This window comes from Cucumis sativus, chromosome 4 (assembly GCF_000004075.3).
Source record: "Cucumis sativus cultivar 9930 chromosome 4, Cucumber_9930_V3, whole genome shotgun sequence".
Taxonomy (NCBI): domain Eukaryota; kingdom Viridiplantae; phylum Streptophyta; class Magnoliopsida; order Cucurbitales; family Cucurbitaceae; genus Cucumis; species Cucumis sativus.
In genome coordinates, this window is record NC_026658.2 from 25607543 (window position 1) to 25673985 (window position 66443).

The 66443-nt window shown below is 33.6% G+C and overlaps 12 protein-coding genes, 1 long non-coding RNA gene and 1 other non-coding gene across 19 annotated transcripts in view; 11 read left to right on the forward strand and 3 right to left on the reverse strand.

The window, feature by feature from the left end:
- The first annotated feature begins 4059 nt into the window (after window positions 1-4059).
- Window positions 4060-9306, forward strand: LOC101212577 (uncharacterized transporter C405.03c). Its single transcript, XM_004145532.3, has 8 exons — window positions 4060-4368; window positions 6172-6552; window positions 7464-7678; window positions 7778-7848; window positions 7940-8041; window positions 8443-8560; window positions 8775-8910; window positions 9095-9306. The coding sequence occupies exons 1-8, from the start codon at window positions 4288-4290 to the stop codon at window positions 9143-9145; spliced, it is 1155 nt and encodes a 384-aa protein (XP_004145580.1). The 5' UTR covers window positions 4060-4287; the 3' UTR covers window positions 9146-9306.
- A 753-nt stretch (window positions 9307-10059) lies between these two features.
- Window positions 10060-12839, forward strand: LOC101210619 (ER membrane protein complex subunit 4). Its single transcript, XM_004145443.3, has 5 exons — window positions 10060-10447; window positions 10718-10871; window positions 11220-11317; window positions 11442-11507; window positions 12455-12839. The coding sequence occupies exons 1-5, from the start codon at window positions 10262-10264 to the stop codon at window positions 12491-12493; spliced, it is 543 nt and encodes a 180-aa protein (XP_004145491.1). The 5' UTR covers window positions 10060-10261; the 3' UTR covers window positions 12494-12839.
- Window positions 12840-14914: 2075 nt separating this feature from the next.
- Window positions 14915-18500, forward strand: LOC101210858 (ubiquitin C-terminal hydrolase 22). The gene is made up of 3 exons (XM_011655916.2): window positions 14915-16026; window positions 16641-16759; window positions 17213-18500. The coding sequence occupies exons 1-3, from the start codon at window positions 15266-15268 to the stop codon at window positions 17989-17991; spliced, it is 1659 nt and encodes a 552-aa protein (XP_011654218.1). The 5' UTR covers window positions 14915-15265; the 3' UTR covers window positions 17992-18500.
- Window positions 18501-19816: 1316 nt separating this feature from the next.
- On the forward strand, window positions 19817-24573 carry LOC101212813 (L10-interacting MYB domain-containing protein). 2 transcript variants are annotated; one of them, XM_011655918.2, is made up of 9 exons: window positions 19817-19967; window positions 20877-21219; window positions 21301-21451; window positions 21598-21932; window positions 22031-22181; window positions 22525-22865; window positions 22945-23095; window positions 23192-23529; window positions 23811-24573. In XM_011655918.2, the coding sequence occupies exons 2-9, from the start codon at window positions 20887-20889 to the stop codon at window positions 24336-24338; spliced, it is 2328 nt and encodes a 775-aa protein (XP_011654220.1). In that variant the 5' UTR covers window positions 19817-19967; window positions 20877-20886; the 3' UTR covers window positions 24339-24573. The 2 variants fall into 2 exon arrangements, with proteins under 2 accessions (XP_011654220.1, XP_011654221.1); XM_011655919.2 differs by having other exon boundaries at window positions 19829-20080.
- Window positions 24574-25241: 668 nt separating this feature from the next.
- On the reverse strand, window positions 25242-28412 carry LOC101211107 (probable phospholipid hydroperoxide glutathione peroxidase). Its single transcript, XM_004145445.3, has 6 exons — window positions 27942-28412; window positions 27321-27397; window positions 27135-27196; window positions 26422-26540; window positions 26064-26231; window positions 25242-25508 (listed from the first exon to the last, which is right to left on the reverse strand). The coding sequence occupies exons 1-6, from the start codon at window positions 28209-28211 to the stop codon at window positions 25479-25481; spliced, it is 726 nt and encodes a 241-aa protein (XP_004145493.1). The 5' UTR covers window positions 28212-28412; the 3' UTR covers window positions 25242-25478.
- A 2310-nt stretch (window positions 28413-30722) lies between these two features.
- On the forward strand, window positions 30723-36217 carry LOC101211356 (eukaryotic translation initiation factor). Its single transcript, XM_004145446.3, has 9 exons — window positions 30723-31136; window positions 32208-32279; window positions 32475-32570; window positions 32731-32913; window positions 33212-33306; window positions 33397-33484; window positions 33571-33921; window positions 34008-34250; window positions 34791-36217. The coding sequence occupies exons 1-9, from the start codon at window positions 30990-30992 to the stop codon at window positions 35820-35822; spliced, it is 2307 nt and encodes a 768-aa protein (XP_004145494.1). The 5' UTR covers window positions 30723-30989; the 3' UTR covers window positions 35823-36217.
- LOC116403585 lies at window positions 31581-31686 on the forward strand. The gene has a single exon (XR_004216390.1). It is a non-coding gene; the product is annotated as a small nucleolar RNA snoR103 (small nucleolar RNA).
- Window positions 36218-39122: 2905 nt separating the features above from the next.
- On the forward strand, window positions 39123-47029 carry LOC101211604 (probable protein phosphatase 2C 60). Of its 3 annotated transcripts, none has more exons than XM_004145447.3 (11): window positions 39123-39390; window positions 40260-40382; window positions 40504-40567; window positions 41098-41206; window positions 42249-42402; window positions 43298-43423; window positions 43759-43882; window positions 44768-44844; window positions 45294-45346; window positions 45615-45669; window positions 46530-47029. In XM_004145447.3, the coding sequence occupies exons 2-11, from the start codon at window positions 40266-40268 to the stop codon at window positions 46743-46745; spliced, it is 1095 nt and encodes a 364-aa protein (XP_004145495.1). In that variant the 5' UTR covers window positions 39123-39390; window positions 40260-40265; the 3' UTR covers window positions 46746-47029. The 3 variants fall into 3 exon arrangements, with proteins under 3 accessions (XP_004145495.1, XP_011654223.1, XP_011654224.1); XM_011655921.2 differs by lacking the exon at window positions 39123-39390 and adding an exon at window positions 39562-39696; XM_011655922.2 differs by lacking the exon at window positions 39123-39390 and adding an exon at window positions 39826-39974.
- Window positions 47030-47188: 159 nt separating this feature from the next.
- Window positions 47189-51509, reverse strand: LOC101213052 (pentatricopeptide repeat-containing protein At4g31850, chloroplastic). The gene is made up of 2 exons (XM_004145534.3): window positions 51321-51509; window positions 47189-51224 (listed from the first exon to the last, which is right to left on the reverse strand). Exon 2 carries the CDS (start codon window positions 51008-51010, stop codon window positions 47669-47671), a length of 3342 nt encoding a protein of 1113 aa, XP_004145582.3. The 5' UTR covers window positions 51011-51224; window positions 51321-51509; the 3' UTR covers window positions 47189-47668.
- Window positions 51510-52719: 1210 nt separating this feature from the next.
- LOC101211841 (nuclear nucleic acid-binding protein C1D) lies at window positions 52720-55102 on the forward strand. Its single transcript, XM_004145448.3, has 6 exons — window positions 52720-53191; window positions 53307-53362; window positions 53481-53535; window positions 53660-53740; window positions 53833-54086; window positions 54672-55102. The coding sequence occupies exons 1-5, from the start codon at window positions 52984-52986 to the stop codon at window positions 54066-54068; spliced, it is 636 nt and encodes a 211-aa protein (XP_004145496.1). The 5' UTR covers window positions 52720-52983; the 3' UTR covers window positions 54069-54086; window positions 54672-55102.
- Window positions 55103-56171: 1069 nt separating this feature from the next.
- On the forward strand, window positions 56172-57077 carry LOC101212329. The gene has a single exon (XM_004145450.3). The coding sequence runs from the start codon at window positions 56515-56517 to the stop codon at window positions 56815-56817; it is 303 nt and encodes a 100-aa protein (XP_004145498.1). The 5' UTR covers window positions 56172-56514; the 3' UTR covers window positions 56818-57077.
- A 176-nt stretch (window positions 57078-57253) lies between these two features.
- On the reverse strand, window positions 57254-60849 carry LOC101212084 (transmembrane 9 superfamily member 8). The gene is made up of 7 exons (XM_004145449.3): window positions 60639-60849; window positions 59774-59938; window positions 59574-59683; window positions 59372-59480; window positions 59169-59281; window positions 58921-59074; window positions 57254-58728 (listed from the first exon to the last, which is right to left on the reverse strand). Exons 1-7 carry the CDS (start codon window positions 60756-60758, stop codon window positions 57571-57573), a joined length of 1929 nt encoding a protein of 642 aa, XP_004145497.1. The 5' UTR covers window positions 60759-60849; the 3' UTR covers window positions 57254-57570.
- Window positions 60850-62679: 1830 nt separating this feature from the next.
- LOC105435321 lies at window positions 62680-64667 on the forward strand. Of its 2 annotated transcripts, XR_969373.2 has the most exons (3): window positions 62689-63065; window positions 63772-63893; window positions 64088-64667. It is a non-coding gene; the product is annotated as an uncharacterized LOC105435321 (long non-coding RNA). The 2 variants fall into 2 exon arrangements; XR_004215871.1 differs by having other exon boundaries at window positions 62680-63893.
- A 943-nt stretch (window positions 64668-65610) lies between these two features.
- LOC101213296 (transmembrane 9 superfamily member 9) overlaps window positions 65611-66443 on the forward strand; it is a 3118-nt gene continuing 2285 nt past the window's right edge. Inside the window, exons 1-3 of one of the 2 annotated variants that reach the window (XM_004145535.3) lie at window positions 65611-65930; window positions 66050-66214; window positions 66390-66443. The exon at window positions 66390-66443 is cut by the window's right edge and continues 56 nt beyond it. In XM_004145535.3, coding sequence (XP_004145583.1) covers window positions 65811-65930; window positions 66050-66214; window positions 66390-66443 — 339 coding nt within the window. In that variant the 5' untranslated portion in view covers window positions 65611-65810. Of the gene's footprint in view, window positions 65956-66049 lie in introns of both variants that reach the window. The other variant, XM_031883674.1, reaches the window with a different exon arrangement.

The window sequence follows — 66443 nt, forward strand, 5'->3', positions numbered from 1 at the left end:
CCTTAAGGACCGTGTAAGTGCTCATAGCTTTATCCTCCAGCCTTGACAAATGCAGTCTCAAGTATGCAATTTATGTAAACGTGTCGAATTCCTAGTGGTCAGTGACCAAGGAAAATGACTGCAGTTCTCTACCCTTTTTCTAACTACTTGAAAAGTTTGACAATCTACTCTTATAATTTTTTTTAATTATAATAAACAACAATTTTATACCATTTTTCTTCTGCTAACAAATAGGGTTTTCAACTAAGGATAATCTATGCAAGTTTTTAATTAGTAAGTAACCATTGACATTTAAGAGTAATAATTTGTGTTTTGTTTATTGGACTATGCATTAATTGATATGTAAATTAATTCAAGTCTAGAGCTTAGCCTATGTGTTATCCTTTTATCTTTCTTTTGTTTTTAAGATATCGTCTGTTGTTTAGTATTTTCTATGGCTTGTATCACTTTTAAGAAAGTAATAAAACTTTTTCAACTTTTCTTTTATAGTTTAAAATTTCTATTGATTTTGATAAAGTTCATGTGATAATTAGTAATAGTTATAAATTAAAATTTATTTTAGTTCGACCAAATTAAAGATCTTTAATTCATATATCTTCTAGTTAAAAGAAAAAAAACGAAACAAAAAGTATCTTATAACAGAAAATTTAGCTAATTGTTAAATAATGAATTAATTATGGATTTGTGTATATTTATTTGTTTTCAAATTTTTTTTAACAATTTAATAAAAGATAAATTTCTGGGACATTTTTAAAATAAATATTTAAAAACTATAACAAAATTTTAGATTCTACGAATCAGTAGCATTCATAGAATTTGTTGTATTTGAAAATTCATATTTGCTATTTTTAAAAATCTTCTCTAAATTTTAATGGACGATATAATAAATATAGTAAAAAAAGTTAATTATCTATATTTTATAAATAGTTTTTTCGTTATATTTTAAAAAAAAAATCGTTTAGAATTATTTATTGTGATAATAATTATTTTATATCTTAATATATGTAAAAAATTAGTGTGTACAAATATCACATAAATTTGTTTTTTCTCTTTAAAGTTCAGACATTAATTTCTCACTGCTTAGACTATATTAGTCAAGATTTTATCTGTTCACTGCTTTAATATTCTTGGTATCGCTTTCTGAAGTGCAAAGACCAATTCTATAGTGCAAAATTCCAGAAAAGGTAACCAAGTCAGAGACGAGAAGTAGTTGTAAAAACAAAGTTGGACACGTAGATCGATAGAAAAACAACAAATATTTAAAACAATATTTTTTTGCATAACTATCGCTCTAGACAACGTTTTGAAGATTATTTAAGTAAGGTGTTTAAATTGTTAAAAGGAAAAAAAACAATTTCAATTTCTTTTTTTCAATTAAAATAATATTTTAGTTACTGTAATTTAAAATTTATTCAATTTTGAGTCATGTATTTTTAAATGTTCAATTTTAATACATTTAACTTTGTATAAGTCTTAAATTTGATTTCTATAGCTAAAGTTATGGTATATTTTTTCATTATCTTTTTATTAACATTTTCACCCTAAATTTTAAAAATGTATTAGCATGAGTTTCTTTAAATGAAAATTATTATAATTATTTAATCAATTTTAATAAAAATTAAATTCGAGTTATTGAATTTATTTTTTGAAGTTAAAAATTATTATTAAAAGCTCGAAAATATAAAATTTAAATCGAAAAAAATTTAAATTGCAATGATCAAAAACATATTTTAACTTTTTTTTATCGATAATTTTTATTTTTAAAAAACCTGATTTAATTTTATATAGATTTGAAATTGATTGACTCGGTATGGTTGTTTTCAAATGTACTTGTTCTAAAAAATATATTTACAAAACATAATAAATCCACCGAGTTTTCTATAATCTGTTTAAGTTTTTTTCTTTTTTTTTTTGTTATCTATGACAAATTTTTATTATAATTATAATTTTTAATTTTTAATATTATAAATATGAGGCTACGTTAAATTTATTTTAGGGAAATTGAGAGGAAAGAAACCAAAAGTTCAAAAAATTAAAAAGTGAAATTAATAATAAATGCACATCTTCTCAAATAATCTAAAAATCTATATTTTTCAAAAACAAGTTGCTTAAAATTAGACCCAATTACAAAGAGCAAAACCAAAGACCTTGAAGTTCTCTTCTTTACAAAAATTTCCACCCCTTTTTCAAGAGGACATATTCTCTAATATCATGGGATGTTCCCCAAATAAAGCTTGACATATGAAGGCAATGGTACTTTTTCTTCTTTTTTTCCTTTCAACTATATATTACATCATATTTACCCTTCTCCTCGTACTTATGGGCTTAAAAGATGAGAAATACCCTAAAACAAATGAATATTAACTTAGTAGGAAACAACAACACATAAGCTTGAAAACGAACATCTGGACCAATGGTGAATTCAGAAAATTTATTGATAGAAAACTTTATGGGTTAGTAAAAAAAAGTACATATATAGTACCTCTCATAACTATTATTATTTTTCTTCAAAAGAGATAATGACTTCGTCGGTTTAGATTTTAAATTTAATCTACAATAACATAATATTATAATGAAAAGATATTAAAAAGTTGAGTAACTACCAAACTAACGTCGTATATTAAAAATAAAATAGTTTTTAAGAAATATTATATATATATATATATATTATAAAGACGATAAAGTTAAAAGGAGCTTAGATCTATACTAAATCTATTGATGATTTGGATCACGTGTTATAAACATCTTATTAAATCACCAATCGATCCAAAAACCTAAACTTGTGAATGAATATAGATTTAATGTAGTATCAAACATTTTTGTTTTGGAGGCACAAGGAGTTGTCAACATTTTGCCACCACTAGAAGCAAAGGGGAAATGGCATAATGATTGTGATTACGAAACTCTCATTTTTTCTTTTCATGGGGTGTTTTTGGAGGATTTGTTCTTATTCTTTGACATGATTGCTACCAAAAAGACATTCTCTCTATGTAATAATATGGCTTTTTGAACTTTTTTTTCTTATATCGTGGAATTCAGCATATGCGTAGTGATTTTTGGCACTTTTGTTCAAAAAATTCCACGACTTTCTGCCTCACTTTTTTGGTTTTAAGTGATCCTTTTTCAATTATGTTATGAACTCTTTTCAATTAACATTTTGATTTCATGTAGGTTTGATACGATTATTTTATTTTATCTTAGCATATATTTCATTATTCATAATTAAGATATTGCTAAGTTGACTTATATGTTCAATAATCTCTCAGAAAAATACAAAATGCAAAATAAGATATTGAAATGATAAATTGAAAATAAAAAAACGATCTTTTGTTACTCGTACAAAAAAAAATCATACTTTCTAAAAGTAATAAATATTACTGAAACAAACGTGATGATCGATAGTATCCTTTAGCTATATACAAAGTTATTAACTATAGCGTAATAGCTATCAAGTAAACAAATAACACAGAGGAATTTGTTAACTTAGTTTGACAATATCATCTACGTCGAAGAGCTTACTGCTCAGACAATAAGTATTATTCAAAAATAAAAAAATGAATAAATATTCTATTTTTTTGCATTAAGTGACAAATTATTTTAGAAAAAGTAGCTCATAATATCTATTTTTTTGCATATTGCAAATTTGACGAATATGACTCGTAATTAACGATAATATACTTTTAAATTTGTATTTTTTACAATTTAGAAAATATAGATGACATAGGTTCTATTATTATAAACAATTTTACTATTTTTGCAAACTCTTAAAAGAAAAATTGTATTAGATAACAAAAATTTAGAAAAAAGTAGTTCATAACACATATTTTTTGTATATTGCAAATTTGATAAAAATAATGTGATAATTTAATTTAATGAGTAATGTAATTGGTTACTTTTACCGTTTAAAAAATACAAATGATATAAACACTGTTATCATTTTTCTTTTGCTATGTTTTTGCAAACTTACAGCCTATGTTGTTATTTGTTTATTTTCGTTTATTTAAAAAAATAAAAGGCATAAGTTAATTATTGCATTGCATACTATGGCGCGCACACGCATTGTGATATTTGTCGAAAGCTTGGAGACGGTGTGTCACTTGACCCACTGAATACTCAACAAACTTTCGCCTCCAAACAAAACACGGCTCCGATTCTGAGGCATTATTATGATTATTATTATTATTTCCCGATGTCGAACCACAACCACCTTCTTTACCCGAAATCCAGGTCGGTTCCGGTTCCGGTTCCGGTTAGAATAATTTTTGAGCGCCGTACGTCGATCGGCAAATGGGCTGCAAATATAAGATTGGTTTGGGATTGATTTGTACGGCGGTTCTTATATGGGTCGCTTCCGCCGAGATTACTCAGGTTTTAGTTAACATTCCTTTCGTTTCTTTGTACCTTTTTTTTCTTCTTTTAATTAATCCCTAAGTTTTTGTTTTGGAAATAAATGGAAATTAAATTACTTGTTTTTCTTGATGCTCTCTCTTCAACATGCATTGACCGATCGCATTCGTTTTTCTTTTCTAAATAAGAATGAAGCTTTTTTAGTACAAGTACTCACTGTGTGGTTAAACATAGATGCAATTGAGCTAAGCTCTTTTAGAATTATTTGAAGTCCATGAAATAAATTTTAAAAAAATATAATTATACTATGCATTTATCTACTTATATCCTAACAAATTGACAATTTTCTTTGTTATATTTTTTATTTACGTGTAATTAATAGATATTTTAATAGAAAATTGCATTAGATATCAACAAAATTTAGAAAAGAACAACTCATTAACACGTATTTTACATATTACAAATTTAGCAAATATAACGGTAATTTGCTTTTAAATTTGATAAAGTGACATAAATTCTATTATCATAATTTTTTTTTGATATTTTTGCAAATTCTCCTATTTTAATGCATTGTTAGTGTGTGATGGGTTGAATGTGAATATTGTCTAAAATAATATAATATGTGAGTAGAGGTTGCACCTAACTTCATGTTCTTCCTTTTTTATATATATATATAGTAATATGTTCAAGTTTGATTATTGTACAAAGAGGTACTGTCCATGTGCAACATCGTAAGTTCTATTGTATTACTAGATTTTCTAACTAATCAACAAAATGTTGTAGAGATGAAGTATGTACTAATCGTTGTAGGTATGAGAGATCTGTGCAGGTGTTGCATTTTGCATATCTATGACATATTTGAGAAATCTACGTGAACAAAGATATACTATGCCATCATTGTTTCGTATTTTGGGAATTTTTCTAGTAATGGAGTATACTATAATAATCTATTTTTTACTCTAAGAATTTGTCTTGAACCCTATACATTAATATAAGTGAACTATACTATATTTCTGAAAGCATGTTAACGTGTAAAACAATATATAGAGGTAGTATGAAACCATGTAGAAATTTTTCGTTGTTTATTTTTTTTATTGGTTTTGTTCTTTTTCCTTTTTATTTTATGCTCTTTTCTTGTGTGGGATCACCAATTCCCCTCAAGAGTATTTTAAAAATTTTATGCGTATTATGTGTTGATGCCAATACTTGTAATTTGGATGGGCAAGAAATACCACATTTAGAGAAAATTCTAAAATCATTATTTAATACCATTGTAGTTATTGGTTTTATATTTTCAAATGCATCAAAACTGATTTTGAATATAGATCTAAATAAATTACTACTAATTAAACTCAACATACCACATGTCAAGGTTGAAATTAATTGGAAATTATGCTAAATTGCTATTACTATATAAACTTAAGTTAAAGTGAATGGTTATGATATATTTAATCTTCTATATGCATACTCTTATCCTTTCTATTTAAAGTAGGAGACTAATCACATAAGCACTTTTGGAAGAAAAATGTGCAAAATAATGCTTCCTCTACAAGCACTTATTTATCTGATTTTAGTAATTCTTTTACAAAATAAAATTCACTATTAACAGTAAATTAGTCGTGGACCCAAGAACCCCTTGAGGTCAACTTGTAGAAGAAAATGTTTAAAATGCTTCCCGTACAAGCACTTATTTACCATGTTTTAGATTTTTTCGAATCACTTTTGAACACCGTAAATTTTTTCAATCATGTAAAAAGGTCATTCCAAACCGACCCTTTAAACGTTTATGTATATATTAACCGACACTTATGTTTGGTACTGCAGAGAATCTTCAGTGAATATAAACATCCATTTGCTCTCTCATATTTAGGGGTATCTCTCATGGTGATATATTTACCAGTGGCAGTTCTCAAAGATTTGGTGTGCAGTTTATTAAACCCTCATAGTTTACTTGATAATAATTATGATTCTATTATAAGCACTTCAATTGGAATTGATGGCCCATTGAGATTTAATGAAATACATTACAATTTGGATGAAAGCATGGGACATTGCCTTATAATTAATGATAAAGATTTGAGTACTACTGAAAGGGAAGAGGGACAACCTTTGATTCCTAATTTTGAATCATCACATCATAAAGTTAGTACATGGGAAATTATTAAATGCAGCCTTTATCTTACTCCCTTGTGGTTCACTACGGAGGTACATTTTCTCTTAAACTATTTTAGTTTATTTTGACTCTTGCATATATTTCTTTTTGTGGTACACGTTTCTTTCTTTGGTGCACCTTGAGGTGATGGATTTGAACTCGGGATATTTTGGTTTTTAGCCCATCTATATATTAGTTGAGTTAAATTCTTGTTAGCATTTAGTACATGTTTCTTACTTTTTTTTTAATGTAATTTAATATTATTCTCCTAAACAAATAAAAGAAAGAGGAATTTTCAATAATGACAAAATATTTACAAAATATAGCAAAATTTCAGATTCTATCAAAGATAGAAATTGATAAATGTTGATATGTTTCTATTAGCGACTTTGAAGTTTATCCATTATTGATAAAATTCAAAATTTTACTATATTTTGTAAATATTTTAGTTTATTTGAAAATGTCCCTAAAAGAAATGTGTAATGTGTATATGCTTGTTTTCCATACTATATATGATTCACACATTTCTTGAAAGAATGTTTGAACTATTTTTGGCCAAAATTTTAAAACCAAAAATAAGTTTTTGAAACACTACATTTTTTCTAAGACTTCATTTGGTATTTTTGTTTTTGGTTTTTCAAAATTTAGTCTATAAACACTAACTCTACCTCTAAGTTTGTTATCTATTTTCTAGGACCAATGTTTTCAAAAGTTAAAGCCAAATTTTGATAGCCGAAAATAATTTTTAAAAATTTGTTAAAATAGACTAAAACTATTTTAAGAAATTGATAAGAAATAGACTTATAATTTTCAAAAACAAAAAACGGTTAATAAATGGGCCTAAATCTTAGACCGAATAAATGTGGTTGTATGTGAATGTCTACTGAGGTTTTCATTTATCATTGATTGTTAATTTTAGGAACTCGTGTTGCTGCAATAATGTCGTTTGTTGAGACTTTTGCAGTACTTCTCAAACTCGGCCCTAGCAAATACGAGTGTTGCGACGGCAACGATCTTGAATTCGACATCAGGCCTTTTCGCCCTTCTGTTTGGAGCTCTTGTTGGACAAGAATCCATAACCATTTCCAAAGTGGTTGCTGTTTTCATTAGTATGGCTGGGGTCATCATGACAACCTTGGGAAAAACTTGGGCAACCAATGAGTTCCTAATCATTTCTGAGTAAGCTTTACTATTAATTACTATATAGTTTCAATTTTCTTCATTTCATATGTAAGATGAACGTTATCACATATTGGTGAGTCATATCTTTTTGGTAAGGTCAAGAGGTCTAAGCATCACAGGAGACATTTTCGGTCTTCTTTCGGCCGCAATCTATGGATTATTTACTGGTATGGCGTTCTAACTAGGGACTGTTTTGTTGGTGATTCAAATGCTTTACATGATAATTATTAAAATTCTATGATTGGTATATGTATATAGTGCTGCTAAAAAAATCAGCTGGATCAGAAGGAGACAAGATTGATGTACAAAAGTTTTTTGGATATGTTGGTCTCTTTACCGTATTGGGTCTCTGGTGGCTTGGTAAGTGGATCAGTAATATCTAGTTAATGATGATTTGTTCTTCTTCATTGAACAGATTTTTTAGGGTCAGACAGAAGTACTTGACCATGAAAATTTAAGCACTTCATTGACAAGTTATGAAAACGTATTTAGCTGAGTTTGTGTTCAACACATGTTGTTGAACTCAGTAGTCAGTACAGTAGATGTGTTATATACTAGTTGTACGAGGTCGAAATAGGACCAACAATCGGTAGAACAAATCAAGCACTTGTTACATACATTTGTTTCATTTTCTTTTTTCCTCGATGAAAGTAAAATAGATGTTTGAGTATATATAGCAATCCATAGAGTCTTGTATCTATTTGTATCCATGCTGCCTTTACAAAGTAAACTGTTCTTATCAGTAAAATCACTCCTTGCAGTTTGGCCTTTAACTGCTATGGGCATTGAACCTCCTCTCAAGTTTCCTCCCTCGACATCCTTAACCGAAATCGTGCTTTTGAATGGCTTCGTCGGGAGCGTTCTGTCGGATTACTTTTGGTATGTCGACAAAAATACTATATATGTTCAAGTTGACCACACACCCGGTTGGATAACAATTTCCTTTACAGTTTTTTCCCATGCAAATATCTAGAAAAATAATCTGAAAATAACAAGTCATTTCATTGATAAGAGTTACCTCTTCGAAAACTTATTGAGACTTTGTTCTGTTTGATTGAAAATTCAAAGAGAGGATTTGTTCATACTTTGGCAGGGCCCTCTCTGTGATTTGGACTTCTCCATTAGTTGCCACACTTGGCATGTCATTGACAATTCCCCTAGCTATGCTGGCTGACGTTATATTACACGGTCGTCGCTACTCTGCTCTCTACATCCTCGGTTGCATTCAGGTAATCGCTCATCAACTCAGTTAAAATTTTAGAACTCAAGAACAAAATGGTACAATGGATATCACGTATTTCGAACACGATATCGATCTATTTAGTTTATACAGATGTTTCGTATTCGAGTATTCAAATACTTAAGGGAGAAGTGTTCTTAGGCTCTTGGCTCTGTTTTCTTCTTTCCATTCAGGTGTTTGCTGGATTTTTAATAGTGAACTTTTCAGACAAGGTCTCTACTTAGGGGAGAACCAACTCAAAATCCTCGGAAGAAGAAGGTGGATGTGTTAAATGTAACTTTACAAATGTAAATATTGAACATCTTATGAATATAGGTATAGAAATGTTAAATATTTGAGAGTTAGAATATAATTATGTGTTGGATATGTATATTTGAGAGTTTAATGTCTCGTGTTTGATTATAGATTTGGTTGATGGGAAAATAATTTTAATTATTAGATTTAATTGGAATATATATTTATTTTAACAGGTTAAAAGATTTGGATTAGTTTTAGGAAAATTGTCAAATATTGCAAAATATTTACACTTCAAGTGTAAACAAAATTTTATATTTTTGAAAAAAGAAAAATTTGCAGTAGATAATAAATAAATGATAAATTAAAGCAATTAAATTTAATTTTTAGATTGCTAAAATGAATTTGGTTTAGTGGTGACGTTTTCTAAATTGATAATTCTTTTCACTAATAGGTTAATTGTATATATATTAGAACTTTAGTTAAAAATTACTAAAACTTTAACAAAGTAATAATTTAGTCAAATTATATATAGATTTATTCCTTTTAAGCTTTAACATACGACAATTAAGTTCTATAATTTTAAATTATTGACTATTTAATATATATTGCATAGCATCTCATCAAATTTAATGGTTAACTTTAACTACCTAACTAGAATTTAACTCTTGGCTTATCTATCAATTTATATGTAAAAAGATTCATTATAATTTAATTATATTTTTTTTACAATGGCAACTAAATTGTGACCAATTTACTTTTTTTAAAAAAAAATTGTTACAAATTGAAAAGTATATAATTTAAAGTTTAAGCTAAGTTTTTAAACCTTTTTATTTATTTATTTATGTTGAAGACTAAAGTTTTTGTATTAAATCCTTTTTTTCATACAAAAGTAAGGGTAAAAACTAGTAAATATTCGGACTTATTATTATAATTATTATTATTATAAAATCATTTCCTTCTTAGTTTTGGTATTGGAAATTAAAAGAGATATTAATCTGGTTGAAATTTTCGGACCATAAACCTTCAAAAGGATCTGAATCTAAGCGTCTAAGTGAATCAACTCCAAACTCCACCATCGGAAAATCAGGAACCCCGTAATCTGAATGGAAAAGGGCAAGGGTTTGATGGTGGACAGCCGGCGATGGGCCGTCGATTTCTCCGACAATTCTTCGTCGAATTCAACTCGCGATATTCCTGATCCACCCGGTTTCACTCGTGCTTCTCAAGATCAAGACGATTCCACTCTCAGTCGCCAGAAGAAGGATGCCGAATCCAATTGGAAGGCTCAGGTGCTAGTCGAAATTGTATTATTTTGGTCGATTAGGGTTTCTTTTGAGATTCTTCGTCCTTAATTTTTCACGCATCTCGATGGGTTTTAGTTCTAGCGAAATTTAGAGCTTAGCAATAATCAATTATCTTTTTAGGGGAGGAGTTGATAAGATTACTTAGTAGTAGAAGCTTTGTTCTTCATTTTATGTGGGATTTTTAAAAAAAGTAAATATGGTAGACAAGAATTTTGTTGCCAAATGCAGTGATCTAACTTTGCAATATATGAGCAGAAAGCTTGGGAAGTGGCCCAGGCGCCGTTGAAGAATTTGTTCATGATGGGATTCATGATGTGGATGGCTGGAAGCACTGTTCATTTATTTAGCATTGGCATCACATTTTCAGCTCTTTGGCAACCCATAAGCGCCCTGCAAGGCGTTGGAAAGGGTAGGATTGATATCCATTCTCTTTGCTAACTTCATCTTTTTCGTTATGTGTGTGTGTTTTGTTTAGCATGGTGTTGTCTTATCTCTATCGTTCTGTCTATAAGCACATTTGACCAAGTAAGGTTGTAACTAGGTAGTGTTTTTTCAATAGCTTCCTTTTCTAGTGGATTTCTAATAAGTAGAACTAAATATCGATTGCTCTGTTTGTAGAATGGCTATATAAGATATAAAATTTTGAACTATGTAAGGAAAAATTATATTGTTTCTGGGATCAGGGATGTTAGTGATTTGATTTTAGTAGGTTTATCATATTGTTGGCTGTTTGTATTGATATTTCTTTTTCCTGCAGTTTTTGAGCCTTACAAGGACAGTAAAGTAGATCTTCTTGGACCTAAGTTGCTCTTTATTGCTCTCAACCTCGGAGGTTTAGCATTAGGTGTTTGGAAGGTGAGTTTTCTAATATTATAAATCTTTTTTTTAATCTCTTAATCTCTAAACAAGTTCTGAACGCCTCTTTTGTATTTTCTTACCACTGCTTAATTTTCCTACATTTCAAATGTGGCTTTTGCAGCTTAACACTTTGGGGCTTCTGCCAACACATATATCAGACTGGGTTTCGTCACTACCACCTGCTCAGGTCAGTTTCTTACTCATATGTTAATATGATTACTCCCTTTCATGGGCATCTGCTGTTATGGCAACTCATGGGCTCCATGTTTCAATAACTTGTGGTTCTACTTCTAAATGCTGTCATGTTAATCAAATACAGTGTTAGGATGCAAGTTCCTCATGCTTTCACTTCAGTTAGGATGCAAGTTCTTTTGTTAATAATCAAGAAAAAATATTTTTAAATTGGTCCGGTTGATTGGATTTCTAGGCCATCTGTTTGGTTTACTCTTTCAAGTAGAGTTGAATCGTTTCTAATGTGGACTGAGTTTTGATTTTTAATGGTTGACTGCTGGAAGGTTAGTTGTTTGTAGTTAGCTTGATTGCAGGCTGTTAATTAGTTAAGTTGCTTGGATAGGAGAAAATAGAAGGGGGAAGAATAAGGTATGAGTGAAAGCAATGGGTTAATAGAGTATCACCTCGACCAAAAGGTCAGAGGTTCAAACCTCACTCCTTGAATTTTGAACTCAAAATAAGGGATGAGAGAAGTAATGAGAAAAATATACTTCTTCATACTTCTCTATCCTTTGATTATGATTAACTGTAGCTTTTAAATTCGGATTGAAGTCACTTAACATTTGATAGGATCTACAGGGTTAGTTTTATTTAAACTTTGTTTCAATCGGATCAGAGATCTTCTCTATTATCATTTATAGTTATTCTGATTGTTTATCAAATTTTAACATGCAATTAAATGCTCCCATCTCATAATCCCGACAAAAAATTCACTAGTCGATCTTCGCATTGAATTGAAATGCCACTTGAGATGTGCTTGGTTAACAAGAAGAATAGTAACTTGTTGTGCCTATTAATTTTTTAAACTTTTGGTTAGTGCTAGCACCTTGGAACTTATTCTTTATGATAATAGTCCTTCCATTCTCTGTACCATTGTTAAATATTTATCATCTTTTTTCTCAGGAGGTCGAATTTTCTGGTGGTGGGATTTCTCTTCGCTAAGATGCACAACATCATTTCATCTGCTAACGACAGTGAAACCAACAGAGAATCATAGAGCCACTTGTTGAGGATCGAACTTCATGGATGGATTGCTCGTGTTGTGCATGAACGTGATTATAAGTCTTTATATTATGCCTGCATGGATTGTGCTTGATCAAGAACAGTGTTAGAGATGTGCTGAGGGCACAGCTATTGTTTATGATACTCAGTTTTCTTTAAAAGATTAGATCCTGCTAGTAAAAAATATTACTGACTGGTAAAACCATCCCATAGTTTGCTAATTCCTTGCTCTGTATGCCCAAGAACAAAATGCTTTACATGGAATATGGTTTAACATTTTTTTTAATTCTCTTTTGCATTATTTTTTAACAAATAAATCCCTGGAAAGTGATGGTAGTCAAATGCATGTCAATATGGGAAGAATGATTATGATCGTTTTCTTTTCCTTTCTATGTTCTCCAACTTGGAGATCAAAGTACAAACTTTATGCGGGTTGAATTATGATTCATGTGGTGTTAGAAGGTCTTACGCTTTCCAGTTGGAGCACTTGAAGTTACCTTCTGATAGTGAGCTGCTTGTTGATGTCAATCGAGTGATGGACCTGTTTTTGTATGTTAGGTGTTTTATTGACGATATCTAGAATTTTTCTTTCATTTCTGTTAATTTTTGCTTCGTTTGTTGTGATTGGAATTGAACCTCTTATATACACTAGCTGGTAGGGATGGTTCGGGTATCTCTTTAACGTGGTGTTGTGATTTTCTTGATTAGTTATTTTCCTCTCGTAGGTTGGATATTCGTCTATTCTTCTCTGCCAAGTTTGGCAAGTTTCTGAGTTAATTAAGTTTTGTTTCTCCAGGGGATGCTAAATAGAGACTAAAAAGCAGGGTTTGGAAGTACTTAATAGTTTAAATTTATAATTTAAGTTATATATATATGGTCTTCAAATAAAAATAGTAAGTTGCAACTATATAAATTGATTTCAAAGTATTTACAATATGAGTACTAGTTTTTGAAATGTTATATATCAATTATTAGTTCTAAAAATATATTGCTCGGGAAGAAAACTACAAATTCAAAATATACTTTTCTTAGTAATTAATCTGAAAAGTTGAATATGAAATTTATGCTTCAATTATTAAGTTTGAACATTTGATTATTCTCTTCTTTTGAAAAGGATATATTTGTGTGTACGTATATATTTATTTATTTTCTCTTGTTTAAATTAAATTTTCAATTGAAATCTGGAATGAGGATGAACGTGATGTCAAGGTGTGTAAAATAGTGATACAAAGAGTAAAAGTTATTTAAATCACACTTCGAGGTAAATAGTTATATAAAAAAATTGTAAAAGTTCTCTCGACCAATAATTATTCACGTTTTAAGTAATTTTGTACCTTAATATATAATTCACATTCGTATAAAGTTTACAAAATAAAATATATTTTTAGAAAAGTAAACAAATATTCTCTTGAATTGAACACAATATTTGAGATGAAAATTCAAAGGTATTTGGTAAATGGTATATGTTTCATTAACTAGTTGAGTTATATTCATCATTATTAAGTTCGATTATAAGAAAGTGACTCGTCTTTTAAATGGAATGAATGATTTGATGTTCAATCGATCTTGCTAAAAGTACTTCATGTAGTATAGATGAGTATTCAAAGTTTGAAGCATAACTAGTGAACTTCAAAATCATGGTGTTGTGTTGATGGTCTTGCAAATGCATCAATAATGCAGTTTACTCTCAACATTTGGGAAGACACTTTATCATATTGGATTACATTTCTTATCCATGAGGATAGATAGTGTTACAAATGTTGTATTGTCGTGGGTCAAGATAGAATACATTTAATAGATAGAAGAAATTTTATTATGACTGTAATAAGACTCACGATAGAGAATACATTCATCTATGTTCTAAAAAATTTATGCCCATTGAGGTAAGTTGGAAAAAAATGAAACATAGCATGTTGGAGATATTAGACGAGGTTTTCACATTTATTAAACATCATATTGATACGTTAGATAACTAACGGTTCTCTTTAGTTAGAACCACCATCACAATATTGGACATGACTCATGAGAGACAAATACAACACCATTTGCCCACTTTTGTGGAAAGTCACAAATTTATGGTCTTTAATATGAGGGTACCTTTTTCTTGTATAGAAATAATGCATTAACAAGAACAAAGGTATAAACTGAGAAGTGCTAAAATCTTTCATAATCAATGTAGGGCGAGAATTTAAACGTTTTCTTAATACAATACATTTAGATTTTGAATTAACTTTCATATTCAGGAAAAGAATAACGATAGATCTATCCACTAAAGTATGTTCGAATTTACATTTTGTTACGTTATTATGAATTTCCTCTTGATAGATAGAAAAAAGAGAAATGGCCAAATTATTGAATGGGCCTTAAAGGGAAATGATGGAAGGGTTGTTGTATTATGAGTTTTGTAGCAGTCAGAAGCACCGCCTTTCCTTCCTTCTCCGCTAAGTCCTTCAATTTTCATTCCTTTCGAACACACCCTTCAGCTCTCTACCATTTTTCCCTTCATAAAACGTGAGAGATTTTCTCAACCCAAATCCAAAATTTCCAAACCATTTTTATTCATTCACTCCTTTGAAATAAATACATTTTTTTTTAACTATTACTTGTTGGTTCTGACTGTCGATTTCTTCTTTCACACAATATAAATCATCCGTTTGATTTAGTGTTTTTTGTATCAAACGAATCTGTGGTTCTGTGTTTCTCTTTTAGAACATGTCCCAGAGGAACCCATCTTATTCTAATCCAACACCATGCAATCATCTCGCTGATTACAAGCTCAGATATGGGTTAAACGGCTATAAATCCATTCAAAATCATCTTAAAACTTCCCCAAATGGCAGAACCAGTATTCAAAACCCCGATTCGAAGTTACCCAGATGCGGTTCTTGCGATGGGTATAAAGGAAGACTTTACATATGCTTGATTTGTGCTTCAATCTCTTGTTCAAATCACACCCTTCTTCATTATCAATCTGAAAATGGCCACGATTTGGCTGTTGATGTTGAGAGAGCTGAGCTTTATTGTTATGCTTGCTCCGATCAGGTTTACGACCCGGATTTTGATCGGACGGTGATGTCGAAGCACATCGTTGTACCAGAGAAATCGAAATCGCAATCGGAGAGTATTGGGGAGCGATCGAGTAAGAGAAGGAGATTGGGATCTGTAGATTTATTGGATTTGAAGAATTTGAAACCGTTGATTTCCGTTAAAGATCAGCGGTCGAAATCGTGTTATCCTTTGGGATTGAGAGGATTGAATAACTTGGGCAATACTTGTTTTATGAACTCTGTTCTTCAAGTGTTTCTTCATACTCCTCCATTGAGCAATTACTTCTTGAATGATCAGCACAACCGTGAAACTTGCAGCAAAAGACCCATTGGGCAGCTATGTTTGCCTTGTGACATTGATTGTATTTTTTCTGCTGTGTTTTCTGGTGATCATATGCCTTATAGTCCAGCTCAATTTCTATACAGGTCTGCCATTGTATGATTTGTCCCAATTTCTTAATTTTCTCTGTTGGGTTTTTGGCCTTTTCTAGTAAGAAGCTCTTGACAGAGTTCACTGATCTGTTCCTATTTGTCTGTCTTGGCCATTCATGGCCTGTATAAGAAGAAAAACTAGATGGTTCTGAATTGTTTGTTGTTCAATAACATGTGGGTCCGTGATTTGAACCTCTAACCTCTTAATGCATGGTATGTATCTTAATCGGTTGAGCTTTGGCAAGTAAATGGTTCCGAACTATGCATATATCCTAATCTATTAGCTTAAAGCTTTCAAGTTTACCGAGTAAATTAACATGTATCAATGCAAGAGATTTGTACATTGAACTACTGCAATGTCATTGCCTTTCTTGGTAATCTCTTTTTGGATCTTGTGTTAAGAACTAAGAGGATTGTTAAGAATTTGCATAAAAGCTTATCTGTGCCCTAAAACTTGTGGGTTTAGTCTGTTCTCTTTCACAACCTTATTGATGAAGAAATGTGTTGTTTGTGGGTTTCAGCTTCTGTAATTCTTTGGATTCATATATCTGCTTTCAGATCTTGGGGTATTTTCTAAACTATTCAAATCTTGTTTTCATATCTCTAAGTTGGTGGCAGCACTCTGCAAATTTAGCATGTTATGAGCAGCAGGATGCCCACGAGTTCTTCATCTCAGTTTTAGATCGAATCCATGAGCGAGAACGGAAATCTAGGAGCCAAGATAAAGGTGATTTTTTACTTTTTTTATAAAAAAATTCCCTGTTTAGTGTTTAAGGAGGCCACTTCTTTCTCCCGTCCTTTGTTTGAGCCTTATTCTACGACTGTGACATCTTATTTGGCTGTTTATGAATGTTTTGTATGCACCAAAGTTTTTTATTGTTAAAAGATTCTTTGTGAAGAACACTTTCATGATTTTGACATAAGTAAATGCATGTGCTGTATGATCATGCCAACACCATTTTAAGTTAATATTGTTACTTAATTTTAATGAATAGAACGATCATGATGTTTAGTCGAACTTATGTGAGAAAAAAAAGGATATTAGTAGTTAGAACAGATTAGAAATGCATTTACTCTAATAACATGGATGAGGGGAAAATGGGTTGGAATAAACTTTTGGGATTTCTTTGATGATTCTGTATTTGCTTAAAACTGAAACTCTATTTTTCTTTTTTGACAGAGAATGGCGATTGCAAATGTATTGCTCACAGGGCCTTCTCTGGACAGTTGAGATCAGATGTGACTTGTATGACCTGTGGATTCACTTCAACAACTTATGATCCATGTGTGGACATTTCGCTTGACTTAGACACCCAAGATTTCTCTTCTAGAAATATAGCTGGCAAATTGACGAAGCCGGCCGATTTCAGCAGTAAGTCTACACTATCTGGTTGTTTGGATCTTTTCACAAGACCGGAAAAGTTGGGATCCGACCAGAAACTTTTCTGTCAAAATTGTCAAGAAAAGAGAAATTCAGTGAAACAAATGTCTATCAGAAGGTTGCCGTTGGTCTTGTGTTTGCATATCAAACGATTTGAACACTCCTTTATCAGGCGAACATCGAGAAAAATCGATCGGTATTTGCAATTTCCTTTCTCCCTCGACATGATTCCTTATCTTTCATCATCTATTATCAGAAACCGATTTGGGAATAGGATTTTTGCTTCTGAGGGGGATGAATTAGATGCTTCATCAAAGTTCGAGATTTTCGCTGTGGTTTCACATTCGGGGACGCTTGAGTCTGGCCACTATGTAACTTACTTGCGTTTGAGAAATCGATGGTATAAATGTGACGATGCCTGGATCACGGAAGTCGATGAAGAAATGGTGCGAAATTCTCAGTGTTATATGATGTTTTATCTACAGAAAACAGCAAGCCACAAATCAAATGAGGATTTGAGCTGCCTTCCTATTTCCCCACGTAACGATGCATTTCAACAAATTGCTGGTTGCTGTTAATGCCGAGTTTCGCCTAAGGTTCCCACATTGTGCATCACACATCCAAGCACGATTAAGGATCCAGATGGAAGGTCGAACGATCGGTGGTGTGGTACTTCATGGACTGACTTTGTTCAAGATCAGAAATTTGCAACCCTGATTGTTTCTTCTGTTGTGCCTCTACTGGAATTCCAAAATTTCATTGCCAAGTACACTTGGGAAATAAATGGGACGAATGTGACCTTAAGCGAGTCGCTAAGGTTAAAACAACAGGATGATGTGATATCGAAAACGATGAATTTGCCTACCTTGCCATTTCAATGATGCATCTGTGGTTTGTAAAAGCATGGATGAGGCATACAGAGGCTTTTCCTTTCTTTCTTTCTTGTTTTATTTAATAAGAAAGCCAAAGGTGTAAGAAATTTAATCACTTTGAAAACTGTAATAAATTTAAAAGTTCTGCTATGCACAACATCAAGAGAAGTTCCAATTTCTGCATAGTTCAAGGTTCTCTATTTTCTTCTTTTGAATCATTGGAGCGAGTTCAATGCAATCGAACTTAGTAGAAGAAAGTGCTTTTTGGGGTGTGGTGGAAATACTATTACTTACTTATTTATTACTATTTTGCTTGGTTCACGGGTCGTTCTCGGTTAGGGGAAGACTCATCTTGTTTTACATTTTTTGGGTTATTAAAACACTAATGTCATTTTGTCATGTAGCTTAGGTTTTGCTTTTTATTCTATGTGTTTTAAACAAAAATTAATTTTAGAAGATTAAATATATAATTTTGATTAAAAATAACTTTAGAAGGTTAAATTTAAAATTTAATTTAAGTTTATTGAGAAATGATAATAAAATGAATATTGAGAAATGATAATAAAATGAATATTTTGTTTTTCCTTTTTTTTTAAAAAATAATAAAACATACAAAGTTTATAAATATCCGAGAATATGACAAATCCTACTAGGTGTCTGTTAGATGTCTTACAATATATTTTGGTTTATTCTTTTATATTTGAAAATAATTTTTTTCATTAAAATGAAGGTGATTGAAGTGGATTTGATATCTATTACTTCTAGGGGTGAGCATGATAGATCGAAAAATCTAGTCGATCGACCAAACCAAATCAAACTCAGTCAGTCAAAAAACGAGAGGGTTCGGTCAGGTCGATTTCGAAAAGTATCAAATTGATAATTTCAAAAAGTATTTTTAAGTGTTAAATTAATCAAGCCTTACTCATCGGTGTCGTTATCAATTCGACACTTTATTAAATTGACTATGGTGAGTTTGTGGTCAGTTTTGACTCGAGCCGATCTGATCACTCCTAATTATTTTTATCAATCACTTTATTGATCAACATCTAATAACTTTTAAATTAAATTGATAAAAACAATGTTGTTCCCTTAGCTTCTTTAGTGAAAGTGTACCGTTTCTATCGCATCAATCGATTGCAAAATGTCGTTTCATACGAGTTAGCTCGTCGGGTAACGAATCAAACTTAGTATGCTTGTTCGCATGAGAAATTTTGGGTCTATCATCTTGTTGACAATGATAAGAATTTTTTATTATTTTTTCTATTTTTTTGTATTTCTACAAGAAAATAAAACAAAAAGAGAAAGATGAAAGATGAAAGATGAATTGACTTCAAAAAATTAAGAAAAAGAAAAAGGACTACATTGAAAAAATTATTGCAGATAGGGACCAGTGAGTAAATTTCAGCCCTTAAAAGGGGAAAGAAAGTGCCAAAGTGCCAAGTGGAACGTTAGAGAAGAATGTTTGAAATGGGCCTGGCCCACTTAATTTGAAGCCCTAAGAATATAAAGGGGGCCTGTATGGCAATAGGCACAAGTTGACTCCGTGACCAAACAGCTTTGGTATTTTTTGCTCCTATCCCGGATTAGGGTTAACTCTTCCGACTAACAAATTTTGTAAGGCGCCAACTGAAAACTCCCCGCAATTTCTCACTTCTCACTACACCTTTAACAACAACAAACAGGTAAAAAGCAACTCACCATTTTTCTTTTCCCTCATTGAAATTTCTCCTTCAAAATCTTCCATTGCACTTCTTCTATCCTCCTCTTTGCCATCGGACAATGCTGCTGTTGCACTGTAAGGATTTTTAGTGTTTTTGTGATATGAAAACGTTCTGGCATTGTATTGTATGTGATCGAATCCTTCGAAACTAGAAGATGAGTTTGTCAATGATCACGTTAAGTTGTATTCTGTTGGAGAGGATTTGGATTTCTGAATTCTGAAATGGACTCGATTCTGATGGATTTTTTGGGAGATTTTGTGCAGGCTGGGTTTCGTGGAGATAACGTAGATGTTACTTCTGGCAATGAGTGCTGATTTTTACTTTTGATTTCATATGTATTGAGTATGACGTAGACATTCTTTGACTCTTAATGCCTGCAGCTGCTTTGTGATCCTCGATTGAATTGTCTTGCATGTTAATGTGCAGTGCTTATGACTTTTAGTGGTTTATTGCATCTGTCAAAGTATTACCAATTGCAACGGCCAATTTTTGTTTCGAATGTGGTGTGAAAATCGTTTCAAATCTACCAAGAGATCGGCAAAGAGTCCATAGGCCATATGAAGTTCTTTCCTTTTCCTGATAATTCAATGAATTGTTTTTCAATCTTGAATGTTTTGCTTCTCTCTTGCCCTTACTCTTGAGCATATTTAAAACTTAATAGTGAAGTTCTCGTATCAAGCTCCTCTCTTTCTCTGAAATTCAGCATTTTAGGTTCTAATGAATGCCTAGGTAGACATTTTTGCAAAGGGAAGAGGCTAATGTAGTATTGTTCTTTTCCCTTCCATGTGGTTATAATTATGAATAATATATTTATGAGTTTTTGCAACTCACTGGATGAGTAATCTTAAAAAGACTCTTTATGATTTCTAGAAAAAGGAGAATGGGTAGCCAAACTATTCCAAGCCATGAGCGCTCCCGAACATATTGGACACCAGTAATGGAACGTTACTTTATTGATCTTATGTTGGAGCAGCTTCATAGAGGGAACAGGAGTGGGCACACTTTCAACAAGCAGGCATGGACAGACATGCTCACGATGTTCAATACAAAATTTGGATCTCAGTATGATAAAGATGTATTGAAGAGTCGCTATACAAATTTGTGGAAGCAATTCAACGATGTAAAGAATTTACTAGGTCATAGTGGTTTTTCCTGGGATGAAGGTCGACAAATGGTAATAGCTGATGACTATGTATGGGACATTTACATCAAGGTGAAAAAATTTATTCATGAAGAATTAATCTGAAGTTTGATGATGATATGCCATTATTTTAAATGACAGCATAATTTGTAGGCTCATCCCGATGCACGATCCTACAAAACTAAAGCAGTACTGAATTTTAGTGATTTATGCCTGATATATGGATACACTAATGCTGATGGAAGATACAGTCGATCAAGTCATGATATAGACTTTGACGATGAAGTCCAAGCTGTAAATGCAGGTAAAACTTTTTTGCTGTTATTAACTCGTGTTAAGTTAAACCCTTATGTAATGGCTCTCCCTTCCCCATCTTTTCAATAGAATATACTTTAGTGGTGGACAGAGTTGACTATCATATATAATAAGGAACTTGCTCTCAATTTTCAGGTGATACCATGGGTTGCCTAGCACCTCCTGATCGTCCGAGGACAGATTGGACTCTAGAAATGGATCGGTATTTCATTGAGCTTATGCTGGGTCAAATAGGAAGAGGCAATAAGACGTCTAATACATTCAATAAGCATGCATGGACTGATATGCTTGCACTGTTTAATGCTAAATTTGGTCCTCAACATGGTAAAAGGGTGTTAAGGCACCGATATAAGAAACTATGGAAATACTACAGTGATATTATGAATCTACTTCAACAAAATGGATTTTGCTGGGATGAAGTACAGCAAATGGTGGTTGCGGCTGATGATATTTGGGATGCTTATGTTAAGGTGCCTCATCATTTGTTGTTAAAACATAAGAATATCTTCTTTTTTTCCACGCTTATTACTTTTATTACAGTATTCTAACTGACGTTCATCGAATGCAGACACACCCATTTGCACGAAGCTATAGAATGAAACCCTTGCCAAACTACTATGACTTGGTTCTCATATATGGGAATGTAATTGATAATGAGAACCAGAATCATTTGCAACTAGATAAAAACATTCAAGACCACATATCAGAGGTAAAGGGTGGTGAGTCACAAGTTCTTTACAAACATCTTGGTCTATAAAGCTATTTAACCAATCAAAACCTTGCAGTGAAGATTACCGAAAGAAAAGGAATCTAATCAATGCTTATCAACATGCTATATACGATTGGAATGTAGTCATTTATCTTTTTGCTTTCTTCATAAACTCGGTAGGTGAACTTTTTAGTTCTGCTGGTAGTTTTAGAAATTTTTTATGGACAGTATTGAACTTTTTCCCTTCTGTTCTGTCTGTAGCTAAAAAATGCGCCTGAATTTAGTCATATAATGAATAAACGATCTTCATCCACTGACTCCGTAGACATATTAAAAATATTATGCACCTACAGGAGAATCAAATGAGAACCAAATGGCAACTGTCAGCGATCGTACAAGAACATATTGGACGCCCCCAATGGATCGTTACCTCATAGACCTGCTATTAGAACAGGTGCATAGGGGCAATAAAATAGGTCAGACATTTGTTAGTCATGCTTGGATTGACATGGTTACTGCTTTTAATGCCCAATTCAGAGCTCACCATGACAAGGATGTGCTGAAAAATCGATACAAACATTTGAGACGGTTGTATAATGAAATAAAGATTCTTCTCGAACAGAGAGGATTTTCGTGGGATGAAAACCGTGAAATTGTTACTGCAGATGATCATGTTTGGGATGCTTATACGAAGGTTTTCACCCACTTAATTGTTTGACGGTTTCCTTTTTTTTTACTCCTTTCCCTTTTGTGCTTATGTATTGAATGCACAGGATCACCCTGATGCCCGATCATACAGAGTTAAAACTGTACCAAGCTATCACAAGTTGTGCTTTATATTTGGTGAAGAAAGTTCTGATAGAAGATATAGCCGTTTGGCCCATGATACCCATCCCAGTAATGGAGCACCTGTTCTGATGACTGGTATGTATAATTAGTGATATCATCTAAATTATGGGTTCTTTTGCTTGGAGATTCATAAAATATGTTCCTTCAATAATTTGTCTTTTTATTTTGTAGATGAAAAGAAAAATAATGAAGTTTCTGCTGGACCTTTACCCATGATAGATTGGACACCACAGATGGATCGCTCTTTTATTGATCTCATGCTCGAACAACTGCAAGAAGGAAATACCTTTGGTCAAGCATTTAGTGAGCAAGCATGGACTCACATGATTGTATCATTCAATGAGAGGTTCAAACTTCAATGTGACAGATATGTTCTAGAAGATCGTTATTTCTGGTGGATGAAGCAATACAGCGACATCTACAATCTTCTCGATCACAATGGGTTCGTGTGGAATGAATCTCAACAATTGATTACTGCCGAGGATAATCTCTGGGAAGCTTATGCAAAGGTAATTTAATTTACCAAATTACAATATCGAAAACATTTAACTTAAGGTAGCAAATCTCTGAACTGTGATTGTAGTGTTGATTCTCAGATTAAGGGCCGACCTTGTTTGGAATAATTTTCCAAATGCTTAAAAAAGTCACTCTGAACTAGTTCTAAGAGGCTTTACTCAGAGAACAGAATATCTGTTTTAGTATCCTTTCTAAGTTACATGAAAGGATAGTTAGCTAAGAAGTTCATTGTTGTTACCTATAAATAAGACACGATCTTTTGAACATTTTGCAGGAGCATCCAGATACCCTCTTGTACAAAGACAAATTCCTAGGCTACTATACCGATTTGTGCAAGATTTTTGGGAACATATTAGACAGAGGAGTTAACGGTCAGTGTACGGGTGAAACCAACAATGGAAATTTGGAGATAAAGGTGGATGGAAATGAACACCTACTACTGAAGTCAAGAGAGACTCAAATTTCTCAACAGAGAAAGCGTCCTGCAGACATAATATCATTGGACAGAGAGCTGTCGAAGAAAGTGGATAGAACCGAGAACGACGTGCAGAAAGCTATCTCTGAGATGGCAGGTGTTGTCTCAAAATTGGTGAACATGAAACAGCAACATAACTATAAAGCAGTGGAAGGCGCCATTGATGCTCTTCAAGCTATACCAGACATTGATGATGAACTAATGTTAGATGCTTGTGATCTATTAGAAGATGAAAGGAAGGCTAAAACATTTGTGGCTTTGGATGCAACCTTGCGAAAAAAGTGGTTACTAAGAAAGCTTCGTTATCAAGCCACTTCCTTACAGTAACTAGTAAGTATTTTGCTAACTTCCAACTAAGTTTACTGAGTAAAAAAATGATTTTTGTTTGTTGTTTCTTATATTGTTGTATGGTTTCATCCACCTCTCCCTGACTGGTTGATAATCATGTAGTTATAAGTGATTGAAGTTAACTTTTTACCTTAAACGTTTGCTTTAACGGTGTACATGATGGAGTATAAAATGGAAAAGGTTTTAGACTTTAAGTTGGCTTAGCCTGAGTTTAGTTCAATCTATCGTGGTCACTTACTTGATTTAATATTCTATAAATTTTTGGTTAAGTAGATTATCATGTGAGATTAGTTAATGTATGGATAAACTAATCTTGACCATTCATGAATTAAAAGAAAAGTTATGTTACACATCATATATCCTCTTTCTTTATTAGGTAAGAGATTTGTTTTAGAATTTTCATATCGGTAACCCATATGTTTGAAGTTTGGGAGAAATTAGAGGTGTCAAGTTTTTTGTTTTCTTATCCATCTCTTCCGCAAGCTTTCATTTTCATCAAATTGCAATTAGAGATGTTCAACGACTGGGAATTTTGAGGTTCCAAGTTAACTTTGTTGACAATTAAACAAATTGATGATTCCTTAGCAAGTTACTAAGAAATTGTCCGTAAAAACAGTTTGTTTTGATACTTGAAAAAGTGGAGGCGTAATATGTTAGTAGTTTCTAAGGGTGAGCATGATAGATCAAAAGATGAGTCGACCAACTATGTTGGAAAATTATAAATTGGCAAAGTTCAAAATATTTTTAAAGAGTTTAACCGACTAAGTTTGACTCTTCGACAGTCAGGATTGGTTTGAACATTTGTCGAAAAACCAACCCCAACCAACGCTCAATCCACAACTCTTAAAGCCTATCACTCAGATTGTCAGGGCAAAATCCCACAATAACAAGTAATTCTCAAATTGCGTCATATACCAATACTATTATGATATTGTTATAAAAACATGAAAAGAGATGAAGTAAATACAAGTTTCACTCATACACCGTACCAATACAATTTGGACAAGCCTCTATGACGGTAAACGTATGTACATCTTCTGTTCATTTTCTTTTCTTTTCTTTTCTTTTTCTACCTCTAATATTTAACTGCTACAAATTTTTCCCCATCAGCTCCACGTTTTAGGCAGCAACAAGCTTTTGGATATCCTTCTGAAAAAACGTAAAAATTGTAATCAGAATAGCACAAGTTTAAGGGAAGCTTTTACCAACTGAAAAAAGCACTTATTTAGCTTGGTTGGCTATGAATACATAGTTCATGACTTAAAAACTATGTTTTAATGTCAAAGAAAGGAGTATATGCTAATTTCTACTGAACTCATATTGGAAAAAGTAACGTTTTAGATTTACCACTCCAAAAATTCTTTATATAGAGTTTCAGTCTACCTATTCATGATTATTGCAGACCTACTTTCATCAAGATAAAATTATTTCCATCTTTTCTTTGGGTTGATGCAATTTGAATTTGGTATTTTATAGTATAGTATTCATGAAGGTTCAAATTCCATGTTCAATTCGTATAGTTGTTTGCACTAGGGGAGGAGTGGGTGGACCGATACTCAATGATGACAAATAATGTTTTGAAAAAGTTAATTTGGAAAGTTGAAGAACACAATTTAATAGCTAAAACAGCTGAAGCTTGCAGCGAAAATTCAAAATGGTGCACCTAAAAAGAAGTAGAAAGAAGGGAAGAAAAAACAGCCCTACCTCAATTTGAAAAGGCGATGTTGTTGGTGGGTATCTCTCAACAACTTTACCATTTTTGTCCACCAAAAATTTCTCAAAGTTCCATTTGATAAGATCACCTAAAAACCCTCCAGCACTTGATTTAAGAAACTGATATACTGGGGCAGTATTTGGACCATTGACATCAACCTGATATGCAGCAATTCTGTCACTATTTTGCTAAACAGTAATAGCATGTGTATGAGTGATTCTAAAAGCGTTAAAATTATTTTGTATCATTTTCAAAATTAAACTTTTAATTTATATAGTGATTGGTTTAACAATTTCAAAATCAGTTCCAAACATGCACGTTTCGTGATAATATGTGTAGTCAGTTTACCTTGTCAAAAATTGGGAACTCGGCCTTGAACCTTGAGCAGGCAAACTGCTTGATTTCTGGATTGGACCCAGGTTCTTGGCCCCCAAATTGGTTGCAAGGAAAAGCCAAAACCTCTAGCCCTGCCCTCCCAAACAAACACACATACATACATAAGAACGTGATGATAAACAATGTCAACAATTCGTTTCTTAACCAAACACAAATCTCCATACTCTATTTCTTTTGGCTGAACCTGATATATTCATCTTGGATTCAACTGAAATCTAAACGAAAGTTAACCAAATAACATATGAGTAAATCAAGTTAATATGATGCCTGAACCAATATCAGTTCTCCAGAAGTTCAATCTTGCACAGCCCCAAAGGAATTAAGGTTTTCATCATCCAATTCTCTTTACTAGGATTGAAATAATTTTTTGAGTGCTTAAGAACTCTTTTCTTACCATCTATAAAAGCCCTTTTGTAAGTACTTGAAAAGTCATTTTACATAACCGGTGATTCGAGGATATGAACCCCCCCCCCCCCCCCCCCACATTGGGAGATGCAATCTTGTCCTAGAATTGCAGTAACCATCTTATAAGCTAAAGAAAGCTACACAATCATTTGATGAAACGAAAAATAGAAAAATATATCAGATTAGCCTGTTCAAGTAATTTGTTAGGTGTCTTTGGCGTGGTAGTAGATAATGCAACCCATACCAAAGCATTTTCATACCTTGAGCTTTGTATTTCTCATACAAGTGTGACAGTTCTGAGTAGTTTGCAGTAGTCAAGCCACTGTCATAACAAAAGAAATTCTGGATTAAACTATTGACATATAAATTCTTCAAGAAACTCAATTGCATAATTTAAAGCTAAGTATCTACTATCTAGTGTAACCAAAGTTATGTAGTTTGAATACCATCTAGATGCAACGTTTACTATCAGAAGAACCTTCCCTTTGAACTTGTTCAGTGAAACACCTTTGCCATCAATATCCTGCACCAGAAAACATTCCTTACATGTCTCAAGCATTCTAAAGAAATCCATTTTCAAAATTTCAATTAAGCCTCCCAACACATTCAGATTTACAACTTTCCACAACGGTGGCCATATGCCATATGTGCTAAAAAATTTATTCGAATTTTAAAGTCTATTATGTAAAGGTGTGACTGTTAAGTGTTTTTATGTGCAAAAAGAGTACTTTTAAACATTGAGAAAGTGGTTCCCAATAGAACTGAAGTTACAATATAATCATTCAAAATCTCTAATTAACACCATGTTTAAATCAACTCATATACCACAAAAGCTTGAGCAAAGATAATATATCAGAAAGCATATACTCTTAAACAGCATCGGAGCTTCTTTACTCCTTTCGTATGAAAACAATGACCAAAAAAACAAGCAAATTCCCAGATTAACAACAGTTCATCTTAAACTCTGGCTGAATTATATCTACATATACTCAGAGAAACAAACAGTAGATCAACTTCACCAGAACAATTTTGAAGAATAGACAGTAAGAAGAAAAAAGAATAAAAACCTTAACAGTGAAATCGTAAATACTCTTCTCCGTAGCAGCTCTAGCAGAAACACCAGAAAATCGAGCTTTCGAAAACACCCCACGAGAAATTGAGGACTGCATAGTCAAATTATGGCGCAGAAAAGGCGATTTGGAAGCTGCAAGCGAGGATTTGAGTGAAGGAATCAAGTTAGCGGCCATGGAAGGCCATGAAGCAAAGGAATAGCAGAAACGTGTTGAGGTTTTCGAGCAGACATAGATTGGAGCTGGGAAAGTAGCGGATAAAGACATGGAATCTCCTTGAATGAAGTGTGATTGAGAATTGGAGGATGGGAAGTTGGTGTGTGATAGATTTTACAGAGCGTTTATGGAGATGATGAAGAATAAATAACAGATTGCGACTAACTATGTGAATGGCACATTTCTCTAAGTTCATAACAAAACAATGGTTTAGATGTGGAAGATGTGGTTACACGTGGTATTGTGTAGATTATTTTAATTCTTATGAACCAAAAACATTCATTAATTTATTTTCAAACCAACAACAATAATAATAAGGGTAATAATAATGTTTGCGGCTGTGGTGGTGAGCCATTGATGGTTAGGAGGTCCACTTTATGCTATTTACATACACTATGTATTAAAAATAAGAGAATAGAGCTTCCCAACTTCATCTCTACTCAATTTTCTAAATTATAAAAATGAGTTTTTCAAAAATAACAAAAAAAAAATTATCATAATAGAGTTTAAGTTCCAACATTTTCTAAATTTACAAAAGTAACAAATTTAAATGTAAAAATTCTCTTACATCTCTATAATAATTTATGATTACCATCTAATAGTAATTTGATATAACTAATTTTGTCATATTTACAATATGCAAAAAATTTGTGTTTTTTTAAATGTTTTTGTCATTTGATACAATTTTTTCTTAAAAAATGACAAATTTAAAAGCATATTATGGTCAATTACTGGTCATATTTGCCAAATTTGCAATATAAAAAAAATAAGTGTTATGAGCTGATTTTTTTTCTAACTATATTAAAATTTGAATTATGTCAAGAACATAAATTGATAAACTTCTATCATTATCTATCAATGTCTATTATTGATTAAAAAAAACAATCTTAAATTTTGTTATATATTTTTTAATTTTTTTTTATCAAATTTGTTATCTTTTATAAAGTAATATTAATATTGTCACTCTTAAATTTAGGTTAAAGCATTTGTTCTTATATTTTTTCACTGAATTATAAACTCTCATCAATATTTTCTTTTTTATCAACCATTGTTGTAAAGAGAAGTAAGTTTGTATTATTGACTTTATTAGAGGTTAGTTTTTCATTGCGTATTCAATTTCCTATCACGTAGTTATTGTCCTAAAAGCAAGTGATGCGTTCTCCACATTGTTTGTATAAAAGTCAATAAAAGAGGAAAGGTAAATTCACTTACGTTTGATATTTACTTTAGTTTGAAAAGGTTTGGATATATTGAAAGTTTGGAAGTAACAAATAACAACATAAAATTATTAAGAACTGCTTAATTAGTTGCCAGTGTGGTTTAGATTTTATAAAATAAAAGTTAAAAGATAATCTATGTATGGTTATTTTAAAAAACAATAAAATAAATAAAATAAAGAAACAATATTAGATTCCTCTCCAAACATGTTAAAATAAGCTTAATTGACATAGTGTATAGCATGTGAAGTTTGAAGTTTTAAATGTAATAATCAAAAATAAAGAAGAAGAAAGTTAAATAATAAACATAAATCAAAATATGAAAAATAAAAGGTAAATAAATAAACGAAAATTGAAAAAATAAACTATAGTTTTTTGGAAAAGAGAAAGTAAATATATTGGAAAAGCACCAAGTGTGAAGGTGGATTTTCTACAAACACCATGTAAAATATAGAAGAGAATTCGAATAGATTGAAAAAAAAAAAAAAACAAAAGAAAAACTATGAAAGCATCATGAGTTTTTTCTACATTTAAAAAAAAAAAAGAAGCAAAATATGTTAGTATTTTCTAAAGGAATTTTTGTACAAATAGCGAAAAGATTTATGAAAATAAAATTTGTAAAATGCAATTTTTAAAGTGATGATCATTTAATAACTTACGATGAACGTCCAATGACCGTATGATATTACTAATTTTGTCGTATTCGCAATATGCAAAAAAAATTGGTAATATTTATTTTTCTGTAAATGTTGGATGAAACTTCTATTTTCTAAATTGTAGAAGTAGCCATTTTAAAATCGAATAACCTGTGACAGCTATTTAATAACCCTCTAATTGTTGTTTAATATATCTAATTGTCAAATTTATTTAGTGCACAATTTTATTTTTTGTTACTCTATTCGAACTTGCAATTAAACTCACAAAACTGAGCCCACAAACCTATGGGACAGGCCCAATTCCGGATCAGAAAAAAGTTACTGGGCCAGAATAAACCGGCTGGCCCAGGGCCCACGTTACGCTTTATAGATTCAGTGCAGAAATAATAATGATAATAATTAATTTTGTAAACAAGTGCATAAATAATTATTGAATTTTATTTCTGAAAGTATTTAATTTAATTTGGATTCGGCCTTCCCAAAACAATAAGGAAAGACACGAAATCCTAAAATGGAAGAGATTTTAATTACCAAAAGGAAAAAAAAAGAGATTTGTAATTATTACAAAATTAAGAAAAGAAAAGAGAGGAATTTTTTTGGCTAATAAAAAATAAAAAGAAAAAAGAAAAAAGAAATAAAAAGAAAAAGAAAAAAGAAAAAAGAAAAAGAATAACGGCAACAATAAGGGTTTCTTTGGTGCTCGCGTTTCTCCTCACTCACCCCATTTTCTCTTTGCAGCTGCGAAGAGATACAGAGAGAGAGACGCAGGTAGAGATAGAATCCCACTCTGTCTCTATCTGTCGAAATTAATCTCCAAAATCCAACATCCTCCATTTCCAATCCTCTCTTTTTTCTCCGCCTCCATCGTTTCTACCTCTTTCTCTCTCTAAATCTACCTTTTTTCTTCTCTCATCCCTCTCTGTTCCGTTCAACAATCGGATTGCATCGCTGGAGTTATGCAGGCAGATCAGACGGTGATAAGTTTGAGACCAGGTGGTGGCGGTGGCCTTCGTGGAAGCAGATTTGTTACTCCTCGCTTCGATTCCTCCTCCGCCGACTCTTCGTCTCTTCGTCCACATGGCGGCGTTGCTTCAATCCTCAAGGTCGAATTTTATCACTTTTTATTTTGTAAATAGCGTTAGGGATATGGTTTTCTTGGTATATGTATATGTGTACGGATTACTTTTTGGGGTTTTTATGGTGTCTTTGTGTTATTTTTATTGATTTGGATGCGTGGATTTGTTTTTATAGATCTGGAATCTACGAAAGTGTTATCTTTTTCCCGTTTTGAGGTTCTTTTCACTTTGGGTTTTACCTTCCTGTTGTTGACGTCTCTTTGTTTTTTTTCAACTATCCTGATTGGAGTGCCAATTGGGATCAGCCTGAAATTGTTAAGTTTTGAGGAATGTTTGGTTATTGACATCTTTTTTTGCAGTCTGAATGTTAACGATTTTAGTTGATATCAGATTGTAACCTATGGGGTTTATGTTGATGGTCGGGATTTTTTTTCTCTATAAAGTGATTTTGTCCTAATTCTTGTCAGGGCACTCAAGTACGTGTACCTGATGTAAATATGGACATAGAATATGATGTAGGATTTTAGGTGGGCATAGCTTGAGTTAACGATGCCCATAAAGAGACTACATTACATATAAATTTTCAAAACTTCAATCGATTGGTAAATGCAGCGTGATAATAGGATTTGGGGCATTGATTTTGGTCAGGAAAAGTGGCTTCTGTGTGTCAAAAACTAGATGTTTAAAGTAGCATTGCATTTCTTATAAAAAAATAAATAAGCAAAATAGCATTGCTATTTCTCATTTCTAAAAGAACTAAAAACTATGTTTCATATATAGACATCGGAACCACCATGAGTAGGAGAGGTAATCGAAGAGGCAAATTGTATTATAGATACTTTTGGTGTCATGCATTCAAACCACGATGCTAACCATTGTACAAGGTTTCATGGCTAAATGTTGTACAGTCAGGTTGTGGTTCGGGGGCACTTGTGATTATAAATATAAGATGGGGGCATGAGAAGTTCTCTATATTGCTTTACAAATGTCTAGTAGTTCATTTGTCTATAGGCCTGAGAAATTTCTTTTTCTTACAATTTTTATGATTTGTTTGATTACATATTAATCTAATCATTGTATTCTGTAAACTTGTTTTAGACTGGCGATCTACGGTTTGAAGGTCGTGAGCGAATCCAATACACCCGAGACCAGCTTCTTCAGCTTAGAGAGGTATTTGTTCATTTGTCTATCTCCAACCCTTGTTTGGTTGGTGGATGGCTAATGCTTGTTGTTGGTGGAGATTAAACTAGTATATCTTTTTTGATGTCATATTTAATTAAATCTGTGGTGTTGCTTGGGTAATGATTGTCATCATATGCATTGTTCACATGTAAAGATAGTTAATTAACATATATTTATTCTCAGGTTGCAACAGTTCCCGAAGATATCTTGAAAGTCAAACTAGAAGTTGAGTCTGAGATAGGTGGGGAGGATCAAACATGGAACCGTGCTGAAAGCAATGTGAGTTCAATGGTTTTTTTTTTTTTTTTTTGCTTCCAGAAGTTATTGATCTGACATCATACACACCCGTGAATCATCCATTTACTTCCTACTTTCCATTGTGCACACGCTCTTATATCCTTGCTTGAACTTCAATGACACATGTTCCTATTTTCTTCAGCCGCAATCGCAATCTCAAAGCCGTTACTTTGAGCCAGACAATCGAGATTGGCGTGGCCGATCTGGGCAGGTTCCGGGCTCCACGGAGGAAGGCTCTTGGGATGCAAATAAGGATTTGTCTGGACAATCTGAGTCAAGGTTCCAAGACTCGAATAATAGAACTCAAGTTTCTGGTAACCAAGGGGTAATAATTTCCTATAAATTTACTTAACCTAACCTATATTGAAATCATAAGAATGCATTTTTTATTATTTTTTTCATTTCAGAAGTAGGATAGATATCAATTTGTTACTATGTATACCCATACTCGTAATGATCTATTTCTTTTTGGATATTAGATGATGTGAAGGTATATTATGGGATCCTCTATCTATTCCATTCACGAAAGTTTTACATTCGACATTAGTTTTTGAATGAGCCCCTTTCTCTGTTGATGTATTTCTCCTGGCTCTTGGTCGGTCTTATTTTTTCTGTGCAAACAGGTTGGTACACCTGCTCTTATCAAGGCTGAAGTTCCTTGGTCAGTTAGAAGAGGTAATATCTCAGACAAGGAACGGGTTTTGAAGACAGTTAAAGGGTAACTATTATTCACTCTATTTATTATTTCCCAACATTTCATGGAACATTGGAATTAACTTTAGTATTTTTCTGTTTCCCTTTTTTGCAGTATACTTAATAAATTGACTCCGGAAAAGTTTGATTTACTCAAAGGTCAACTGATTGACTCTGGAATTACATCTGCTGATATTTTGAAGGTTCCTACTAATGCGCTTTGCGTATTTATTTCTATACTTTTATTAGATAGATAATGGAGTAACGTAATTGAAGTTATGGAATGTAGGATGTCATATCACTTATATTTGAGAAGGCCGTGTTTGAGCCCACATTTTGCCCTATGTATGCACTTCTGTGCTCTGATCTTAACGAGAAGCTTCCTTCATTTGCATCTGATGTGCCTGGAGAGAAAGATGTCACTTTTAAACGAGTTCTCTTAAATATTTGCCAAGAGGCATTTGAAGGTGCTGATAACCTTAGGGCAGAAATCAGGCAGATGACTAGTCCTGAGCAGGAAATGGAAAGAAGAGATAAAGAAAGAATGGTTAAGCTTCGAACTCTGGGAAACATTCGCCTGATAGGTGAGCTTCTAAAACAGAAGATGGTACCTGAAAAGATTGTTCACCATATTGTTCTGGTAATTTTCCGTGCTTGTCCACTTACGTTTTATGTTCTTTCTTCTTAATGGCATGTATTGTTAATTTGATTCTTTTAACAATTCAGGAGCTTTTGGGGCCTGACCCCAAGATATGCCCTGCTGAGGAGAATGTTGAGGCTATTAGTCAGTTTTTTAACACGATAGGTAAGCAACTGGATGAGAGCCCAAAATCTCGGCGGGTCAATGATTTATATTTCAGCCGGTTGAAGGAGCTCACTGCAAACACCCAACTAGCACCTAGGTTGAGATTTATGGTCCGTGATGTTCTTGATTTACGGGCCAATAGCTGGGTTCCTAGACGTGAAGAGGTGAATATTTTTTTAAACTGGTTTACAATTTCTTTGTTCTAGTTACTTTACATGGTGCTCTTATATTGTGTCTTTCTGCAATTTCTTGTTTGTCTGCCATGGCGTATTATCAGTGGTTATATTTGGGTAGCAAATCATGTAACAATATGATTACAAAGTCACCAACACCCTACTTTTCTTTTTGGTCCTTTTTCCTCGTTTATGTTTATGGTAGCCTCTAGTAATGAATGGTTCCATTATATTCGCTATTGAAGATACTATTGTATAGGAAGGAATTTAAAAATGGCGGTTGTGTGGTATGGTGTTATGGAAGATATTATTGTATATGAAGGAATAAAAATGTGGTTGTGTGGTATGGTGTTATTGAAGATATTGTATATGAAGGAATATAAAAATGCAGTTGTGGGGTATGGTGAGTGACCGCATGTTTGTTTCTTATTCAGTGATAATTGAAGGGTTTTATTTTCTCTCTTGTTTTTCTTAACATAATTTGTCATGCCAGTCAACCTGCAAATCTGATGGCTTGTTTCTGGGGTGCAGGTGAAAGCAAAAACCATCACTGAAATTCATACAGAGGCTGAAAAGAATCTAGGGCTTCGTCCAGGTTCAGTTGCAATGATGAGAAATGGCCGTAATGCCGAGGCACTTGGGGGATTAAGCCCTGGTGGTTTTCCTGTTGCCCGACCTGGCTTTGGAGGTATGATGCCTGGAATGCCTGGAGGGAGGAAAATGCCTGGTATGCCTGGATTTGAGTCGGACAATTGGGAAGTTCCTAGATCTCGATCAATGCCAAGGGGCGAGAGTGGAGGTCATACTCAGGCTTCTGCACGTGTCCAATCATCACTAATGGGCAAATCACCTTCCATTAATTCAAAATATTTACCTCAGGGAAGTGGTGGTGTAATTACAGGGAAAACAAGTGCTTTCCTACAAGGTAGTGCTGCGGCATCTCCTGCCCGACCACCAAGTTCCATGCCTGTTGCTCTCAGCCCTAAACCAGTTGCTCCAGTTGCACCTGTCGTATCTTCTCCTCAGAAGCCTGCCGCTCCTGCTGCATCCAACGTAGCTGAACTTCAAAAGAAAACCGTTTCGCTGCTTGAGGAGTACTTCAGTGTACGGATTCTTTATGAAGCCCTACAGTGTGTAGAGGAGCTGAAATCCCCAGCTTATCATCCTGAGGTTGTTAAAAAATCCCTTACCATAGCACTTGAGAAGATTCCGCCACGCGTAGACCCAGTCGTTGAGCTTCTTGAGTACTTGCTTCGCAAGAATGTCTTGACTCCAAAGGATATAGGTACTGGGTGCTATCTATATGGGTCACAGATGGATGATATTGGCATCGATCTGCCAAAAGCGCCAAACAATTTCGGTGAGATTCTCGGGAAGTTGATTTTGATCGGGGGTCTGGATTTCACAGTTGTGAAGGAGATTCTCGAGAAGCTGGAAGATGACTACTTCCAGAAATCCATATTTGATGGTGCTATGAAGACCCTCAAATCTAGTCCTTCTGGAGAAGGAGTTCTCGCAACTCAAAGCGATGAGGTCCAGGCATGTGAAACTTTACTTGCGTGAATTGAGTCATGTGGGATTGATTTCCCATTACGTTTTTGATCAAAACAAATTTTCATTTCATGTTTTACGTTCCGATCGCAAAAAGACAAATAACTGATCATTTATATTGAGTTGTATATTTCTTTTTTTTTTCTCCTTTTTTTTGGGGTTGGGGGGGTTCTATCAAGTATCAACTTTGTTGAGTAATTAGGAGCAAAATTTCTTGCATTTCTCTCGTCCACTCATCGAAGACTTCTCGGGTGGCTTGAGAATAACAGGAATTGATGATATGGGTCCAGTTGTTACATTAGATTTTGAATTTATATGATGTATCCAATACATTGCTTGTTGTACTTTAAGCCCTTATGCGGCCCCTGAGTTTTTCTTCTCAATAATGTCTGTTTGTCTTTCCCCAACTCCCTTATCTTCCTCTCTGTTTTGCATTTTCCTAACATATATTACAGGTAGCTTAACTTATCGTTGAAGTCTGTGATGTTTGTGTTGGATTTTAATTTTAGAATTTAGTGCCATTTTTGTTTTAATTTGAAATATGGCAACATTTCATATCTATCACTCCTACACTCACAGAAGTTATTGATATCTCTACAGTTCTACAGAGTTCCTTTTCTTTCAATGTATCCTTAATTTGCATATTATATCATTGGTTGATGGTTGTACAGTGGAAAGGAAATTTTATTGGTCTGTCTACATGTTTTCCTTTGATGTAAAGATCACATATTTACGCAAAAATGATCAAATATTCACAAAGATATTAATCTATCTTCCTTAGTTTAGAACAATTTTTCTACCATGTTTATATTTATTCTAAAATTTTGATATATTTAACCCTTTCAAAATTAAAAGAAAAACTTTGTGGTATCTTCTAAAATATGAAAGAACAAATATTGTTTTAGATTTCTCTTCTTTTTAACTCTTTACATATTTGATAAGATACATAATATATGAACCCTTTACTAATTATCCTTCTAGAAACCATGGTTCTAACCATGGTTCTTATAGTACATGGTTTTGTTTTTGTTATTATGTGGCGTGGGATAAGTCAATTTAATTCAGCAATTGTCCCACTGAATTGGTCGCATTTTTCTTAGGCTTTTGAATATCTATATATGCTTTTTCTCACAACACAAATTAATTATTGATTACATATCATCCATTTTATTCATTCCTTGAATTGGTCAATTCTACTCAAACCTCCCCTTACTTTTACGCCCTTAAATTCTTTATTTATTGCTATGGTCTTTTGATTGTGATTTTATTGAGTCTCTCTTCACATATTTTGAAACAATTTTCTTTTTCCGTAGAAGAAAAGTATACGACACATATTTTTTCTTTTTTTCTTTTTATAAAATATATTTATGTCAGTGGTGTATTTATTACTAAAATTATATTTTATAGTTTCTTAAAGAAGTTGGCATCTTTATTAATTGGAATTTTTAAAAAATGGTTATTAGTTAAAAGGAAATTGCATCAACAAAAACCATTTAAAAATAAATAGCTCGTAACACTTTTTTTTATATCGTAAATATTACAAAATTAGTAATATTAGACGGTAATCGTAATGTTATCAATTTTTAAATTTGCTACTTTTACAATTTAGAAAATATAATAATTTTTTTTGCTATTTTTACAAGAGCTCTCGAGAAATTGCATCAAATGAGAAAAACGTTTAGAAAAAAAATAGCTCAGACATCTATTAGTGATATTGTGTTTGTTATTATTATTTTATAGCTTATTTGTTATTATTATTTTATGTTTATAGATTATATTCGAAGTTGAATTATTGAAATATGATTTGTATCAGTTGCTTCAAAACCATTATTGAAGTAAAGGAATCAAACCTTTAACATTAATATCGATTGCAAATGTTTGATATCTATCTAATTGTGCTAATTTGGAATAAATAGAGAGAGAGAAAATAAATGATTTCTTAAAGATATAGTATGATATGAATATATGATAATTGATACACAAGATTTGATTGTTAATTAAGTACAGATCTGCTAATCTCTTAATACAATAATCTTCTCTAATATATTCTGTTCAATCATTTTGTAGATTTAGCACAAGGAGTTGCCATGGACGTTCTAAACTGGAATTTTAAAATTCAATGGATGCTTACACGTTTTATCATTATTTTTTTAAATCAAACAATCTATAATTTGTTTATAGTCTTGAAGAGGTTGAACCGTTTTGTTGCCAATTATTTAGGGGGAAATATTTCTGAAGAGATACGACTGACGTTGAGAATAATTAAATATAAACAGAATAATTATAAGACCATGTTAGTAATTTTTTTTAGTTCAATTGTCTTTTTGAAACTTGTAAATGTTCACGGCCTATTTTACCAAGGGTGAGTGTCAGTTGGTTGAAATTGACTGAAATTGAGTATAGTCGACTTAATAAATGATCAAACTGAGGTCAACCATGATGTAGTACAAATATGGTCGTCAATCGATCGATTTAAATTCTTTAAATTTCAAAAAATGTTGTCCAATTGGATTTTTCTAAATTGAATCGATCAAATTCCTCTTTATCTTCGACTTATCATCTTTAATTTGGTGAGCTCGATATTCGATCTCATATTATTTTAGGATTTTCTAAATAAAACTTTAAAAGCTTAAAAATCAAGGGCAAATATCTTTTTAACTCGCTTTAAAAACTAAAAGCATTCTTGAAATTTTTATCTCGTGCAACAAAATTCATTCGTCCACTATATCTAAACATATTTTTTCTCTATATTTTGTAAATTGTTTTATTCTCATATTCTGTAAATAGTTTTATTCTCATGTCCGTCATTTCCCTGAAAATTTTAAATTATATTTAAAGAGGGTTTTTTTCTTCTAAAAGTAGAACAAAAAATTATTTACGACAAACAGACAGAGAAAAACACTAACAAATTAAACTAAAGTATAATTACAAGATAACTATACTTGAGTGCATCTAATTTTTATTAAAAAGAAAGATTGAAACGTGGCAAGGTGTGGTTGGAGAAAGTAGGTGGGTCCCACCGTAGAGCTTTTTTTAAGTAATTTCTAAACAGATTTAACTACATTTAATTTAAACTTAAGTATTTGATTAGTTATAATGTACTAATGAATGGAAGTAAATCAAGAAATGCCCGCGCTTACAAGCTCTGTTCGGCGCGCAAAGAGCCATTCGCTTCATCGATCGACGGTCAAAGCCATGGCTCGCCGCCATAGCCGAACCCTCGCGTCCAGTTGGAACCGTGTGCTACAGTTAATCGAGTACTTTTTCATGGTGGTTTTGTAGTTGTGGGCTGGCCATGAGAAAGAACGACAAAGAGAAAAAGTATGAAAACGGGAGAGAAATTTGACCGATTGATTGATACTGACATTAGCCTCATGGTTGAACAAGAAAGTGAAATTTTTTTAATCGATTTTACCAAGAATCGTAAAAAGACACAGGCGAAGACTAGAAAACGACTGTATATTTATACCATTGCTGCAGTGGAGCTTGCTTTTTTCAATTTTGGTTTCCGTTTCAGAAGATTATACTCACTTTTCTACCATCGCTGTTTGTGTTTCTCTTGCGATTGGTCTCTCTCGTGGTTTGTTCCTTTTTTCCTCATTCTATTGCTGACTTTTTTCGAGATTTCACGTGGATTTTCATAGATTTCTGAAAAAAAAAAGCTTGCTTTCGTATCACTTTTCTCGCTTGCCTGGAATTTGGAATATTTTCTACTTTTAATAGTATGTACTGCAGTATTGGGATTGCAGACAGAATTTTCACTTTTCACTTTTCCCGTTTTCAGATTCTTATTTCTATTCATTCCTGATGCTGGTTTTCAATAACATATCTTGAGTATTTTGTGTCTTAGTCTTAATTCTAGGCATTCAGCTGTCAGGATCACTGGGTATGTATTGATTTTGGAATTCCCTTTTTCCATTGTTGATCCAAATTCCAATGGAAATTTGGATCTCATTTTCCCATTATCATATCCAACTGAACTGTGGGATCCTGAACAGTAGATGTTCTTCTATTCCATTTTCACACCTTTTTATATACTGTTGGTAGCTTTGGTTATGTAATTTGATGACAATTTTATATTTAACTTCGAAGCTGTTTTGCTCGTTGATTTTATGTTTGATGCCGATGTAACCCTGCAAGTGGACAAACAGTAGTTGATTAGAGGTCCTATCTCACAATTTCTTCCCCTTTAATAAATATTTTTTGTCTTGCATAACCAATAGGATTCTCTTTGTTATATACTGGCAAGTGGGTCTATTAGATTGATCGGGAAATGAGCTCATAGATTTGAGAATTGCTCACATTTTTTTTGTTGTTGTTGGTTTTAGAGTTATGTTTATACGCTCTTCTCCTACACTCTCTGAAATTATGTGTCACATGTTCTTCCCTTCCTTTGTGGATTCTAAGCGTTATATTTCTTGACCTCTTCTCTGTTCTGTTTAATGTCAGATTGAAATGGGTATATACCTTAGCAATCCCAAAACTGAGAAGTCCTCTGAAGACGGTGAGAATCGACGACTTAGATATGGACTATCATCCATGCAAGGATGGCGTGCCACAATGGAAGATGCTGTAAGTAATTAATCCAATGGCTGTTCTGTCTAGTCTCTATCTGATCGATAAGAGCTCAATTAAATTTCTTCTTTTCAATTTTTTCTGTTGCGTTGATATGCTTCTATTCAATGTTTTGTAGCATGCTGCAGTTCCTGATCTGGATGCCAGCACTTCCTTCTTTGGTGTTTATGATGGCCATGGAGGTAAGAATGCATGTCTCTGTCTCGTGCTCGTATAATGGTTTCTTTTTAATGTGGGGGTTTAAAGTTATTGGCTAGTTCAATTCTTAGCTACTACAATTATGAGTAATGACTGGAGAAAATATTCTGTCATGATCATAACTTTTTTTCTTTTTCGAAAATTCCCCACGGAGTATTTGACAATTGACATAAAAAATGAAAATACTGCTTGAGCTTTTATTGTAACTTAATAGCATTGGGAAAATCTATTTTTATTCATATTGTACATCTACTGGAATTAAATAGCTATTTGAGAGGGACTATCCAAAAGAAATCCAATTTAGGAGTTAGCGACAAACGTGATTTTATTAAGCAAATTACTACTGACATTTAAAATTAAGTAAATTTGAGGTTCAGTTTGGGACTTTTTTTTATTAATCAATGGGGAGAGCTTCAAATGATTACATCTACTTTACATGGCAATTGCTTTTTGTAACGATTCTGAATAATTTAAACTTGATATGGTTGTCTATGTAATATGTTCAACTATTCAGGTAAGGTGGTTGCGAAGTTCTGTGCAAAGTACCTACATCAGCAAGTGAAGAAAAATGAAACTTGTGCGGCTGGAGATATAGGAGCTTCTGTGCAGAGAGCATTCTTCAGGTTATTTCTCACCATTGGGCTATGAGTCAGAGTCAGTGTTAATGCCATTTCTCAAATTGTTGGGTGTTTGGGCTTGTCGAGTGGATCAGGATGCTGTTTCTATGGATTGTAAGAAGTAGGTGGTTCTTTTAAGGAGTGGAAGGAGATAAGAAGTTTTCATGATCCTTTGATTTTTCCATTTCTCAACGAGGAGTACTCTTAAGAAGACCTTCATCTTTGTTTTTCTAATTATCTCCCTTTCTTCACTTGTTTTTTTACTCCTTCATTCCGACTAGAGAAATCCTTTTTCCTCAACTTTCTTTCTGAGTTTGAATCCCCAGGTTGGTTATGTTGTGTCTCCTACTTGCCCAATTCTTTTTATCTTTCCTTTTATTTTTATTTTATAATATATGGAGAGAACCAAGCTTTCATTGAGAACTTTTATGAATTTTTGTTGCATGAATAGAAAATCAGGATTCCTTGGTGGAGTTTACGGAATTAGATTGCACACGAGCAATCCAATTATCCTTAGGTTTATATGAGACAGCACCAACTATGAGACACATTGGTTGTTGAAAAATATACTACTTGAGGAAGATGCCTTCCTTGGTTGGTCTATAGCATTCTTTGTTGGAGGTGGAGGAAGGCCTAAATCATTTACTTTGGAGTTGCAGTTATGCTTTGGTCAGTTTGGCATTACTTTTTATGGCAAGCTAGGTTGTTTCTTTGGGAGAGAAACAATGCAAGTTTCAAAGGGGTTGATTGGGATCTTTTGATGTTTGGCCCTTTTGAGATTCCATGTTTCTCTATGGGCATCATTGAGAAACTCTTTCTGTGACCATTCGTTAGGTCTTATTCTGCTTGATTGGAATGTGGCTTTGTTTTTTTTTAATGCTCAATAAAAGTTGGTCTTTTCTTATAAATAATAAAAGTACAAATAAACAATACAAATTTAAGAAAGCCACATTTTGTTATCCCATAACATTGGTCTATCGTTCTATCACCCTTAAACACCTTATTGTCTAACTTTTTTGAGTTTCCAACCAATAACTAATTCTGGCAGAATGGATGAAATGATGCGTGGACAAAGAGGTTGGAGAGAATTAGCTGTTTTGGGAGATAGATTGAATAAGTTCACTGGCATGATAGAAGGTTTTATCTGGTCGCCAAAAAGCAGTGATGCAAATGACATAGCTGATGATTGGGCTTTTGAGGAGGTATGAAACAGAAATTTAACTTACTGTTTAAACATTTTAAATTTCGATTTCCCATACATCCATCTGCTTTTTAGAGAGCAGCTGTTTTTTGTGGTTTGCTAGGTCTGTGCTGTTATTTGGGATCTTTGGGGGGAGAGGAATGATAGGGTATTTAGAGGTAGAGACAAGGATCCTTACAAGATTCGGTCCTTAGTGAGGTTCCATGTGTCTCCATGGGCTTCAGTTTCGAAGCTTTTTGTAACTATTTCATTGGCAATATTTTACTTAGTTGGAGCCCCTTCGTGTAGTTGGGATCTTTTCGTGAGCTGGTTTTTTCGTATGCCCTTGTTTTCTTCCATTTTTACTCGATGAAAGTTGTTTCTATAAAATAAAAAATAAAAACACACACAAATATGGAACAAGGATAAGAAGATGACACTCAATTTTTGAAAAATTAAGGCATTGATTTTATTTTGTTCATTTTTCTCAATAAAAACTCAGGTTCCCATTTTAAAAAATCAAGGCAAGTGAGAGATTTTCTATTAATCTCTAACATTTACCAGCACATCTCAATAGTTACCTATTGATGGATGTATAGGAGATCGAAATTTAAAATTATGGATAAAGTAAAGTCCAAAACACACTATGTTTAAAAGTTTAGGATAATGGATACACATGCAAGTAACCATGATATAAAATACCCCCATAAAGTAAAAACCCTATTTTTCTAAATTTCTTTGTGTCCTGGTCTCTATCATAAGTGAAGATGTAATGATCTTCTTACCTTTGAACAGTGGAACAGATATGGAATATGTTGTAAATCATTTCAGCTGCAACATTTTTCACCACTGCTTTCTATTGTCATTTTACTTTTATCAGTTAAGTATTTTAAATTCAAATTTAATAATGTTGGCAGGGTCCGCACTCTGATTTTTCTGGCCCAACTTCTGGGTGTACTGCTTGTGTTGCAATTATTAGAAATAGCAAACTTGTTGTTGCAAATGCTGGTGATTCTCGCTGTGTGCTATCAAGAAAGGGCCAGGTATATTTTTAGCTTGCAAGTCTTAAGCATGATTCTTTTTCACACTGCTACTCAAAAGCAAAACGATATATGCTAATTTTGGGTGCCAATAAGTGAGAGTAATGACTTGGGAACTGTTTGGCAGCCATGCTTTAAAATAGTTAAAATAAGAAATGGAATTTCACTGTCGATTGTATGTAACTATTTGTATTAGTTGGTAGTGTGTAACTATTTCTTAAATTATTATACAAATTTAGTTTGAAGAATGGTTTCAATAAATAGCCATTGTAAACAATTTAACAAGTCAGTAAGCAAAATTGATTCTAAAAATAATTTCTGATGACACTCTTGTATAGGCCCACAGTCTCTCTAGAGATCACAAACCTGATCTTGAGGCTGAGAAGGATAGAATTCTGAAAGCTGGTGGTTTTATTCACGCTGGACGAGTCAATGGTAGCTTGAACCTTGCCAGAGCTATTGGTATGTGAAAATCTGGAAAGCAAATCTCTTACTCTGATCTGGCCCTAGAACAGTATTTTTATTTGATTGGGGTCAGTGTGTTTCTTTAATATAATTTGTTCTATGTTAAATGTCATTTTAATCTTGCGCTTTCAAATGCCAACACGAATTAATTCAATTGACACAACCAAGAGGTCAAAGGCTCCAATCCCCATCCTCCATGTTATTAAACTCAAAAAACGTCTACATAGTTTGAATAGTTAACCCCAAAATTAGTTTATGGTTAATTTTTGCTAAAAAACAACCTCTTTCCGGCTAGGCAACTTGCTGTATTTTCTTGAAAAGGAAATAAACTACCTTCAAAATAACTATAGAGAATACTTTTAAGATAATTTTGACATTTAACATTGAACGAATTAAGATAGGACAAGTTTTGAAGTATTGAGACCAACTAAAATAAAACAAGTAGTTATAAAGTATTGGGACCGAAGAACGATTTTCTTTTCTAGTACAACTTGGGGTGGGGGGATTTGAACCCGGTGTCTCATGCCCTTAGGTACATACAGGACTGAAAACGATATTTTATCCTTTGTTTTGTGTCCAATTGCATGGTTCTACCATCATCCTATTTACTTCCTAGGTAACTTTGCTGTAACTCAAATGGCAGTAGTTTGTACTTGTAGCTTTTGTAATTTGAGTCTTGATACACTCAACGAAAGTTGTTAGACGTGGAAGAAGGGTGAAAACCAATGTCCTTCTCTGGTCTCTTGAATCTTGAAGGAATGAACTGAATGAGGAAAAGATTACTAATTAAACTGAGCAACTGTAAATTTTGTGGAGGTGAATTTTTCACTCGGCCAATACCTAAAGATTCCATATTCTAATCTCTTCTTTCCACTGCTGCAGGTGACATGGAATTTAAGCAGAATAAATATTTAACTGCCGAAAAGCAAATTATTACTGCCAATCCTGACGTGACCACTGTACGTATTCTACCTGCTGTCTTTCCAATTCATATTTCCATTACTTATGTAAACATCACTCTCTATCTACTTCTTTGACAACGGGCTTATAAATTGTGGATACTCTTTTTCTCAATCAAATTTGTCGGTATGAAATGATTTCTTTCTTCTATTTTTGGCTAATTAGAGTCATTTGTATCAATAAGTTTGAAGAGGGTCATTCAACCCATAATTCGTACAAAATGCTTTGGCATGGGAAATGGAAGAGGTCATTGCTAGATCTCACCTCATCCTCTTCTCTTTCTCTCCCATGAAAATTCTTCTATCTTTTTCCTTTTCAAAATTCTCAAGGACTGGCTAAAATGACGCTTCCAACTTTTTTCAATGATTAATTGATTCGAGCTCTTTACTTCTTCAAATAGGTCTACAATTTTAATGACACTTTTTTCTTTTCCTTTTTTGGGAATTAGGTTGAGCTTTGCGACGATGATGAGTTTATTGTGATAGCTTGTGATGGTATATGGTATGTATTTATGGTTTATCTTTGTCTTGCTATTTCTTATATGTATCATTTCCACAGTTTTCTTAATACAACAGTATTGGTATTCCATTTAGCCTTGTAGGCTTGTTTTTTTCCTCCATGAAAGCTCAGTTCCTTACCAAAATAATTGCTTTCTTTTAGCATGATTGTGCTAATCGTTTCTTTTAGTTTGAACAACGTACCGAAATTAATTTTATTGAAGTAATCTTGAAATTGTATGCTAATATGCATTCTTATGAATTTCTAACAGGGATTGCATGTCTAACCAGCAACTGGTAGATTTTATACATGAACAGCTAAAATCAGTAAGTAACATATTTTATTGTTCAACAATGATTAGGTTTTGTTGTTGGTTAGCTGTATCGATACTTTTTTAATAATTGTCTATCGTCCCTCCCTAACTGACTCTTGAGAAGACTTTGACCCCTTCAATTAACTACTAAAGTTTTAAATTAGTGACATTCTTGGTCTAGAAGCTTGAACAAAGATCTTGAGGATGTCCCCGTTCCTTGGGGGTTTTTTTCTTCCGAATAAAATACCATTTTGTTCCTTTATGGATTTCATGTACTTGTTTTCATAAATCTTAAATTTAACCTTTTTACTTCCAATAGATCTTTAGTGCTATGTGAGTTATTTTCTTTTCAAAATTGGTCAAACAATAACCGTAATTTTATGCCAGAATAGTGTACTATCAATAAATCTTTAGGTTAATTTTAAAAAAAAATGCTAATAGAGACTTTTTTTTTTTTTTTTTTTTCATTTTTTGTGGAAATATCAACCATAAATTAACAAGCATATTTTTAAAAATTTATTGGAAGGAGAGGGCCAAAATTTAATATTTGAACTGGGGGATATTCTATAGACCAAAATGGTTTCTTTTATTTATTATTATCATTATTGACTATATGTGAGGTGGAAGAGAATTGTTGAACTTCTGACTTCAAAGTCATTTTACAAGCTTATGACAGTTGATCTAGTTGGAAAATGGCATCTTTTATTGATATTTATCTAACCACATACATCATTCATCCATTGGCATAGCATTTTTTGGATTTCAATAAATCTTACTTACAGCTCATTTTCATGGATTACAAAAGTATAGATATGATCTTCTCCCTGTTCTCTCTTCCTTCTGATAAATTGATAAATGCAATAAACTATGCAGGAAAGTAAACTCTCTGTGGTTGTTGAGAGAGTACTTGATACATGTTTGGCACCTTCCACAGCTATTGGCGAGGGATGTGATAACATGACCATGATTTTGGTGCAGTTTAAGAAAGATATTCAATCAAATTCCTCGCTGGGTGATGGAACTTCACCCGTCGCCGCCCGTGCCGGTCCAGACAGTACAGAATCAGTACAAAAAGATGAGTTTAGCTAGTGACTTTGACCTCACAAATGGTTATTTCTGTTGTGATTTCTTTCTAAAGGGAGTAGATTACTCGTACTTCTTCCCATTTGCTATAAAATATGGATTCTGGGATTTGTAACCATAGATGTCTTAGTTGGGGTTCCCTTTTTTCCTCTTCTAGTGCTTGAGTGTAGAATGAGGTCAACTACTTTAATTATGTACAGTTTTCTGTAAAACCAGCTAGCTCTCTAAGACTCTTGAATGATAAAGCCTCCATTAAAATGAAATTTCCCATTCTGATTGCCTTCTCTGTTTGAAGATTCTTTCTTTGGGTTAAATGTTTGTGTTTATCCTTTCATGCTCGTAGCTGTTGCTCCTAGCTTCACGCACTTTTGAGTGATTGTTAAACTAGAGATTTCATGGAGCCTTTAGACTTCATTTGACAAACATTTGGTTTTCGAAGACTGTACCTGTTTTCCAAGTAATTTCTTCATATTTTTATCTTCGTTAGGTAAACATTGGTCAAATTCTAAATGTAAATGGCTATCGAATTTTGTAATGTTCATTGCAACTCTTCTTTTGTTCCTCAACCTAAATCCACTCATTGATCGTGTTATGTTGCGTTTGCCTTTGCCACTATTGATTTCCACTAATTGGACATTTTCTTCTTCAACTTTAGCTTCCGTGAGGAAAGATTTGTATAAACCAATACAATGGACAGAAATTTCTACAGTTTGTACAAATGATGTTACTATATATATGTGTGCTACAGCTCATGTCTTTGTAATGTCTTCAATGGTCTCTTGTCAAGGTCTGCTCTAAAAAGCCCGACTTTGCAGCAACCAACAAGATGAGCAAGAAAACAGATATGTGTGACCACTTGTATTCCTAAATCTGAAAGATCCTATTTCAAATATGTACAGCGTGTGCTCTCAATAGTATGCATTGATACTTCAAGATTGATTAGGGAGCTGGGCGTACGTACCAATGTTGGGGTTGCAGCCGTCGACCATCATGTTCTTATAAACTGTATAAGCGTGCTCGGGGTTCTCCGACAAGCTGTACCCTCGAATGAGAGCATTATAAGTGAAGACGTCAGGTTCTAAACCAGCAAGTTGGAGCTCTTCATACATTCTCTTGGCTTGTTCCACCATTCCAGCGAGCCCAAGATTAAGCATCAATGAATTATAAGTGTACAGGTCAGGAACAATGCCTCTGTTTCGCATTTCATTGTATAAGGCGAGAGCTTCCTCCATTCTTTGCGATTTTCCAAGACCGTTTATTATACGATTATAAGCGATAAAGTCAGGATCAAGACCGGTTGATTTCAGTTCATTGAAATAGTATAAAGCTTCATCAACTCTTCCAGCAAGGCAGAGGCAATCTACAAGAATGGTGTATGATTTCAAGTCTGGCCTTATACCCTCATTCACCATCCTTTTAAACAACTGACAAGCGGTTTCTGTGTCACCTATTTTCCCATATCCATTTATCAAAATGTTGAATATTGCACAGTTTGGCTTGCATCCATAGTCTGACATCTCTTCAAAAAGCCGCATTGCTTCCTCTAAGCGCCCCACTTTTGCTAGTCCGTCTATCAAAGGGCCATAAGTGCGAGGAGTGGGGCGGAAATCACTACTAACAAGATCATAGAAAAAATCTAAAGCCTTATCCAAGTTATTAGATTTTGCAAGACTGGAGATGACAATGTTGTAAGTTATGGCGTCTGGCTTGCATCTCCTTGAAATCATCTCTTTGTACAGTTCAAAGAGTTCAGTGATTTTCCCAGACTTTCCATGAACGGCAAGTAGCATGTTGAAGGTAAAAGCATCGGGAGCACAACCAACGTTCTTCATATCCTTAAAAAGATCCCAGGCCTTTTCGGTGTAATGGACTTCAAGAAGCTCACCTATCAAACAATTATACGATGCCAACGTTGGACTGATTCCCAATTTCTTTGTAAATTTGTCAAATATTTGATAAGCATAAAGTTCTCTCTTATGCTTACACAAAACTCTAACTAGAGGTATTAAGAACGAGTCTTCCCTACAGATCCCATTCAATACCAATTCTTCAGCAAATATAATAGCCTTGTCCATCTCAGCTTCAACTAATGTACCTCCCATTAAATCTTCCCAGAAAGATCTATTTACACGAAAACGGACTTGATACATAAAATCCCTTGCAATCGATATAGCATCCCCTATCTGCCCACACTTCACGAGGCCAGGAAGAAGGGTACATATTGTGACATGATCAGGGTGCATCGATTTCTTCAGCTGGTGGAAGAACCAGAATGCATGATTTACTTTGTTTTCTTTGATCAAGCCATAAATAACAGTGTTGTAGGTCAAGACATCAGGTTTACAGTCCATTACAGTCATTTTAGAAAACATTTTTAAAGCCAATTCGACCTCATCATTTTTGCAAAAGCAATCCAGGAGCGTGTTAAAAGATATCGTATTCGGAGAACACTTTTTTTCAATCATACTTTCAAATAATTCAATGGCTTTCTGGACTCGACCCTCTTTCCCTAATCCAGAGAGTAACGTATTATAGGTCACAACTGTTGGAGAAAGCTTCATGTCCTTCATTCTGTCAAACATTTGCCATGCTTCATCAACTCGTCCAGCCTTGTAAAGTGAATCAATCAAAGAGTTAACCACAATCACATCAGGTTCACATCCATTTCTTATCATCTCAGAAAGCAAATTCACAGCCTCATCTACTTGTCCTACTTTGCTATAGCACTTCATCATCATGTTATAGGTCACTGAATCTGGAGCTAAACCATTCTCTCTAAGCCCATTGAACATGGTTTTTGCTTCTCTTAACCTCCCCATTTCAGCAAGGCTGTACAACGATGCATTGCACGCTACAATATTTGGAACAATTCCTTTAGCTTTCATCTTCTCAAAGGTTTCAACAGCTTTGCCAGTTTCTCCAGATTTTCCAAAATAGTCAATAAAAGTAATGTACGTATAAGCAGTAGGTTGAACACCTACGGATTCCATAGTATCTAAAAGCTTTAGTGCATCCTCAATTCTACCTGCCCTCAACAGTCCACAAATAAGTGTGTTATAAGTATGAAGATTTGGCAAGATACCTTGCTTTCTCATGACATCAAAGGTAGCAAATGCTTCATCAAAGTCTCTGGCTTTGCATAACACATCAACAAGAATAGTGAAGGTAACTACATCAGGCATATACCCATCCGCTTCCATCTGACTCCAAAATTCTTTAAATGTGTCCAAGTCTCCAAAATCGTTGAACTTGTCCAACAGAGTAATGTAGATAACTTGATCAGGTTTGTGGCCATTAGCTTTCATCTTCACAAACAACTCCTTAGCATTTTCCAACTGTCCTGCATTACAAAGAGCATCAATGAGGACTGTATAAGTAACAAGGTCAGGTCCACAACCTTCATCATCCATTCTTCTAAATATCTCATATGCCTCGTCAATTTTCCCAGCCCTCCCTAGTACTCTTATGCATATTGTGAATGTGTAAACATTTGGCCTCAATCCTAAATCTTCCATCTCTTTCAACAGAACCATTACCATCTCCGAGTCCCTCTTCTTTCCCAACGCAACCATAAGTGCTGAATATGTCTTCAGGCTAGGCTTAAGCCCTTCTGAAACCATTCTTCTGTAAACTTCCAAGGCCTCACCACAGAATCCTGATTGAATCAGCAAATGGATCAATCCATTGTATGAATATGCATTCAAGACAAATCCAGCTTTTCTCATCTTATTTAGCACAGTCGTCATCTGCCGAAGCCCACCTCTGATGGAAAGAGCTTTAAAGATAGTCAAGTAAGTATCCAAATCTCTCCTAATAATTTTCTTCTGCATGAATTCAAAAACAGCAGCCATATCCTCGACCTTGTCATGTACTCTTAAGAATTCAAGCATGAAATTGCACGTCTCTGTGGTATGCAGAACAGTAGGAAACTCAGATATAGAGTAAAAGTAAGAAAGAGCACGTATAGGATCTGTCATCGATTTCAAAACCCCAAGAACTTCATCTTCGGACACTCGGATTTCCGTCTTTCCTTTCACCACCATCACTTGCTCCGGATTTTGCAACGCAAGCCGGCAAAAATCCTTCCGCTTCTTCCTGTGCTTCTTCCAATTCACCATAGACAAAGTCGCAGTTTGAAAATCCCCCAAACTTTCCCATATCAATCCTCTAGATGATCTATTACAGCTCGAAACATATACCTGACATTCACTAAAAGCACCATTGCAACAGGTGCCGAACATACTCAAAGATGTAACAATTACAAGTGACATCAGAACACTTTTATCAATAGCATGAACGATAAGTTTGGTTTGGCAAATTCAGTTCGCCATCGGATGATGATTCTCACTCTTCACGAAGCTAACCAAGTAAGTTAATTAAACTTATATTACCTCAAATCCTTCGGAATAGCATTTTCCAGCCAGTTAGGAGCTGAGTTCCGATAGAATTCAGAGAAAAGTTGGAGGACCAAGGCTCGATGGTTTCCTGAGATAAAAAAATTCCTCTGGTTTTAGCGCTTTCATCATGACGAAAGACTTCGAAATGGAAACATTGAGGTAAAAAGTAGATTGCAAAGATTACAGTAGAGAGTGAGACGAGAGAAGAAGAGAAAGAAAATGAGTGAAGAAGCTTGGAGAGTCCAACAATGGCAATGGTGATCAAAGAGTGGGAAGCGAACTTTGCTTGTGCGGCTGTAAGTCTGCTACCAAGATATGGAGACCGATTTTTTCATTTTGATCTCTCTCTTTTGGAAAACAAATATGCCTTTTTTTCTTGTATTGGTGTTGACTGCTATTTCTTAAATTTGGATTTTGATTTCAATTTTCGTATCATTAGTTTACCATTTCAATTTCATCCAAGATGGTTACAATATTTACTATCAACAATTTTTTTTTATTATTTTAGTTTATGGTTTTTTCTATTCTTTCCAATAATATTTACAACTTTAATTACTTTTTTTTCAAATTAAAATACTTTACATCTCAAATAGACATTATATATTCCTCAACATCTAAAACACAAACTATGTAGTAATATATAAATACAATAATTCATTTCTTGCTCCAAATGTTATTATTAATTTAATAGTAACTAACAGTATACTTGTTTTCTTTTATCCTTCTCCAATTTTAAAAAGTAATAACGAAGATTAGATGTAAATTTATTTTTAAAAAATTTCTATTACAAATTACTCTTGAAATGTTTGCGAAAGTTAAGATCCGGAAATTTTGAGAGTATATAGGTATTTGCGAACAAATAGTAAGTTTATGGATATTTTTCAATGAGTTAGGGCTTTTTACAAATATTGTATTCCATTTACCATTCAACCTTTTAAAGAACTTTTGGTTGGGGTGAGTTATTATACTTTTAAGGCTATATAGTGTTAGGTTATAAGAATTTTAAGGCTATATAGTGTTAGGTTATAAGAATTTGTGTTTGAGTATAAATTATTGTAGTTTGGATTAGAGGTAAAATTTAAATTATTTTAATATGTAAAGAAAATAATAAACAATGTATAAAAAATTAATAGTAATAAATTTAGGTGTCAATTTATTAAAACAATATTAAATAGTAAAAACAGCAACTAGTAAATATTGGAGGAAAATAAAAGAAAAAGTAAAAAAGAAAATAAGAGAAATTGTAAGAAACGATAAAATAGATCCAATGTTTACTGTTAATAGAGAATTTATAATTAATTTTTGTTTTTAATAATTTCTTTTAGCATAAATAGTATGTAAATAATTTTCATTTTTTTTTTCTGTTTAGGTAAATTTTCCTTTGAAAAAACTCAAAAAATATGATATTAGACTCTATTTGAACTTCACGACATTAGAAAGAAAAATATTTTATAAGGGTTCTACTTTTGTTTTTATTGTTTTTCAAATAAAAATTATTTCTTGTTTAAGCAAAATGCTAATTTAAAATTATTTTTCGGATTCGAATTTTTTTGAAGGGCAAACGAAGGGCTAATTGGGGTTTTGATAATTAAATAGCTTCATAATTAAAGGAAGCAAAAAAAACTCCACACACTGAGATCGGAAGAACATCGGCCCAAACTGCCGCCGTAAACTTCTCTAGTTCGAACCCAAAAGCCCTAACCGTCCGTTTTCCCCTCTACGATTATCAACCACCACGGTCTGAGCTTCTCTCCGCCGTCACCATATCATTCTAAGGATTTGAATCTCGTATCTTCGCTATCTCTTTGTCCCCCTGATAGAGACGGAGTTCAAAATTGGGGTCAAATATGGAGGGAGGTGTTCGAGATTTCGCTGTTGTGCCGGAGAAAGTGATGGATTCAGTGAAGACGACATTGGACAATGTAGAACAAGTCCAAACTCACCTTATTTCCTTCTTGTCTATCGCCGAGCCTGACGTCCTTGCTCAAATGCAGCCTCTCCAACGGGCTCAGTCTATGCTTTTGCTTGCTAGAGTCACTACCACTCTCTTCGCATGTAATTTTTTTTTTTTATTACGAATAGTTCTTTATTATTAATTTGTTGTTGTTGTTGTTGTTGTTTATTCTGTATTATTGAGGTGAAGTTTTTGTTTGTTTTTGGTAATTTGCAGTGAAGTTGAGGTGTAGCGGAGTTCATCTTGATGATCATCCTATCAAATCAGAGCTTGTAATTATTCTCATACCTTGTATCTGGTGATTAAAGCTGAAATTTTCTCACATGGGTTATCATGTTATTCTCTTGTTATTATTCAAATGTTCGTTCTTATTTTTTGTTATGCATGTAGGAGAGATTAAGCTTGTATCAAGACAAACTAGAACGGTTCATAGGCTTGAGTAAAGGTATGTTTGACTTCTAATTTTTTTGAGTTTATTTCACCATCGTTTCCTTGTTTTTTTCATTTTTTTTTTTTTTTGCTTCCTTTAATGCTAGATTGATAACTTGCATTTGAATTTCTTCATGAAGCGCCATTGAAGCGTTCTACTACCTTGAACTATCAAGCAGCTACTCGCTTTATTGAACATTCTCTGCCTGATCTAACTCAAGGTTGGTTGAATTTGTTTGCTTTTTTATTTTGGGGAGGGGGGGTTTCTGTGTCTGATTCCCTTTGATGAAGTAAATATTTCAATATTTTTCAGAGCAAAAGCTGAGTATGAGGGATATCAGTAGAGGAAAGGGGCAAAAAATGAAGCAATTAGAGAGGAACGTACAGAAGAAGAGGAAGTATCAGTCTTCTGAAAAACAATCTGTTCAAACTGCTGCTAAGGAATTTCTTGAGAAAGCAGCGCGTGAGCTTCTTGGTGATTGTAATGGAGGTTTGCAGGGTCCATTGTGTGGGGATGCTTTAGATGATGATGCCCTGCAGGAGGATTGAATCCTGGATTTCACTTTGGTATCTACTTATCACATTTATTTCTAATTTTGCTGTCCTCCTTTGATAAATGCAAGCTTTTCCATATGCTTGTTGATGGAATGAATTTTGATTTTCTTAATAAAATTTTCCTTTTAGTTCTATTGCTCATTCTTGTACCTCTGATTGTCGTTAGCTTGCTTAGCTTAATAGAATTGAGTTTGAAATTTAGAATTGTAGTCTTTTTATGGACGTCTTTGATGTGTTTTACATCGTGATATGTATGTATATCACGTTCTTTTTATCATGGTTTAGTCCAACGCTTGTCTAGATTAGCTTTCTTAGTGCTTAAAACCTTTAAAACACTTTTATAAACACTTAACCCACAATCCAAACACCCTCTAAGCAATATTTTAGCGAAGTTTCAATTGCAATGAATATAGTTTTTCTTCAGTTGAATAGTTGAACTGCCTCCCCTTCCCTCAGCAAACCGAATGCCATCAACTAAAATAAAATTATTTTTATTCATTCCATGCAAACAAATCTAATACTTCCCTTCATATATTCACATTTACTTGCCATGTATTCCTCTATGTTTTAACAATTCCTCACCTTTACATCTTTCAGGAGTATGAAAACCAGACTCTCTTGTGCCCTTAATTATCCCAACTCTCGAAGAATTGGTCCATTTTGAAGTTGGATTTGGACGTCTGTTTTTCCCTTTTTTCCCCTTCTCCTAGTTTCTCCTTAGGACATTAAATCGTTTTTCCTTCACTCTGTTTAGAAGTCTTTATATATATGTGTGCATTTTGGAGTTTCAATCCCATCATAAGTTACTATTAGGACATTAAATCGTTTTTTGTTTTCTTAATAGTGTGATCATATGAACAATACATGATCTTGATCAAAGGAGTCTGTGCTTTTTACATGTAAAGTAGCCTACTTCGGTAGCTGACTTTCTAGTGTTTTTTGGGTCTGTATATCAGTCATCCTCTTGATACTCGAATTAGCCCTTTTTGCCATAAACTAATAATAGTATGTTCATTTTGATACCGCTATCGAAGCAGGCTAAGAAGTGTTGCAGCTTTCCATTTATTTTCTAAACTGATACGATTAGATCAGACTTAGGGGTAATCATCTGTCGGGTTGGTTTTTCAACTAAATTGTTACTGAATCAATCATGGCTGTTTGGTAAATTTTGAACCAATCTTGATTACCAAGGAGTTCAGTTGGTCAACTCTTTAAATCTTGATTACCAAGGAGTTCAGTTGGCTTCAATCGACTCCTCTAGTTCTCCGACTAACCAACTCTGGTTCGATTGATTGACTCGGTTTTTATTTTTTATCTTTTATGCTTATCCATGTTTAGATTTTCAAGATTTGTAGCCTTGTCTTTAACTAGAGAAGTTCTTTAATTGTAGAAGTTATTAGTTTCTAAACAAGTCAAATAAGTTGGAAAAACGACATGAACATAATAGATAATTTGGTTCGGATCATATTCCACCAACGACCTTAAAAGAAATGAGATGAATTTGACGAAAAAAAAGTTAATGTGTAGTTCGTGATTGGCTTTTAACTTCTATATTATCTTCCAATTTTGCTTTATTAAAAACTAGAGAAAGACAACTTACCACTTTAGTGAGTAGGAATACAAAATCCAAAAAGGGGGTCTGAACAGGATAGGAAAGATCGTTTGTTGTAAGTAGACAATGAGTAGCCATTGGGTGTAACATTTTATAAAAATTATAGAATTTATGAATGACAGATTTTGTTATATTTGTAATTCTAATAGAAATTATAGAATTTATGAATGACAGATTTTGTTATATTTGTAATTCTAATAGGTATATTTGCTGTTTTCTCTACAAAACGACAAAAATATTGCTGCATTTCACTTTCATGATTTTCTGTATAACAATTTAAAATTTTGAATAATACATAAGAAAACAGTATTTAAAATTTACATAATTTAGACTCGCAGATTTAGTATATACGTTTAGAAAGACTCAAGACTCAAGCGTGTTCTGAATTTTATGTTATATATATTTTATATTTAAAATAATACCAATTTTAGTAGCACCATCCAACCACTTTAGATTCGAGTTTAAGTCTGACTCTATACTTTTTTTCTAAATTTAAAAGATGGTTTGTTTTTCACTCAACAAAACAATTACAGATATAGAAGATCTAATCTTTCACCCCTGTTTAGATGAGATAGATATAACACAAGAAACAGAACTAGAAATCTACAAACGTAAAACTTAAAGGATCTGATAACGTGGGAATAGTTATATGCAACACCTGTGATACATATTTGCCATGCAGTTGTATACGTGTTTAAATTCCACCTCTCCAACAATCTCCTTTGCCCCACAAAAGGCCATTTCAAAATTCCAACACCTAAAAAGCACAAAATTTTCAACGAACTCTACTACTTACTGCACCTGAAAATCGTAGAGAGAGATATAGAGATGGGAAGCAATGAGGAGTGGAGGAAAAATGCAGATACGCACAAAATGAAGCCTGAGGATGTAAAAGCAGCAGGAGTTGAAGCTTCCAAGAGGCCTCCAGGGCACCACCCAGGCACAGTCCTGCACCAGCGGCGGAGTCTCCCCTACAGCTACACCACCATGACCGTTGCTGGCCTCCTTATCGTCGGAACCATCGGATATCTTACCTTATATACCTTGAAAAAGCCTGAAGCCTCTGCGAAAGATGTTGCCAAGGTCGCTACCAATGTTGCTGAACCTGAAGAAACCAAGCCCAGGAAGTAGCCTCCATTGCTGCTGCTGGTGGGTGTGTTTCTTTCTTTCATGTAGCCTTCTTTGTGAAAAATTGGGCTCTCAAACTTCTACCTGTGTTAAAATAATTGGAAATTGGAATTGAACCCAAATGATAAAAATTGAGCTTTAGATTCCCAAATTTGACAGTAATACGAGTGTAGATGTTCAATTTTTAGGGCATTTCAAATTTCCAATTTTCAGAATACTATATGTTTAGTTTAAGGGCATAATATAAGTTTAGTTTAAGGCTATAATAGCAACCATTACCCATAAAATAGGGTGGTTTTTGCAACTTCCTACTTTTTCCTTTTGTGCTTTTGCTTCAGATCATCCACCTGTTTTCCTCAATACGAATTTAAAAAGTACAAAGACAAAGCATGAAGAAGATGGTTTCAATATCAAAAAAGGGGGGAAATGAGCTTCTCTATTGATAAAAATTTATTCGTTCTATATAAGAATCTGAAAAAGAGGGGAAAAAAAAGATCTACACGAGTTTTCTTTCAAAAGATTGAAAAACCTTTGTCAATTTGAAGGTAATAACAGAAGCCCTGAGAACAAATGATGTTGGCTATTGCAACAGGATTGTCATCATTCAAAATTGAGTACAACAGGCTACATCTGAAAGCATCATAGTAATACTTCAATTTCAAAATCTTACAAGAATATAATTTCGGTATCCTGCAAAAGTAAATGGAGCAAAATAATGGTCGACGACAACAACGATGATTATCTGCTTATACTTCATTAATCGATTTTCACTGATGAGTAGATGAGCCTTGTGAACCAAAAGCAAGCGTAGAAGCCAATGGTACCAGTGAGAACAAAGAATGCGTATGACACAATCGACATATATCCAAAGTACAATACCCCAGATACGAGCTTCGTGATTTCGAGCTTTGTGAAGAAGTAGAAGGTGGAATAGAGGAAGAGATAAAGAGCAGATGAGCCTGAAGTTAAGTAAGATCTCCACCACCATAAGTAATCTTCGCTGCACAACTGGAAGTAGCAGAGGACTATGGTGATTTCAGCGCAAGTGATGAGGAGGATAATGAAAACCAAGAAGAGGAAACCAAAAATGTAATAGAATTGGTTCAGCCAAATTGAGGTAAGGATGAAGAAGAGTTCAATGAAAACGGCTCCGAACGGGAGGATTCCTCCAATGAGAACTGAGAAAGCTGGGTGCATATACCAAGCTTGCTCTGGGATTTGCCTGGGGATTTTGTTTGTCTTCACTGGATCTTCAATGGCTGGCTTCTTGAACCCTACATAGCTGCCCACAAAGACAAGGGGAACTGAGATTCCAAACCATAAAAAGACGAGAGCAAACATTGTTCCAAAAGGAACAGCCCCAGACGATTTCTGTCCCCAAATCAGAGCATTTAGAACAAAGAATATAGCAAATATGGTGGCGGGGAACATGACGGCAGTCTTCAGGGCAACCTTCTTCCATTCTGTACCCTTGAACATTTTGTAGAGACGAGCGGCGGCAAAACCAGCAAAAAGACCCATGAAGACCCAGAGCAAGAGCATGGCGGTCATAAGTCCACCTCTGTTTGAAGGCGAGAGGAACCCAAGGATGGCGAACATCATTGTTACAACAACCATTCCCAAGAACTGAACTCCCGTTCCAACGTACACACACAACAGATCTGAATTCTTAGGAGCCCTGAAAACATCACCATGGACAAGCTTCCACCCGGTCTCTTCCTGAGCTTCTTCCAGGGTTTCAAGTTCGTTGTACTTCGAAATATCACGGTATAGTGTGCGGAGCATAATCATTGCAACCATGCCGGAGAGGAAAAGAACTATCATCAATGAATTGACGATTGAGAACCAATGGATTTGATCATCACTCATCAAAAGATACGCATCCCATCTAGAAGCCCACTTCACTCCACTCTCCTGGAGGAAACAAAATGTGGCCCGTAAGTAAATCAATCAAGGCATGAGAGTTCATGACAGAGTGAGTTTATAGCATGAATATCCTCAACATTCTATAGATGAACAGAATACAAACGAAATGGATATTCTTTCCCTAGCAGAAGATAGCTGTTAATAAAGAATATAATATCACTTGTAGAGCTGTGAACGCACCTGAAATTCGACATCATAGGTAAATACGATTTCCCTTCCATCATCGACCTCCTGAGGAGAGTTGGAATTAACAACCGTGTGTTTAGCATGGGGGTCGCAAGTTGTAAGACGAGTATTCTTATCATTCCAGTTCCCTTCGTATTCATGCTTGACGCTGAACCCAAAACAAGAAACCCGTTAGCAAGTTGCATTATTGACCTTGAAAAATCAGATGCTTGATCATCAAATCAAATGAGTAGAGTGATAACCTGAATGGTTTGACTTCAAATCCTACGATTCTAGCAGAATCAGTTTGCACGTCTTTGTGATACCTGACTGTAAATGCTAGATGATTGTGGATGAAGTACTTCTCATCTTTGCTCTGTTACAAATCAGAAAAATAGCTGAGCTTCAAGTTTCTGTAAATATAAACATAACATCAATTTGCTGAAGACAAAAGTAAAGAACTTGCCGCAGTATATTGGCCTTTAAGCCCAACATGATAACCCATTTGGTAAACAACAGGCGATTCCTGGTCCTGCCTTTGAATTGGGAAAACCAGGGGAAGGTTGTCCAGGATCCTATAACATGGCAGATTCAAGATGTCAAAAAGACGTCAATAAACAACAACAAAACAATAATATGATTTTCTTCCCCTAAGATAAATGTCGTACATGTTGACCCGATATTCATCATTGATCTTCTCTTTGAACTCCTTTGCATCTTTAGCGTCGAGTTTAATCCGGCCAACAATACCACACATCTGAGGCTCCCGCATTTTAAACTGCAAGAGGTTTTAAATCCAACAAGGTCAAGAACTTAACTGCCCTAAGCAGAAAGGAAATTTCCCATGTTATAGCAAATCTTAACTCACCACATAGGGGGAGTTTTCAATTCGGTCACCACGAAGAACTTCACCCAGATTCTCTGCACTATCCAATATCTTTTCTGGACGGCAAAATGGGAGCGAATAATACGAGTAAGGAAGCTGAGTCTTTGTTGAAGTCAATTTGTTTACTTTCACTTTTAATTCATCTCCCTGCATCCAAACGTGAAAAGTACCACAAGAATTTCTTAGATCTGAAATCCAGTGGGCACATTCTACTGGATCGAACAAAATTCAACATAATTCTGGTATAATTTATAACACAAGGAAAACAATAGCAAAATCCAACAACAATATATAATACATTCTTATATACGACATGTAGAATGAGAGTGGAAACACGATATCTTCATCCGTTTAAAGAACATCTAGAACCGATAGTCCCAGCTGACTTAAACCAACCCCTAGATAAAACAAGTAAACAACGAAATAACTAACCACTCGGAATACTCCGTGTTCCCTACGATTCATACCTTTCTTCCAAAACAACGGTTGAATCTAGGAGTAAGCGCCCTCAAATTAGCTAACGTAAATGTTCTACATTACATAACACTTACAAATTGGTACGATGCACTAAAAACTTCCCCACAAACAACCCCGCTCAAGATTCGAGTGAATCTACAACGATTCAAAAACCATAAACAACAACAAAAACGACAAACGAGATTTCCAGATCCGGATTCCGCCACACACAAACTACCTGCGTAATTCCAGCAGCTCCCAAACAACGACCACAGATCCAACAATACAACACGGATCAAGCAGTAATTTCACTGACCAACCCAAAAAATCCACAACAACGCAAAGAACCAACACAAGCAAATCTCAAACAAACGTATTAAGAAAAACTAACCTTCTCGAAGTCCTCAGGGGCAACACCAGGAAGGTAAAAAGAGCTAACCCCATGAATCAGAAACAAGAGAATAGCAGCGACGAAGAAGTTCCGAATCGATGAAGATCTCGTTGTCGCCATAGCAAAGGACAGAAGAAAGGGGAGAGAAGAAGGGAGGGAGAAGAAATGAAGGCAGTATAGATCCGAGAGAGAAGGATTTAATTTCTTTCGCCTGTTATTTGTGTCTGTACATATGGGAGAAATTGAAAAGCTAAAAAAAAAAAAAAAAAAAAAGAAATGAGTGCATAAACAATCAGATAGTGGCAGTACACCAGATTATTACCTCCTCACCCTTCCGTGATTGTTACGGCGACGTTTTACCAGCACCTTCCTGATCTTGCCACGTCATCATATGAATTAATCTTGTCCGTACAATTTTTCCCTTTGGTCTTTTTCATTTTCTTTAATTGAAATTTGTTGTGATTTTAAATGCATTGAATTTCTGATGTGGAGATTGCGTAATTTGTTTCTTAATTTCTCCAACTAATGACCTAAAATGTAACACTTCATTAGAAATATATAAACATTCGTTAATAAACTTATTGAAGAAAAAAGAAAGTAAAAAATAATGTAGCAAACATGTGCAATAACCTTTGGAATTACACTTTTCTTTATGGCTTAAAGCGTAGGTTGCTTCTCAAGTTTTATATTTCTTTTGAATTTTCAAATTCTAAGTCTTGCATTTTCGATTAAATATTTTTTTCTCTTTTGCCTCGATTTTATTTGATGTTTGAAATTTTATTATTGTTATTGTTTGGTTGATATGTTCAATCTTTAATACTCTAATACATTGTTGTAGTCATTGGACTTTTAGGAAGTGATTAGAGACAATGAATGGGTTAGTTGTTATAGTTTGATTAAAAAAAAATTTTATTTGGGGTGTAAATTATTTTAATTTCGGTTATTAAATGTGTTTGATATATATACTATTTTAGTTTAACAAGAAAAGAGTAAACATTGTAGCAAAACAATGTGTCAAATAGTAAAAATAGTAGTAAATACTATAACAAATTGAGAGTTTTGAAACAGTGTTGTAGCTAATTAGAGACTTTTAAATAGTATTTATTGTAATAAGATGTCGTTATTATAGTCATAAATATTATTTTTTCCAAATAGCCTCTTCTGCTTGTTTTATTTTCAAAAGATATAGCTTAAGTATTATTATGTTAAACAATAATCAAAAACTTGATTTTAAAAATATTTCTATATATGCAAATATTTTGAATTCAACTGCTGCTACGCTCGGTATTATTGCGGTATATAATTTAGTTGAGACATAAATTGTTTGAAAACTTGAAACATGTGTGATTATAAGTATTATTTTGGTAACATTTTATTTCATGTGTTTTGTTTCTATTTTTAGTAGGATTCAACAAAATCAATTATTGTGTCTAAAAATCAGAACAATCACAAGAAACATAAAACGAAAACAAACAAGCACATTATTACTAAACAAATGCTACTCATTCTATAATTTTTCATCTAAACCAAAACTATATTTTTTGGGTTTCTTTTTTTTTTAAAGTGAACATATATCAAACAGATTAACTCCACAAATGATAAAAAAGAGATGTGCTTTTGTCAGTGGTTGGTTAATACAATTTTAGTTGTATAGATTATAATATATACAAATATATAAATAACTCAATAGTTAGTTTTGAAAAATTTTAAATTCTACCACTAATAGATACTACCGTGATAGACTTCTATTTGTTATATATATATCAATGAATGTTTGGACTAGCTTAGCACTAATCTCATGTGACAACTGAATCTTGCAACATTTGAATGTCACGACTTTTTAGTTAGATATTAAAACTTTCGTATTGTAAAATTACTTTTTCATATATATTTTATTTTGTTATTTAAAAATGTACTAATATATTTCTAAAATTTATAGACAAACAATAAATAAATAATGCACAATGAACTAAAAATGTAGACTAAACTTTATATTTATTAAAAATATAAAGTCGAAAATTAGACAGCTGAATTTGTTAATGAACAGAAAGGGAAATTCTGTTTTTAGCTTTATTTCTCAAAATCAATTTTTTTCCTCCACCGACAGACTCGTTTCTACCCTAATTTATCGGAAGATAAAACAAAATTTCATTTTACTAATTATTTAAAGGCTCTTCGATCTTGATTTTCATAGACTGCACGATTCTCGAGGAGGAGAAGAAGCTAAGAAAAGTACAAACTCGCATTTGCACCGGTTGACTTCAATTAGTTCGTGTTCTGCACTCTACACGCTCACCAATGGCGTTCTCTGAGTTTAATCCCGGTTTGTGGGCATTGACGATATCTCCGAGCTCTTTGCTTCTGATTCACGCGACCCACTAATTAACTTTTAACATATTTGGTGTAAATCCAGTGGATTTTAACAAAGTGAGTTCAGATTTCCTCAATGTATATGAAAATTTATTGGCATTTGTTGGGTTTGGATTTGTTCTTAAGATTAGACTTCGAAATGAAGTAAAGTATGTCGGAAAGGGGTTTTGTAAGAAGATTTAAGTCTTGTGCCCATAAGGTGTTCGAGATATTATCTGAGAGAACTTGTACTGATAACTGATTAGATTAGCATTGTGTTTTGTTAGTGGCAGCGGAATTACTTGGAAGTGAAGGTGAAATGATCGATTATACGAAGACCCAGCTTCCTATTTCGTATACTTACTTCCCTTTTGTTGTCCCAGAAAGATTTGGGATGACGCAAGCATTGTTGGAGGAATTTTGCTCCCCGTTATATGGCAACTTTTTCATCTATTTTTAACACGGAGACTGTTTAGTGTTTAGTCGGGAAATTATTCTTGGTGGTCTCTTGATAACAGACTTAGATTTGAAATTCTCCTAATAACTACTCCGTACAAATGTAGTAGTTCTTACCTTTTTCGACGCAGAACTGTCTGCCAATCTGGTGATCTCATTGAATAATTTCTTATTTCTTGTGTGCATATATTGATATGTCACTATCAATAGGATACACATACTTCTTGTATAAAATATGTATATTTCTATGTCATTTATCAATAGCAATGAGGTTTCATACAAAATGATAGCAAGGACTTGTTCAATTCTTCTAAATCATTGTTTGCAGGCTAAATTAATGGACAGTAAGCTGTGCAATATTATCTGCCGGATTAAACTTGATGACAGTGGACAAAAGAGCCAAAGATTAGAAGGAGAAGGTTGAGGGTACATTTGGTCTACAATCCACATGTAAGGGAATCTCTCACTTAGACATATTAATCTCCAAAGCAAGTACCCCAAGAATGAATTTCTTTATGCTAATTTTCCTCGCATTTTATTTCTTGCCGCTATATTGCATATTGTCATATACCACTAGATGATTACTTTTTTCTTACCGATTAAGTTTATCATTCTTATTGTGTGAGTTTCTTCTTGAATTTAAGGAGAGTGATGTGGATTGACATCTAGGTTGGAGGAATGTTCCAAATTCGGTTCTATCAGTTGAGCTCTGGCGTATTGGAAGTAGTTTACCACGATGTCAAGATCATTCAGGATAAGATTCCCTGAGCTGTTTATGTTGGTTAACGGTATAGATTGGAAGAACATTGCCATTCACTTTTTCCACTGCCATATATCAATCTTCTTCACGTTTGATGCTCCCTTCTGGGGTCAGAACCTGCAGTTTGTGCCCTATGTTTGCTCTGCTCTTTTTGTGGGCTGGAATCGATTCAAGAAGGCAGGGAGGCAGCAATTGAAGGATTCTATAAAGACCCACCTCACTTCACAGACAAATCCCTACTTGGCTAAGCCAATTTCATTGGTTCTTTGGCTTCCACTTGCTAGTTTTATCAATCCTCACTGTCACTTGTGGGCTGACTGCCGAGGCTATTGTTAAATGTAAAAACAATGACCAACAAACCTGTTTTTTTTTTTTTATTATTATTATTAAATTAAATTATAAATTTAGCATGTAAATGTGTTTAGTAGGTCTCTAAACTTAAAAAATGTCCATAAATAATTTAACAAATTTTGTGTTAAGTAGGATTGTGTATATATGTGTATGTTAACCGGACCTATTAGATATTATATTGAGTTTTGTCTAACATATGAAAGTTCATGGCCTAATATTGGAATTTTTTAAAGTAGTGTTATTTTAAAAAATATGGTTGTTGGAAAAGTAATGTAAGAAATAGGGTGGTGGTACACCGTGACTAGGTTAAGTTGTGGATGAGTAAATGACTCGCCATTGAAGTCTTGGATCGGGTACAAGACTTGGCATTGGGGTCGTATACCCCGTGCATGACTCGGCTTAGTTGTTTGTCCAATGTGGGAGTGCTGACTACCATGTTGTCCATGCACAAAGTTGTGGATCAAGTACACGACTTCATCAACTTCAAAATCCTATCCCATTTTGGAAACATCACTATTTTGCCATTTTCTTTTCTTTAAAAAAAAACTCTTCCTCTCATTTGGCTACTGTCATTGTTGTCCCGTCGTTCATCATTGCAAACAAAGATGACAATAGTAAGATTTTTAGTTCAATGTGATCAAACATTGGTTAATATAAAATATATTATTCAGCCAACAAGATGACTCAATGTTGCACACACGATTAAAAAACGTAGTCGACATAAATGACGACAACAAGGTTAGAATGTTTCATAGGGATAACATGCATGGCTTCAATTAATATAATTTGTGTTAATGAAAGTCATGTGCCAAGTACACCTTTAATTGACTTTCACCAACACAAATTTCACTCTTTTTTTTATAATCGTCAAACCTCATTTCTGTTTTTGCTTACGATAAAATTAGGTTAGAAGTATAACTTTTTCCATTAAATTAAGAAATAAGTATTTTATGATTAGAAAAGGAGAAATTATAAAAAATATATAACATTTGAGGAAATAGTGTAATAAATTTTGCAAATCCCTCATTTTACTATTCTACACTTGCGGAAATACAAATTATAATAACTCAAACTCAAATAAATTAGATATACGTGGTAGCTGAGATACAAGTGGACATAACTTTGTACAATGAGATCACGTTGACCAAGTTGCAAGTGCATGAGATTCCCCGTGGTGGTGAAGATGGAGAAGAGAAGAACAATATTGCATCTCGTTGACTATAGTTCTTGTTCTGTAATTGTCTTCACACTCATCAATGGCGTCTCGGATCTCTCTTCCAGTCCAGACATTGACCATCGCCCTCAGCTTTCTGCTTCTGTTTCACTCTGTTCACTGTTTCAACTTGTTCGGCATTCGTCCAGTGGATTTCAAGAAGGTTAATTCAAAACTTCATCTGATGGGTACATTAGATTTACGTTTTTTTATGTCACCAAAGTGTTTGAGAAATTGTCTGAGAGAGCATGTGATAATTATCCTTGTGTTTTCTGGTGGCAGGGGGATGACTTGAAAGTGAAGGTGAAAGGATTAACTTCTACGAAGACCCAGCTTCCGGTTTCGTATTACTCACTTCCGTTTTGTCGTCCTGAAAAGATTGAAGATGATGCCGAGAACCTTGGAGAAATTTTGCTTGGTGATCGAAGTGAAAATTCCCCTTATGTGGTAGCTTTTATATTCATTATTGAGATGATACTGACTCCTTTTTAGTTTTGATGTCTTTGTCATGTTTTTGTTGTCATTATCAATCACAGAAAGGTTCCATAGAAGATGATAGCACAGAACTTATTCAATAATTAAAACCTGTGGCATTTTCAAGTTTATGGAGTTGTATTTCCAGGCCAAAATGTTGGAGCATCAGCTGTGCAATATTGTATGCCGGATTGAACTTGAT

What these genes read in the sequence shown, in the direction of transcription:
- LOC101213052 (XM_004145534.3), bottom strand. Translation starts at nt 51,010, where the DNA reads ATGTCACTTGTAATTGTTACATCTTTGAGTATGTTCGGCACCTGTTGC.
- LOC101212329 (XM_004145450.3), top strand. Translation starts at nt 56,515, where the DNA reads ATGGGAAGCAATGAGGAGTGGAGGAAAAATGCAGATACGCACAAAATG.
- LOC101210619 (XM_004145443.3), top strand. Translation starts at nt 10,262, where the DNA reads ATGGAAAAGGGCAAGGGTTTGATGGTGGACAGCCGGCGATGGGCCGTC. An exon ending in CCTGCAAGGCGTTGGAAAGG is followed by an intron (nt 10,872 to 11,219) that starts GTAGGATTGATA and finishes TTTTTCCTGCAG; the next exon opens with TTTTTGAGCCTTACAAGGAC. An exon ending in CGTCACTACCACCTGCTCAG is followed by an intron (nt 11,508 to 12,454) that starts GTCAGTTTCTTA and finishes CTTTTTTCTCAG; the next exon opens with GAGGTCGAATTTTCTGGTGG.
- LOC101212084 (XM_004145449.3), bottom strand. Translation starts at nt 60,758, where the DNA reads ATGGCGACAACGAGATCTTCATCGATTCGGAACTTCTTCGTCGCTGCT. An exon ending in TTGAAAACTCCCCCTATGTG is followed by an intron (nt 59,684 to 59,773) that starts GTGAGTTAAGAT and finishes AACCTCTTGCAG; the next exon opens with TTTAAAATGCGGGAGCCTCA. An exon ending in TTAAAGGCCAATATACTGCG is followed by an intron (nt 59,282 to 59,371) that starts GCAAGTTCTTTA and finishes GATTTGTAACAG; the next exon opens with AGCAAAGATGAGAAGTACTT.
- LOC101211107 (XM_004145445.3), bottom strand. Translation starts at nt 28,211, where the DNA reads ATGTCTTTATCCGCTACTTTCCCAGCTCCAATCTATGTCTGCTCGAAA. An exon ending in TTTACGATTTCACTGTTAAG is followed by an intron (nt 27,398 to 27,941) that starts GTTTTTATTCTT and finishes TTTCTGGTGCAG; the next exon opens with GATATTGATGGCAAAGGTGT. An exon ending in CATCGCCTTTTCAAATTGAG is followed by an intron (nt 25,509 to 26,063) that starts GTAGGGCTGTTT and finishes ACGTTTTTTCAG; the next exon opens with AAGGATATCCAAAAGCTTGT.
- LOC101211604 (XM_004145447.3), top strand. Translation starts at nt 40,266, where the DNA reads ATGGGTATATACCTTAGCAATCCCAAAACTGAGAAGTCCTCTGAAGAC. An exon ending in GTGCCACAATGGAAGATGCT is followed by an intron (nt 40,383 to 40,503) that starts GTAAGTAATTAA and finishes AATGTTTTGTAG; the next exon opens with CATGCTGCAGTTCCTGATCT. An exon ending in GAACCTTGCCAGAGCTATTG is followed by an intron (nt 43,883 to 44,767) that starts GTATGTGAAAAT and finishes CCACTGCTGCAG; the next exon opens with GTGACATGGAATTTAAGCAG.
- LOC101212577 (XM_004145532.3), top strand. Translation starts at nt 4,288, where the DNA reads ATGGGCTGCAAATATAAGATTGGTTTGGGATTGATTTGTACGGCGGTT. An exon ending in ATTGGGTCTCTGGTGGCTTG is followed by an intron (nt 8,042 to 8,442) that starts GTAAGTGGATCA and finishes CACTCCTTGCAG; the next exon opens with TTTGGCCTTTAACTGCTATG. An exon ending in GTTCTGTCGGATTACTTTTG is followed by an intron (nt 8,561 to 8,774) that starts GTATGTCGACAA and finishes ATACTTTGGCAG; the next exon opens with GGCCCTCTCTGTGATTTGGA.
- LOC101211356 (XM_004145446.3), top strand. Translation starts at nt 30,990, where the DNA reads ATGCAGGCAGATCAGACGGTGATAAGTTTGAGACCAGGTGGTGGCGGT. An exon ending in GGAACCGTGCTGAAAGCAAT is followed by an intron (nt 32,571 to 32,730) that starts GTGAGTTCAATG and finishes TATTTTCTTCAG; the next exon opens with CCGCAATCGCAATCTCAAAG. An exon ending in TTGTTCACCATATTGTTCTG is followed by an intron (nt 33,922 to 34,007) that starts GTAATTTTCCGT and finishes TTAACAATTCAG; the next exon opens with GAGCTTTTGGGGCCTGACCC.
- LOC101211841 (XM_004145448.3), top strand. Translation starts at nt 52,984, where the DNA reads ATGGAGGGAGGTGTTCGAGATTTCGCTGTTGTGCCGGAGAAAGTGATG. An exon ending in CACTACCACTCTCTTCGCAT is followed by an intron (nt 53,192 to 53,306) that starts GTAATTTTTTTT and finishes GGTAATTTGCAG; the next exon opens with TGAAGTTGAGGTGTAGCGGA. An exon ending in GTTCATAGGCTTGAGTAAAG is followed by an intron (nt 53,536 to 53,659) that starts GTATGTTTGACT and finishes TTCTTCATGAAG; the next exon opens with CGCCATTGAAGCGTTCTACT.
- LOC101210858 (XM_011655916.2), top strand. Translation starts at nt 15,266, where the DNA reads ATGTCCCAGAGGAACCCATCTTATTCTAATCCAACACCATGCAATCAT. An exon ending in CCAGCTCAATTTCTATACAG is followed by an intron (nt 16,027 to 16,640) that starts GTCTGCCATTGT and finishes CATATCTCTAAG; the next exon opens with TTGGTGGCAGCACTCTGCAA. An exon ending in ATCTAGGAGCCAAGATAAAG is followed by an intron (nt 16,760 to 17,212) that starts GTGATTTTTTAC and finishes CTTTTTTGACAG; the next exon opens with AGAATGGCGATTGCAAATGT.
- LOC101212813 (XM_011655918.2), top strand. Translation starts at nt 20,887, where the DNA reads ATGGGTAGCCAAACTATTCCAAGCCATGAGCGCTCCCGAACATATTGG. An exon ending in TTTGGGATGCTTATACGAAG is followed by an intron (nt 22,866 to 22,944) that starts GTTTTCACCCAC and finishes TTGAATGCACAG; the next exon opens with GATCACCCTGATGCCCGATC. An exon ending in AGCACCTGTTCTGATGACTG is followed by an intron (nt 23,096 to 23,191) that starts GTATGTATAATT and finishes TTTATTTTGTAG; the next exon opens with ATGAAAAGAAAAATAATGAA.